This window comes from Thunnus thynnus, chromosome 8, assembly GCF_963924715.1.
Source record: "Thunnus thynnus chromosome 8, fThuThy2.1, whole genome shotgun sequence".
In the NCBI taxonomy this organism is placed as follows: domain Eukaryota; kingdom Metazoa; phylum Chordata; class Actinopteri; order Scombriformes; family Scombridae; genus Thunnus; species Thunnus thynnus.
The window spans coordinates 6,048,334-6,120,422 of record NC_089524.1 but is presented as its reverse complement, the minus strand read 5'-3'; the positions used below and the strand labels follow the sequence as shown (position 1 = coordinate 6,120,422).

Sequence of the window (72,089 nt, the reverse complement as noted above, 5' to 3'; positions counted from 1 at the left end):
TTTCCCAAGCCTCAAAAGAAACAAAGTGAGAGCTTTCATACAGGCTGTTAGCGCAGAGCAAGAAGATGAGTATGCAGTAAAAACGAAGAAAGAGGAGGTTGCAGTTTCAAAACACAGCAGCATCCAAATCAACTGTCGTGTAGCTACACAGCCTTTCAAAGAGGACATGACCATGCTGTTTCAGCCAGACCTGAACCCACAATGGCCAGATGGTCTTGAGTTTTATGACACACTAGTCAGAGTCAGGAAAGGTGTATTCCCAGTCATCATAATTGATGTTTCTAACCCAACTGACCATGACATTGTTTTGCCAGGGCGCACATTAATTGGCACAGTACAAACCATTATGACAGTCCTGCCCGCCCAGGTATTTGAGAAAGTTGCAACACCAGCCACAGTGAGTCACACCAGCATGAAGCCCACAAGTAGTGCCAGTGAACAGTGGGATCCACCAGTGGATCTTAGTCACCTTAGTGAGGATCAGAGACAGGTAGTGAAACAGATGCTCAGAGAAGAGTGTCATTCCTTCTCAAAGTCAGACAGTGATATCGGCTGTATTGAAAAGTTGCATATGACCATTTCCCTCAAAGACACTGAACCTGTCAAACGCACATATATATCAGTGCCTAGCCCCCTGTACCAGGAAATGAAGGGTTACCTCCACGACCTAATAGCACAAGGCTGGGTCAGGAAGTCAAACTCCTCATACTCCTCACCCGTTGTGTGTGTGCGAAAAAAAGATGGCACCCTTCGGCTGTGCATAGATTACAGAGACCTGAACAGGAAGACCCATCCTGATCGTCAGCCTATCCCTCGGGTCCAAGACATCATGAACAGTTTAGGTGGTAAATCCTGGTTTTCTCTCTTAGACCAGGGGAAAGCTTACCACCAGGGGTTTATGTCGGAAGAAAGCAGACCACTGACAGCTTTTGTTACCCCATGGGGACTTTATGAGTGGATTCGCATCCCCTTCGGCCTCATGAACGCCCCAGCGGCCTTCCAACGTTGTATGGAGGAGTGTTTGGAAGGACTTCGGGATAACATCTGCATTCCTTATCTGGACGACACACTGGTTTTCAGTAAAACCTTTGACAACCATGTGAATGATGTACAAAAAGTGCTGCAACGCCTCAGAGAGCACGGCATCAAACTCAAGCCAAGCAAGTGTGATCTATTCAAGCCTGAGGTCCGCTACCTGGGCAGAATAGTATCTGCAGAGGGCAGTAAAGTTGATCCAGCCGACTTCGAAGCTGTTAGAGCACTAAAAGATATCAGACCTCAGACTGTGGGCCAACTCAGGAAAATGCTTGGTTTACTCACCTACTACAGGCAGTACATCAAAGACTTTTCACGAAAAGCCAGCTGTCTATATGAGCTCCTAAAAGCAGACACAGATGAAGTCTCTGTCAACAGCAGAGAAATAAAAACAAGACTAAAGAGAGTGAGTCATGTTGTGCCCTCAAATAAACTGATCAAGTGGACAGATCAGCACCAACAGGTACTTGAACATTTGATTGACTGCCTGCTCCATCCACCAGTGTTGGGTTTCCCTGATTTCACTCAGCCATTCATTGTACACACTGATGCATCACACCAAGGTTTGGGAGCAGTACTGTATCAACACCAAGATGGCAAGCTTAGAGTCATTGCTTATGGCTCTCGTTCGTTAACGGCAGCTGAAAAGAACTATCACCTCCATGCAGGCAAGCTAGAATTCCTGGCTTTAAAATGGGCAATCACTGACAAGTTCCGCGACTATCTGTACTATGCTCCAACTTTCACTGTGTACAGTGATAACAACCCGCTCACCTACATCCTGTCGACTGCAAAGCTGAACGCAACCACTTCCAGGTGGGTTGCAGAGTTGGCTGATTTCCACTTTACAATCAAGTACAGACCAGGGAAGGAGAACAGTGATGCTGATGCTTTGTCGAGAATGCCGCTGGATGTAGAGTCACTAATGAGAGAATATTGTGAGGAACTGCTACCTAACACCATCACTGCTGCCATCCAAGCTGTTGAGGTACAGAAAGAGTCCCCTGCAACTTGGTCACTCACGGCTGTATCCATGTCAGTTTCAGCTGAAAGTGAGCCAGCCACTGCATCTATCAGCCCCATACCAAAAGAACAGCTACGAGAAGCACAAGAGTCTGATCCAGTTATCTGTCCTGTGCTAGAGTGCAAACTGTCAGGTTCCAAGCCACCAGTTAAGGAGCTGAGAGAGCTCAGTCCAAAGACGAAATGCTTGTTCAGGGAATGGGACAAATTGACAATAGATGATGATGGCGTTCTGTACAGAACTACCACTGCCCGTGAGCAACTAGTCTTGCCAGAAAGATACAAAGGAAAGGTGTTGGAAGAGTTGCACAATAACATGGGTCACCAAGGCGCTGATCGCACAGTATCCCTAGTACGTGACCGTTTCTTCTGGCCATACATGCAATCAGACATCGAGCACTATGTGACTAAGGCCTGCTCTTGTCTAAAACAGAAAAAACCCTGCCATGACACAAGAGCTCCCTTGACAAATATTGTGACAACACAGCCATTTGAGTTGATATGCGTTGACTTCCTCCATCTTGACCGATGCAAAGGCGGATATGAGTACATCCTTGTCCTTGTTGATCATTTCACGCGTTTTGCTCAAGCATACGCCACCACATCAAAGTCAGGGAAAACTGCTGCCAACCTAATCTTCAATGATTTCGCCCTGAAGTTTGGCTTCCCCTCTCGCATCCACCACGACCAAGGGGGAGAATTCGAGAATCAGTTGTTCAGTCAGTTACAGAAACTCAGCGGAGTGGCTGGGTCCAGGACAACGCCCTATCACCCGATGGGGAACGGTCAAGTGGAACGCATGAACAGGACATTGTTACAGATGCTCAAGACACTGACTGATGCACAGAAATCAAACTGGAAAGAGTCCTTGAACAAACTGGTGAATGCTTATAACTGTACACGTTGTGAAGTGACAGGCTACTCGCCATACTATCTTCTGTACGGGAGATCACCCAGGCTTCCAGTTGATATGCTCTTTGGACTGCACACAGAATCAGGCTCCAGTGACCAGCGAGACTATGTGGAGAAATGGAAACAAGGTATGGAGGAAGCCTACGCCATTGCTAACAGAAATGCTCAAAAGGCTGCTGAAAGGAGTAAAAGGTACTATGACACAAAAGTAAGGAGTTCAGCACTACAACCCGGTGAGCGCGTCCTGATCAAAAACTTGACACCCAGGGGAGGACCAGGCAAACTCCGGAACTATTGGGAGGACACAGTTCACACAGTAGTGAGACGAATGGGGTCTAACCTGCCAATTTATGAAGTGAGACCAGAAAGGGGTAAGGGATGCTCCAGAGTTCTGCACAGAAACTTGCTAATGCCCTGTGATCACTTACCTTTCGAGACATCACCAGAGTTTACAAAAAATGGAAAAGGGACACAGAAAAAGAAATACCACCCTGCATCTCAAACTCAGGAATCTGATGAGGACAGTGGAGATGAGTATGAACTCCATTATGAGCCACTCCGAGCCCCCACAGTGCCTGCAGAAAGAAAGGAAACCTTGGGTGAATCGAGGATGGCGCTTGAACATAGGCGCCCACCAGTGGAAGAGAGAATTGAAATGCCAGCTCCTGTTGCACCACAAGCACAGTCTCCTGGGGAAGATCAGCTGGAGGAGTCTAGCACACCTGCTGAAAACCTGCCTGGTGAGGAAATAGACTTACCTGTTGGAAATTTGCCTGATGAACACTCACCACATGCCTCTCCCTCGTCAAGTGCTGCTGAACCTGAGGAGCCATCCTACCAGCTGCCACAAAGAGAGAGACACCCACCGAGACGTATGACCTACGATCAGCTTGGCATCCCCTCTTGCTACAGTATCCAGCCAGCAACTCAGATGTTACCTGTCTACCATGCATCAGGACTGGTCCCATGGCTACCGCCCCTTCAGCCATACTACTTCCAGCCCCCCTTCATGTATGGACTCCAGCAAACCATGAGCCTACAGACTTGACTAAGTTTGACGAACACCATGGACAATACATAGACTGTTCACACAGACCGTTGCCATGGACTATTCAAGGACTGTTTCAAAACTATTGTTATGGACAATTTGCAGACTGTGTATCATTGCCATGCAAAACTAATGGACTGTTGAAAAACTGCTGATAGACAGTTTATGCATTGGCCAGTCACCGAATATGGACTGTAGCCCTGTGATTATGGACTGTTGAGTCATTAGACTGTGACCTTTGTTTGTGTACCAACTCACAGGAGCCCTTCATTGCCAAGCTCATGAGAGATTGAAAAAAAAGGAGAGAAAATTGTTTAATTAATTGGTTTAATGTCGGGACGACATTTATTTTGTAGGGGAGTATGTGATAAGTTAAAAGAATGATGCACTAAAAGGGCCATACAAGCTTAAAAAGGACAGTACACTTAAAATGCTGTGATAAGGTTAAAAAGATCATAGTCATGAGAAACAATTTATAAGATGTGTTTAAAATGGGTTAAAAAGAAGTAGGAATTCATTATGTCAAAAGAGGTTAAAATTTTAAAAGGTCTTTAATTAATTCATTGTTCATTTCATCCTTTATTGTCAGAGGTTCAGCTATAATGGTATTATCAGTGATCCGCAAAGTAGTCTTAATCTACCAGCGTGAGATCGATTGCTTTTGTCTCCACCCACGTATCCAGGGGAACTCGCGGTGTTTTCTTCATTCGAGTAAACGCTCTCACTGAAGAAATCACTCGTATCACTCTTGTGATTATTTCTCCCCGTTTCAGGTATGTTGTCGGCATTTGACATTATTAAGGTGGTTGTAATAATTTTTCTAATATGTTTTGAGTGTCAAGTGAATGTATGTGTAACATTTCAAGTGAATTAAAGTAAAGTTTGCCGAGTATGGTAAAGTGTCTGGCGAGCTAGCTCCCGCTTGTTAGCAGAGTTCAACCCGTAACTACGCCAATTGCTTCCGCCATTTTGTGAATCCAATTGTCTACATATGCAAATGTATTTTACACAGTTTTTCTATATTGTCTATTTAGTAACTTTTATAAGGTTATGAGAGGTTACTGAGTTACAGCAGTATATTATTTACCAGTAACAGTAGAGAGAATAGGAATTATGTCTCAAAGAAATACTGTATATTTGTGTAACTTGAATAGGGTATGTATGCTACTGTAACCAGCCTGTTAAGCAGGGTAGCCTATGTTTATTTGTAGATTGTGTATATGTTCAATAATTCATTCGAGTAAACGCTCTCACTGAAGAAATCACTCGTATCACTCTTGTGATTATTTCTCCCCGTTTCAGGGGCGTAACACGTGGACATACAGAAGAGACCAAACATGCAGGAGCAGTAGGAGCAGGTTAGTAAGGGTCACTGCTGTTCTTACACAACATGGAGTTCATTGACCCAGTGTGTTTCTGTGCTTATGTGCTTGTAGGGAAAACATAACGTACAAGACAGAGAATAACACTCCTGCACTGGGGAAATCCTTGATGAGAAACAATCCAGTGGGAGGATGTTTTTGATCTACTAATCAGAAACGGATAGTTTGTTTTTGGTTCTTGGTGGAGACCTAAGAAACTTTGCAGGGCAAATTTCTTAGAAGAACATTTTCAATACTGTACACCTGGGAACACTTAAGAGTTTAATTCTTGGAAATGGATTTAATCAAATCTTAAACACAAACCCCCAGGATGAATCATGTGCTCCAACTCTCTGCTCCCTCCTGGTCTTAGGAGACTAAAAGTGGAGCAAACAGTCTGAACATCTGCACTTTTTCTTGTGCACTTTGGTTTCTGCTGGAGTTGGATGTTGCAGGACACTGGTACCCAAACTTTTTTGCTTATTTTTAATTCTTAATATTTTTCTGAAAAAAAACTCCCCAGCATTTCACAAAAGGAACCTTTTATACGGTGTTTATAATATGTACGAATGGAAATATTAATGGTTAATACATTATTTAGTAATGCTTTAGTGATTATACATTTAGGTCTGCACTTATAGTATGCCATTATAAGAACTGTTGAGCATTTTCAAAAATACACTAAATTACTTTCTTTCCGAGAGTTAGATGAGAAGATCAATACCTCTCTTTGTGCATTAAGCTGAGTTCAGGCCATGGTTAGCCTAGCTTAGCATAAACACTGAAAGCAGCAGTAGTTTAAAAATGCATCTATCAACAACTATAAAGCTCACTACGTAACACATAACTAATTTATTTAATCTGTGCACAAACTGAATTGTAAATCTACAATTGCTTGTTTTAGTTTTTGTGTATGTGTAACTATTTTTTTATTAACCATGAACAATCTGTCTGGCCAGTACATTGTCTCTGCTCTGACATTGTCTCTCCTCTAAAACCACAAATTGTCGATTTTACATTTCTGTTTACGGATTAAACAAACAAGTTACAACATGTTAATTAATTAGCTTGAGAGGTGTTGGTTGGTGTATTTTTAAACAGTCTTTCTGCTAAGCTATGCTAATTGTTTCCCAGCTCTAGTTCTGTACTTATACTTACTCATTTGGCACTTTTTTTGTCCACGCACGAGGAGGGACCCAAAAGTTCCTGTTTTTGTTCAAAAAATCTGTCATTATAAATCTCTCAGTAGTACTTTTCTAATCCCTTTCAAAGTACTGAATGTGATACACTTGTCCCTGTGCTTTTCCCATTCGTGGAAACATTTCTTGTAGTCATCTTTTGTCCAGAACCTCCTGTGTTTCTTCCTGGATTTCTTCCACAGTGGTGAACTCCCAGTTTAAGTTTCACCAAGCTGTTGGCATACAATACCTAGCAGCAAAATAACTATGCTGTACTCCTGTGCTATCGATGGCTCCCAGAAATGTTTGGGTCCCCCCCTCATACAAATGAGGTACAAGCCATCGTACATCGAAGGAAGCCATTGAGAATAAGTGCCGCCATGCTCAGTTGCAAATTTAATCTGACACACTTACATAAGGTTGCAGGTGCATGAAGTCACATGCAATTAAGTGCATAGAAACTGATTGTTTTTGACAGACAGAGAGAGATATATAGGGAAGGAGGGAGAGGTAAGCCTCTTTCACACATATTTCCCTGTAAATTACTGGGATAACCTTTCAGGCACCACTAGTGATTTTCACTATTCACACATGCTGCTACATTAAGGAACATGTCCGTCCTGCATCTTTTCCCACATGCCATGGCATGAATAGATGGGGCAAAGGACAATACAGCAGATGGCGGTCATGCAACGCTTATGGATGCCAAGTACCATAAAACTCAGCAGAAGGAGAAGAAGATGGGGCAAGGTCGGATATACATGTATGCGGCAGAGGATGTCTTATTATTTTTAGGAACATGGCATGCGAGGAGCTGTTTTTGTCCTGTGTTCTTGTAATGTATTTAATATTCAACAAGTTTGTGAGACAAATCACCCGCGAAAGTATTGGCAAGGCAACCGTAATCAAGTCATCTTTCTTCTATTTTTCCCCCGTTAAAGGGTTTTTTGGGGGGAGTTTTTCCTTCAAATCAAAGGTCTAAGGATAGAGGATGCTGTATGCTGTATAGATTGTAAAGCCTCCTGAGGCAAATTTGTGGTATTGGGCTATACAAATAAAAACTGACTTTACTTGTCAATCATGGCCTATAAATGCTCTCCGTTGTAAATCATCTTGCTGGGAACCAGTGGTCCAGGAGACTGCAGCTTCTGTATTTTCATGGCGAGAAAGTCCTCAGTTTGTTCTCAGCTACATGCTGCAGACGTAATACATGTTTGATGTTGAGCTGTAAGTTCACTGCTTGTTTGGCGTCACTCACACACAAAAATGCACTTCCTTAAACATGCATACAAACACGCATACACAAACGTACATCTGTGTGTTTATAAAAGTTAAGTCATAGAGTTGTAATTACGCACATACGCTCTTGGGCAATGAGGCTGTGTTTTTCCTCCCATGCTCCAGTGTCCAGATTCCAGCAGAGTTTACTGTAAGGGATGTTATGACACACGGGGTCAATGGGTAAACAGTGCGGGGGAGGGGCGGGAGTAGTAAAGCTGTCGTTAACCCCGCAGAGTGTCCTGGTCGGCTGCATCACTGCCCTCCCCTCGGCAAGCATCTGACTCAGGCTGTTGATAGATGTCCGTTCCGCTACACCACAGCTGTAAATGAGGCCCGAAAAGGCCCATTTCCGTTGGCTTATCTCAGAGTGTGTGAGTGTTTACATTGGCACTCCTGAGCCGGGTGTGTTTGATCATATCAGAGCGTCCAGCAGGTGGTAAACACACACGCACATACACACACACACAAACACACACACATACACACAATTGTAAATTTCTCGGTTATCAACAGAAAGTGGAGTATTGACATCCTCTGTGGTGATTGCACACAATCAGCATGAATCACAGAGCTAATAGAAGAAGAAGGGGGGGGGGGTGTGTGTGTGTCTGGTTTATCATTTACTCGCTGAAAAACACAACCTTGATGGTTTCATGTCAGGGCATGATCTTGTTGTGTTGCCATGACAACCTGTCACTCAGGATGCTCGGCATGCCATAGCACTTCCAGCTCATTTACTATACACACACCAGCAGCATACACACACACACAAACACATACATTTTCACATCGCTGATGAATGTTTGGAAGCCAGTTCTTCCTGCGACAGGACTTGAAACATCCCATCGCACTCAACTAAACGCACAAACAGACACAATGATAAGGCCCTGTGTTTGTTTTGTTTTCTTTTTCCTTTACACCCCCGTTTGTTTGTGAGATTCTGTTGTGTGTGGGTGGAGAGGGGACCAGAAACATGTATAACCCAACTGAGGTCCTGGGACCTCACTCAATACCAAACTGTCCTCAATTTAAACAGCAGTGGTCGCTTGTTAGAATAGTACTTGTGTGTACGTTTTCCTGACAAGCAGCCCTTCGTACTCATGTGAGAAGTCCTACTGTACCACTGTTTTTGGGCCGGGGTGGATAGTTGCATGTACGCAATGTCTGAGATGATTTGGTTTCTTGTAACCATGAATGCAACCTTTCCCAAACCTTTTAAAAGTATTTTTGGGGGCATTTTTGCCTCTGTTTTGATAACAGAGGCGGGAAATGAGGGGAGAGGTCAAAGGTCCCCTGTCATACTCATATCTGGGACCCTGACATTTATGTTCGAACTCACCACGCCCCATCTTCTATTAATCTTAACCAAATAGTTTCAGTTGCATAAACTTAACAAGCCCTTAAGGGATATGACTGGCAACAATTCTCATGTGCAGAGCCAAACCAACAGTGAATTGATCCTACTTACATGTATGACTTTGTACTTAAGTTCTTTAAGAAACTTACAATGTACTACAAAGTAAAGAGGTTGTGATATGTAGCACAACAAGCTAGCAAAACACTGTAAATTGATCTGTGTTCACGCACATGCTCAGTAGGCGTCTGCCTTACACAGAACTTCTTTCTGGAGACTGACAACTAACTAACGTGACCTAACTCTTCGTGATGAAGGAACATGTCACCCAGTGCAGCAGTGTGACTCTCTGGCATGTTTTTAATAGTTTTTGGACAACAACAGAGGTCTACTGCACAGAGGAATAAGATATATCAGGCTTTGCATACACACACAGTACTTGTTAGTAGATCAGTTCATTGTTGTTTGGCTCTGCACGTGAGATTTGTTGACAATAAAAAATATAGAAAATCACCAGCCTTATCTTTTAACTATGAGACATATTTCCAAGAGACTTATTTCATTGTTTAGGTATGAGGACTTGTTGCATGCATTCTGGGTTGTGTAACTCTGCTCTAAGACATGTTTTTTCCATCTGAGGATACTAGTGCTGTACCTGAAGAAGAATTTTCCAAGTTATATCTGATTTGCTCTTTTTTTTTTTAACTTTACTGCTCTGCGTCACATTGTTCTGCCCTTTTTGCATCACTGTTCTCCTAATTTCCATTTAGTTAGGTAATTCTGAGAGCCTGCCAAGCTGTTACCCTTCACTCTGCGTAAAAAAAGATTCAGCACAATAAAACGAGGTCTGATGCTCCGGCTGACAACATAAGGTTCAAATCAGGCACTCCTTAACTGATGATCTGAATGATTGATGTTTGGGTGCAGCCTCACCCATTTCTGGCATTCAGACTTCAATAAACTTTATAAAGGGAAGAATGCTGAGAATATAAACTCACTGCAGGGATGCTGAACTTCTATCCATCCTATCAGGAGAGGAAAAAAGTTAGTCTGTGCTCCTACATCAGTATTTTTGCAGTATTACATCCAGCATCCAGCACTGAGCACAATGCTGTCGGGCAGTACTCTAGTTGGTAAGCAAGGCAGAAATGTGACATTTTGGATTTTACATGAGCTGTACAGGCCTTTGTCATGGCAGACACTGGTCCAGTTCCAGTGTCTGCCTCTATGGACACAGATGGTGGTGATGAGGAGGTGTGACAGAAGTGCAATGATATATAAAGAGCAGCGTCTGAGGGCCGATTAGCTCAAGGAGCGCGGGCGGGAAGATGATTGATCAGGTGTGGTAACGTCAGAATTGTGACTTTGACAGCATGTTAAAGTAGAAGTGACGGAGAAGATAAGAACAGGAAGAAATAGCAGAAATTCACCCATCATGGACTAAAGGCAGAACATGACAGAAAAGATCCTCCTTACTGAACTTTAACCAAAGCTTCATTAGTATTAATTATGGCTCTGTGATATTCTTTAACCTCCTAAAGTCTCCTATACTGATGGACTCTGTTCGCCGTTCATTAAAAACTTGTGTTGTTCAGTCAAGCTTCGTTTAAACCCTCAAAACTTTAATTTAAAATTTAGCAAAGTCCTCAAAAATGTCCAAAAATACTACACACATTGGCAAAATTTTGGAGAACTTTGTAAAATGACACATATCTGGAATTTCTATTTGATGGAGTCAATTTTTAGTTTTTTAATTTTAAAAAAAGTGAAAATTTAAATAGGAAGTGTAAAAGCTTAAGTAATTTATCAAGCAAGCAAATGCCAAACAATTGCTGGTTGACCAAAACAAGTATTTTGACATCATCCTGGGCCTCTGAAATTATGTTGGGTATTTTTTCACAATTTTCTGATATTTTATAGACTATATGATTAATTCAAGATATTAAACAATAATGAAAATAAGCCTATCACCATTTTTACTACCTGACTCCTCAACCAAACATCAAACTCTTGGTACATATTTGTCTTTTCAACGTTCATAATGACCTTTATGAGCACTGAATTCCAGAAATGGGTGGTTGTCACACTTATTTTTTTACACTTGTTGTTTTTATGGTAGCAGACATGTTTGTGACATCAGTGTGAGGCTCATTCTCAACAACACCGCTGTAATCAGGCTGACATTGACCCCGATGTTGCTCCAAACTTCTTACATCATGTTTTTCTACCGTTGCGTAACTTTATAGCTGAGTTTGATGGCCTCTCCATATGTACTGTGTGTGTGTGTGTGCGTAAGTGTAGATGAAAATGAGCACAGGAAGAGTGCACTTCCTCCAGGAGAAACGTCCCTGCTGGCTTTATTTTTATAATCATAATACGTCAATATCATCGCAGTGCAAACACTTAGTATAAAATATCATCTTTAACAAAATTTACATTCACATAAAACATCTCAATAAATACATCTTCAACAAAAGAACTTGACAAATATTGGATAATTCATAATATAGCTCTGAAAAAGACTCTACAATGTACAATAATAGCTAGTAATACCTACATATAACAATTGAAACCCGTATCATACAGTATGAAAATATCAAATTTACAGGAAAAATATTGTACATAACTCCTTTCCATCAACTTTCCATCAACGGTTTAAAGCAAGTGTATAAAAATCCTCATTTTGAACCTCTTAGAAACATAAAGTAAGCATTCAAGCTACTGTATAGACTTTAAATCTATTTTAAATATGATAAGAAGTACAACAACATCATATCAGTCAGGTTATGATGTCCAAATAAATCTCTCCGAAATCAACACTTACCACCATTTGAGTTACAAAACTGTTAAAGAAAACAGCTCAAACAGTAAAAATACAGGCATTCAACAAAGGAAATCCACAATAACCGTAGCCACACATTCGGTTGTGCTACAGCTCAACACCAAAAAAGTTTGATATGTTTATGAAAATAGGTTGGCACGTTTAAAAAAACAGCTACCTGTTGACTACAGCAGGAGCAGAAAGGAGGAGGAACCCCCGGCCTGATGTCAAGCTGTCCTGAAATGTCCTCAAAAGGTTCCCACACCAAGCTCATGAAGAAGACACGGGTCAAAAAAGCACCTTACATTCAAGAGGACCGCTACCTTTAGCGCATGCATGAGGACTACATTAAAACAGAGTCACTGTGTGTCCAATGCTTGGGCTGTATTAATGTTTCATCAAAGCATGCATGTAAGAGCCACAGGCTTGCAGGCAGTGCATGCTAGAACAGATTAGAGGAGAGTTCATGGCTGTGGTAAGCCGTGCTGTGAGTAGCATGCTATACCATGAAATAAATCATCTGGATTTGTATGAGGAAGCCAGACACAGAGGTTTGTGTGTCTCCTCATAAACAGCAGTTTTATTTTCTCTACCAAAGCAGCTTTTAGTTCATAAAAATAGTAGAACTGAATATTTTAACAATAGAAAATATTTCTTAATAAACAAACACGCAGAAAAAAACTTTTTTTTATATAATTCAGTGAGAAATGAATCACACTCGCACAATACAGAAAATAAGTTTTTCTAAGTCATGCTTCAATTCCACAGAGATACAGACTTGTGTGGCTGGCTATGCACACTCTATTGGCTACATACACTATCAGGTCAAAATAGGATCCAGCTGGCTACAGCATGCAAGGGGTGAAGAGGCCGAGAGAGGAGACAAACCGCTTTATTGCTACACTTTGACGAGGAAGAATCTGGAAGTCAAGCATCACAGGGAAACAGACAGCAAACATGACTGAAATGCAGCAGTGGCATCATGCACTTAAAGACACTGAGCAGCTCGGCCCAGGCGAATCAAGAGTTTACCTCATGTGCTATCAGAGGTTTAGAGTGAAGGGGCCCGTGCCTTAAATGTACGGTATCACTGACCCAAAAATGATTGAAGGCAATGCCCTGTTGTATTTTGGCAAGTTTATACCATAACTGCCACTTACAATCACACATTTGGCTTCATCCACTTTTAAAAACAGATATCTGTTGGACAACGATGATGCCCGTGTAATTACATGATCTGAATTGGTCTCCAGTAAATCAATAAAGGATTTAAAAAGGCAACATAAAATGGCAGGAAACTCATTCTGAGGAGTGGTCGCTAAGGCAACAGCACTGATTTGGTTTTATACTGAGAGAAAAGGGTCAGTTAAAGTTGTATTTTCCAGATGTGGTGGTTGCGAGAGGCATGTGTGCTACACTATCAATTGTGCATTACGTTGTTTTTTTTTATGCTGATTTAGTTTATTATAGTTATGGAAACAGTTTTGGGAGTCTACTCTGAAATCCTGGAGACATCCTTGGCCTTTGATTGATTACAGAGCAACGTGGCTAAAGCATCCTGTATCCTGTCCGTGACACCCTGCGGTGTGAAACAACAAACAGGGCTCCTCGAGTGTGGAGGGAGAGTCCGATCGAGACCACCTCAGTCCTAAACGCAGCCCAGGCCTGAGTCCAGGCCTCCCATTGGACGATCAGTGTCTCTCAGCCCCTCTGAGACAGTAGAAGAAGACTGGAGAACAACTCAACTTTTCCCTCTTTAAATAAGCTCTCTCTGCTACTGCTGTCTTGTTGCCATCCTTGTAATTTCCCCAGCTCCACTCTTATTTTCTTGCCTTCGATGTTTTTCACGGTCACCATGGAGACAGGGTGCGTCACACCATTGCAGTGGGGACAGAGGGCAGGTACCTGGTGGTGCTGGTGGAGGTGGTTGGTTTAGCCATGCTCGGGCTCGGGGTCCTGATCGTGGCGTAGGTGGTCACCGTCGGGGCAGGGCTTAACCTGGTGCACACGCTGCCGTGGGTGAACGCGCTGCAGCGGTGCGCGGTGTTGCCGGGCTGCTGCTGGGTTTGAGACGGCCTGATGCCCTGCCTGCGTCCTTCCAGGAAGTAAGTCAGCATCTGACCTTTGCCCTTCACGCTGACCTGGCCGCGGCACACAAAGTTGTAGTAGTTTGTGATGAGGCGATGGACGTCCTCCGTCACCTAGAGAGGAAACACAGAAGGATGATGTTTCTCAGTGAGTGTGTTTACATGTGCACCAGTATCCTGAGTGTGATCAAGTTTTTGGAGTATCCCGGTTATGTGTTAGACATGTAAACACTTTATCCTGGTTTCAGAAACCTGGATAAGACCTTATCCCGGTTTTGAGAACCTGGATGTGTTACCTGGAGTACTCCAATGAAAACCAGGATACTGTGACACGTAAACAGGTCAATTTATTTATAGAGCACATTTAAAAACAACAAGAGTTAACCAAAGTGTTTTATAGAGAGATGAGAATTACAATCATATAAAAACACAGACATAATTATGAGGATCGAGGGGGAAATTAATAACAGTGTAGAATAAGATGAATAAAAATGGGATTAAATCATAAAAGCACAACAGCATTGCACAGAGAACATAAAAAATAAAGAGAAGAAAATAAAGATCAATAGATAAAATAACAGTGTGACTATTTATGTCTTCATGATGATTATTAAAAGGCTGAAAATAAAGAGAGATGGGTCTTGAGATGGGTTTTAAAAATCTCAGTTGAGGGGAAAGATCTTATAATGAGAGGCAAACTGTTCCACAGTTTAGGGCCGACAATGGAAAATACCCGATCACTTCTGGATTTTAACCAGGAGCAGCAGTGATTGGTCATCTGAGGACGGTCGAATGGGGGATGCAGAGTCCAGAAAGATAAGCTAGTGCCAGTTCATGCAGTGCTTTAAAAACAAATAAATGAATCTTAAAATCAATTCTGTATTCAACTGTTAACAGCCCAGTATGGGAATGATCTGGTTTCTCTTGTTGGTACCAGTGAGAAGTCGTGCTGCTGCATTTTGAACCAGCTGCAGGAGAGATAAAGCTGACTGACTGGTTCCTATTCACAGAGAATTGCAATAGTCAATGCGAGAAGAAATAAAAGCATGTACTATGATCTCCAAATCCTTAACAGACAGAAAGGACTTTAGTTTTGTAAATGATCAAAGATTGAAGAAGCTGTCTTCATCAAATTTTAAAGCAGAAGCAAAGAATATGCTGAGATTTCTTGTACAGGAGTTTACTTTCATTTTTAGAGGTGTAAATTTAGAAGAGTAATTAATGTGGTTTTGCAAAAGTCTTTCCTCAGTTTATTTTCCTGGTTTAGCTTCAGGAAATTAAGGGAAAAAAGAAGCTGAAAGGGAACAATATCATAGATTATACAGCAGGTGTTCTCCTGCGTGTTCAGCAGTACTGTACCTGTATTTTTCCTTGTACTCCAGTGCTGTCCATCCTGCTGGCTACGTTCACTGTGTTTCCCCAGATATCATACTGAGGCCTTCTGGCTCCAATCACTCCTGCCACAACTGGTCCCACATTGATACCTGAACAAAAACCAGAGAGCCCACAATGCCTGAGTTAGCATTCTGTATATGGGAAGCTCATCATTTTCACCTGAACAAAAGGAACTGTTTATGATGGCTTTCACTTGGAAGACCTCCAAGAGCTGTTGTATTTCCTGCTGATGTTACTGATCACCACCAGAGCTGTTTAGGGTGTTTTGTGCCAAGTCTTATTAGAGCCTCAAGTCCTTGGGGGAAAGTTAAATCACACATCTTCATGAGCAAATTGCAAGTCGTGATGCTGGTTTTTCAGGTGTTTAATTGCTGAGTATTACATTGGCAAAGCGTATGAACATCTTCCTTTTAAACCTGTCTTACATAAGTGAGACAACATGCTTTCAATGCATAGGCCTAATAGTTATTTATGTAACGTGGAACTTGAACGGTTTTGTTTTCAAGTCTCAAGTGAAGTCAAGCCTTTAAGTAATCACGTCTCATCTACGTTAAGTCTAAACTCGTTGTTTTTTTGACTGAAGTCTGATCGAGACTTAAGTGTACAAAGTATGTTGTGCTATTGCAGCAACGAAGGCTCACAATGTGCTACCAATAACACAAAGTGAAGAAAGGAAATTCAGTGAAAGTGAAACTTGGGAGCAAATGCACTGCTGAACATGCATTAGAGTCCCTCTGAGCAGGCATTCAATTAGAAAACAGCCCAGAGTACACAAGGGGCTGCGTGGAGGTGTGTTGCTTCAGGTACTTAAAAATAATGTGATCCAGGAAGTCCAGTTTGAGTAACAAATCAATTGGTTTGAAGGTTTATTAGACACCAAAACACCACAGAGAAGTTTATCATACTCTGAAAGGTTATCACGGCAGCAATCATTGTGTCTTTCAATGCAACGATCGGGAGGTAAACAATAGAAATACAGTGTTCATGTTACAAAGTAGTCCACCAAAAATGTGCACTTGCATGTATTTGATTGTCCAATGTAGCGCCTTGCTGGTTGCTGTTGTGCTGATTGACCCCACACTTTTTTGCTGGAGCCCATTGCGTTGCTAGACAGGCCTCATTAGGGGGCTGCAGTTTTTATCACACAGGCCTAGTCAGTCTGAATGCGACCTACATAAGACAAACTGTTCAACTGTGTTTGTGCTGCAAATGGTAGGTTTAAAATCCAGTTTTCATAAGAAAAACATACATTTCTGGATTATTTTGTCATCAAAAATGAAAAATAATAATCTCTATGTACAGTTTATTCTGGGCTGGAGAATTGACGTTCATTGAAAACTTCACATCAGGAGTTTGGCCGATGCAGTTTTCAGTGACCGCTTTTAACTGTCTTTTACTTTTAGCCCTGCAACCCTCCTCAATGACTGCTGCTCTGTTATTCAATGCCTGTCTTGAGGATCACAACTGACTATAAAAATGCCTATGATGACATGACACTGCAATCCAAGGTATTGCCTCATCTTTATAGACACAGTTCTTGAGGTTCTAGAGGGTGGACAGCAATATGGCACATGGATAGATCTAGTAAAACCTGACCAAGCCTTGTTTTTCTGCACTTTCTAGAAGTCAAGTCTTACGCAAAAAGTTGCGTTTCTGCAAAGTGGGTTCACCCATGCAGACAAACACAGCCCCACAGTCTGCAGACAGGATGGCACTGTGTACACCAGGCTACGCTGTGATTAAACAAGGGCTCCTGTCGCAGGCTCCCCACAGGATACCCAACACAATGGAACCCAGAACTTCAGGTCTCGCTGTGACGAGCTTCCTGGAGTGAACGCTCTTTCTGTGATGCATTTCCTACCAAACTTACCGGCACTGAGGTCGATGGCGTCCAGTGCAATAGGTCACAAGCTCAAACCCCAATGTTTGTATAGACCAGTGTATGTGTGTTTTCGTGTGTGTGTGTTTTCACTCACCTACTCTCAGGACAAAGTCATTGTAAGACTGGTAATTGATGGCATCCAGGACATCAAACATCTCAATGGCAAAATCTGACACTGTGCATAAATGTGAGGTGATGGACTTCTTTGCCTGAAAATGAGAAAAATGCACCAATATTAAGAACACAGTGCAGAAACATGCATGCTCACATCCAAGGTAGGAGGTGATATCAGCCTCCATTTCTATTTCCCCAACGTGATTATATATGTTATAATCTACGACTACTACAAAAGCGTGCGCCGTTGTTTTCCCCAAAGTCAAACCGCCGCTGTGACTGACTGTTAAGTTTGCGTAAAGTTTTGCAGAAAATGCAGAAAGGGCTCTTTTGTTTGTCAGCTTTGCAGGATTTAAAGAAACTTTATGAATGCAGAATATGCTGACGCCATAAAGGCCGGTAATCCCTCGCAGAGGATTTGTGGGGTGAAACGTGACAGGGTTCTAAATGTCAACATCCAGAAAATAACCACCTGGAAATACTCTTAAAAATGCATTCTGTTTGCTTTCGAAATGTGCTAATACGCTGCAAACACAAACAAAAACTCATAAGTGCTCTAAATATAGCTTCTGTATGTGTACCTTGGAGCCAGTTGTAGGAACCAGCCCTACCGCAGCCATGTACGTGCTGCCAATAGTCTTGATTTTTTCGATATCCCTGTAGCAGTCTTTATCCATCAGCTGGAAAGAAAGAAGAAAAAAAGGGATAAAACAGGAGGAAAACATTACTACTACTACAAATTTCAAATCAAATTGAAGTAAATTGTCAGTTTAGGTTCATATATATTATAGGTTGTGTTGGCAAACAAATCCAAATGCAATTTAAAATAGGCTCTTTTAGTGCGTTTGAGTAAATTAATGCTTTATGTTGCTGATTATAGATTCAAGCAGGCCAAAAGTCATCTGTAAGTAATTCCTTATTTTGGAAAACTTTCCCAACCGCAACCATTGCTTATTATATTGCATCAATAAACACCCTCAGTCATGGCCACAATGTCATCTTTGAAAATGACATTTTGGAAGTCATACTGCACTGGAGCTTTCCTCCAGATTCTCCAAATATATAAAAATAGCAGATTTATGATGGAGCAGAGCATTTACACACCTCATCAAAGTCAGCGATGATCTCATTGAGCAGCCTCAGACACTCAACTCCCATGTTGTTCCCATCCAGCTCAATGTAGAAGTCGTTGAAGTTGGCAATGGAGGCGAACAGCACTCCAACCTGAGCATAGGACTGGTAGTACAGGTCCTGGAGGGAAAGAAGTTCACAGTAGACAGTTTATAGTCAAAACTTTCAAAAAAGTGCAAAGAATGCCACTGAGGGAAAGGCACAGTGCAAGGCCTTAAATTTCACCTAAATTACAAAAATTCCCAAAAACATTTGAGCATGGAAGTTCATTCTTGACCTTTGGAAACAGTGTGTACCAAAAAGCTCAAAGCTTCTGAGCTTTCAACTGCATCTAACAGTCTTCTTCAGCCAATGGAGTTGGCTCAGGTATCATAACAAGACCTACAGTTAGTGTGGAACTTCAGTCATGTGGTAACAAGATTTTTCTCGCCCGATATACGACCACTATCAGATCATTTCACCAAAGTTCCACACTCAGGTCACGTGATGACACTTGTGCCAGGTTCACACACAGATTCACTGAAGAAGACCATGAAACACAGCCGAAAGCACCGAAAGTCTAGTTAGTGTACATTTGAGCTTACGTTACTTTGTTACAAATGAAAAGACATGTTTTGTCTAATGCCACAGGTGGTGTGTTCACCATATATTGTACATTAACTTTGGAGGAAATTTAATGTGCTTTATTATTTCAGTGGTTCCAACCCAAGCACTGATTGGAGTCAGATGTCTCAAAACCTGGACAAATAAAACCAAATCTATTTGCATGGATAGATAGGAGTTTGCATGTTCTCCCTGTGCCTACATGAGTTCTCTGCAGGTGCTTCAGCTTCCTCCCACAGACCAATAACATGCTGGTTAGGTTAACTGATGACTCTAAATTGCCCATAGGTGTGAATTTGAATGTGAATGGTTGTCTGTCCCTATATAACAGCCCTGTGATTGGCTTAGATCAGCTCCAGCTCCCATACAACCCTCCGGAGCATAACTAGAGGATTATCAACAGTAAGCAAGATAGATGGAAAAGCCAACTCTTTCATCCGAAAGTGGCTGGGCTTGCTGCGATGCCTCTCTGAAACCGGTTTCTCTGGAAAGAACATTCTTCAGCTGCCTCTACAATCATTAAGCATGGGCTACAAGCAGGAGAAAACCAGGCTAGTGTTGGAGATGAGGGAGTCCACTGATGAAGCAGTGAGGAATGCAAACATCCAGGTCCACACTGGCCACATTTGGAAAGCCCATGCTGAAGGCAACCTGGCAATTAGCAGGCTGCAGCACAAAGAGATCATAGGCAAGAGTCCAGACAGGAAGGACAGGTCTCGGGTGGGGGGAAGCCCCGCAGTTCTGGTCCAAGGCCAACAGGAAAGAGAGGAAGGAACTGGTGGTGTCTGAGGTGACAAGGATGGAGAATGAGCACTTTAAGATCAAGGCCATAGCACAGGGATGACAGGGGGGCTGGACGACATGGGAAGGCGTTGTTGGCAGAAACATCAGCATGGCGGAGCTGTGGAAGATCCCACAGGCAAGGCACAGTTTCCTCATCAGGGCAACATACAACACACTCCCCTGCCCACTGAACCATCTGTGGTTTGGCCAGGAAGAATGCTGCCCCCTCTGCCACAGTCCAAAGGCAAGCCTCCACCACATCTTGTCAGGCTGCAAGATCATGCTCTCCTAAGGACGCCACAGGTGGTGACACGACCAGGTGCTGAGCAAATTGGCCGAGGTGCTGGAGAGGCGCAGACAGGACATGAGCAGAGGTCATCCTCCACCAGAGGACCATCACATTCAGTTCATCAGAGAGGGTGGGGGCAACACAAGTGCCACACCAAGAGTTCCACCAAAGATAGTTCCCACCACTCTGGACTGGAGAATGAGAGCCAAACTCTGCAGGAAACTCCAGTTCCCCAGTGAGATCATCAACACAAGCCTCCGCCCAGACATAATGATGTGGTCCAGCGGTGCCAAGACTGTGCTCCTCATAAAGCTAACTGTCCCATGGGAGGAGGGTGTAGAATCTGCCTTGGAGAGGAAGAAGCCAAAATATTCAGATCTCGCTACTGAATGCAAGGAGGCTGGCTGGAGAACCATCATCTACCCTGCAGAAGTAGGATGCTGCAGCTGTCAGCTGGTCGCCTCATGAGGGACATAGGAGTAACTGGAGCAAACCAGCAGAAGGCCCTAAAAGACCAGGCTGAAAAGGCTGAGAAGAGCAGCTTTTGGCTCTGGTTGAGGAGGAAGGACAAGTGTTAGAGTAACACTTAGCATGAGGGTTGACTGCAGGGGGTGCTCCACCACCAGGAGACATTTTGGGTTTAAAGGAGCGAAAAGTTGTAGATCAGTGGTACCCGGCTGATGATCCTGCAGTAATGCCATAGCAGGTCAACACCTACCTGTGTAATTATAGCAGTATAGAAAATGGATGGATGGATGGAGATACCACAAGAGGTGTAAAAATATGGAGTTTTGTAATAACAAAAAGGGACATTTTGGGGGATCTATTCCGTTTGAGTGAACCGACCCTTTAAGACATGTTTAGCAAATGATCCCAGGCAACTTAACGTACATCAGGATGAGATTTTGCAAAGGGAACAAAATAAAAACAAGAACCAGAGAAAAAAAGACTGCCTATCAATATAGCACACATATTATTTTTAAATATTGTGGTGACCATATGTAAAGGACACACAGAACAGTTTGCTCTCAGGTGTTTACTGGAGTTCCCCATACAATGAAAACAAAATTTCAATCGTTATGTCGGAGCAGTGAAACTTTGAATTCCAGGCAGCAGAGTCCCACTGCGCTGTGTTATGAATACGGTGTATGGGTCAACTTTAGCCCAGAGGAAAGAGAGGAAGCCTTTCTATACACTGTAGCTCCGAGGGGTCACCAATGTGCCGGAAACATACTTTCTGACTTCCTGCTTCCAGTGTTTACTAGTCTCAGCCTCAGACGATCCCTGCACCGTCTGATGCATCGCCTGCTGATTGTCTAAGGATAGAACCAGCATTACTTTATTATTTTATTATTACTATTAACAAATCCCATGATAAGACCAAAACTAGCAATGAGTTCAACCAACTAACCAGTACTGTCTGTGTGGCTAAAGCCTGATTTTATTAGATAGATTAGAAATAGCCATGTAAGGAATGTATCTTGCACATTCCTTCATAACGATGAACATGTACAATGGTGTTTGTTCCTCTCAGCTCGTCAAATGGTCCTCAGGCATGCTCAATGAAGGCTTCAGAGGATTTGTTGATAATAATAAAAGATAAAACAATTCTGTTAATATGTTTGATGTAGTTATTAACCTCTAACCTCTGGAGGTCTATATTACAAACTGGAGGGTACATGGAGTTTGGAAGACTTGGCTATTTACCAGGTAGGGAGGGTCTAATGTTAAGAGGCTGTCGAGCTGCATTATGGGAAATGTAGGATCTAGCATTTTTGGAATTTAACCCATATCAGGATCTTCTTAAGTCTAGATATGTTGGCCTCTGTTGCATCAATTTTGACCATTCTTCTTGTAATCTGTCTCCTTCCACTCCCTAAACTTTATGAAAGTGAAATAGGAAATCGCTGGAGTACGCCTTTAAATGTGATTTCATAGTGCTGGAATTTAGCCCAGATTCAATGCTAATAGGCTAAATTCTGGCCTCCAACATTAAATCTGTGACCTAATTGTAGATCACTTCTACTTACGCAAAATAGGTTCTGGATACTGTGGTATGCAGAGTATTACAATTACTAAATCACCAGCCAGATGATGAAATTTCCTGCTTTTTGTATCTATGTTGCTAGGCTAAAATCAGATTTTAGAATATCTACAATAAAACAGGAGATATACAGGAGACAAAAGTAAGGGAGAAAATGAAAGAAATGGGAGCAGTAATAAAAATATTCTTTACAAAAATAACTTATATTTTAGCTTTAAACCACAAATTTGCTTACACTTTGTTGCCCTTGACGTTGTTTTGAAAATGTCCCCTGACTGACTGAATTATGGGTCAGTTTTCAATAGTTAGACCATCAATTCCATATTTCATATTTCCAGCCATGTTGTATATATACTCATAACTTGTATACTTGAATACTAACATTGCACACTATAAAATGTCCATATTATTAGTCTACAGCATAAAGAATTTGTACAAAGCTTTGGTGTTTACAAACCACTCTTCTCCTCATGAGGGGCTGTATGTATATCCTGATTTGCAGGTCAAAGGATGTATGATTTCATCACTTCCTGAGAAGAGGAGGAGGGGAACTGAGGAAGGAACAAAGATCAGTGGAGGGGATGTTCATCAATTAGCGGAGACAGACACACAGGCCTGTCACATCACACTTCCACTTTAACACCACAACACATGGTCAGGGAAGCAGTGCTATTGTCCTAAACAGCTGGGAGATTTTCCCACATTGGGAATCAGCACTTCTGGGTATAAAGGAAATTTCTTTGCAATAATGGAGGGTTTTTTTTGTTTGTTGTTTTTTTTTTGCCGGCATATGCAGGCTAAACATGAATGTACCTGTACCTGCTTCAGTTTAAACTAGCAATAACTCAACAGTGTTAGAGAAAGAGGCAATGGCTGGCTTGAAATGCAGTTCTTAAATGATGAGATTAGATTATCATCCACTGCCACTGATTTAGTGATTTGTAGGTCAAAAGACATCTTAATAATAAACAAATCTTTGCCTTTTTTCCACTAAATATTTTCATAATTTTACCTCTTCAGTTCTTCAAAAACAAAATAAAGAAAAGATAAATCACTTGTAGGTTGAATGAATTACAAGTAGACACTCAGCAACAAGGTGTCACAAGTGGGCAGACATTGCTTTTATTAAATGGTTGTAAGACAAAAATGTCTAGAAACACTGATTTATTGTATATGTAGGTGTTGAAACAATGGTTATATGTCCTCTAGACGTTCAGACGTGTATTTAGGACCTGCTTCTAATTGACATATTGCCTGCAAAGTAACTGAGACCAGGTCAGGAACCCCAAATTGAATAACTAGATGAATCTAAAGCTGCAAGTTCAAATTCCTTGTATGTGTAAACATACTCGGCCAATAAAGATGATTCTGACTCTGAATAGTTGACTTGAAAGAAAATTAAACTGCAACTATTTTGATAACTGAATAATTTTTTGTCATACACGATAATAAACTGGGTTTCTTTGGATATTGGATTGTTGATTGGACAAATCGACATTTGAAAAGGTCATGATGGGCTCTAGAAATTATTTTTCACTGTTTTCAGAGACAAAACAATACATTGTGATTATTTCAGGTTAATTGATAATGAAAGAATTGTTAATTGCACCCCTTGATGAATCTAAGGAGTCACAAGATGATTACCAGAGTAAGAAAAGAGGAAAAACGATATTTTCATATTTAAAACTGCATTTTTGGGGTATTTTTTTCAGAGTTTTCCCTCATTTTTGCATTTTTACTTTTAAAATCCTGCATAGTTTTATATCTTCAAACCTTTAAATTATTCAAATGAAACATTCTGAGAGAGAAAACTCTTTTACTGAACTTCTCACAAGTAAACATGGTTTTGTATTAAAGGGTCATATGCAAAAAAAACATTGGTAGCAACTGACCTAGAAGTCTAAAAAATGCAGCTTTTCGAACAATTTTTAGCATAGCTTTCATCTCTGGACATCTTTTGACCTCCAAACACCAAACCGGCAGTTCCTGGGTGTATCAGGAAGCTCTGGGAAGTTACGAGTCTTTACTGGTTTGAGAGGTGTAACTATCTTTAGGCTGGTGATCCAACTGGATCTTGGACAAGTCTCAACATGTCTTTGGATGCTCACCATGTTCCTGGGATTTGACATGAGGAAGTGTTGAGCCACATGAGCTGGCAGCAGGTTGAACAGGATCCTCTTGTTGTCCAGCTTCACCTTCTCCATGTCGTCTCTCTCCTCCTCTGCCTGCACAGCATCAGCAATCACACGTTACACAAGTAGACAATGAGATGTCGTTGAGTGACGCACACGTCGGTCAAAGTGAAACTGATGCTCTGTTTTCTAAGCACAGTGAGCATTTATTGTAACTCAAAGCCCAAAGGGAGATGTAATTGCTTGTTCTTATCACTAGAGGGAGATAATGATTTGCAAACAAACATCCACTGTCATTCTCAAAATAGAAACAAGCACACTGTCATTTCTACACACAGCTGTGAATGCAAACATACACACACAAATCTCCATATCAAGCCATTTATGCATAAAGATGAGTCCTAAAAATAATAATAATTAAAAAAAAAAAACCTGTGTTTCAATCTTCAATGAGTTGTTTCAAGAATTTATTGAAAATTAGTGTCTGTATAGTTTTTGGTGAATAATATTTTAGTTTTCTGAAACAACTACAGCAGATACATACTACAGTATACATTTAAAAAATTACAGAGACAAAAAAATAAAAATGTCTAAAAAAATGTCTTGGTAATTTAGTGAAAGAGGACGCTGTTTGTGTTCATAAGGGAGGACATAATATTGTACATATATCACATAAATAAAAATCTATAGACCAACTGTAACTGTGTACATGCACACACATACAAATACAGTCTGGATTGATGGTGTAATGACGAGCCAAACAAAGAATCTAAACCGCAAATAAATAACTAATAAATAACAAATTGGCAAGATTGTCTATAACATCTACTATCATCACTAGAGCCTGATGGGATTTTGGATTCCAAGGCTGATACAGATGTTTGTTTTTGTGTCTGTACCTTAAAAAAAAAAACAACAACAGAATAAGGCAACAAATAAAATCTGATTGTCTGAAAACGGTACTTTTATCCAAAGCAACTTATAGTTTTTTCCTTCATACACAAAGTTTCTGTATCTTGCTTAAGGTCACTTCAAAACAGCCGGGAGGATCGAACCACCCAGACGAACGCTGACCAACCGATCCTGCCACATGGGCTGCCAAAAGTAAGATATACATTTATTTAGCAGACTTGTGTACAAACATGTCGACAAGAGGAGCCAGAGATTGAACCACCAACCCTTCAAAAAATGGCCAACCTGCTCCACCACATGACCTACTGTCACCTCAAAACAAGACTTTAGGACTCAATTAAAGAAAAACATGACTTGATAAGAAGATTTTTTCAGTACAAAAGAGTCCCGTATGTACAAATACAAACCTTTATACAGATATAAGAAGTAACAGGTGTGTTATACACATACCTGAGTAGCCCACAGGTAGTCAAGCCGCAGCTTCAGGTCTAGTTGTCTTGAATGCAGAGTCAGAGCTCCACAAAACAGCAAGACAGCCAACACAGGATCGTATCCCCGAGTGTGTAGAAAACCACCTCTGAAACACACACACACACAAGCAAATTTACATATTTTTTATTTTGTTACAAAGACAAATACAACAGCTCCCTTACAGGCAAATTACACAGAACAAGGAGGACTATAGATTTAAAAAATACAAATCAGAAAATAAACATTAATTCTTGCATACAGTACATATACATAAACAAAACATGACTACACACATGCATCTTTACCACATTAAACACCGTGCAGCTCAGCCTTACCCCACAGCTTGCCGATAGCCGCTGGTCTCCATGACGACGGTGTAGGTAACAGAGAGGAGGAGGAGCAGGAGGATCTTGGGGAGTGAGGAGACTCGGAGGTAAGGGACGATGGTGAGTGTGCCGGCCACACAGGACAGCAGGGCGTAACCCATGTTGGGACCAGCTCTGTCTGCGGCCGTGCTGTTGTCGGGTCCGACCCCGAGCACGTCTGCAGCGACGTCCTCCACAGAGAGGCTGGAGTTTGTCCCGATTCTCCCCCAAGGAACGCATCCCACCTGGAGGAGTGGATATAAACAACAAACCGTCAATATAGAGAAGATGCTTTAACTGTGGGTTTAATTTGTTTCATAAATAAAAAATGTGTCTTCACTGAAACTAGGAAGGTTTAGAGCTTAAACAATTAATCAAGTAATTGATTAATGGAGCAACAAAATGAGTAGCTGATGTATTGATAATGGAGTAAACATTTATATCATTTATCAAGTGACAATACTAACAGGCTAGTAGATCTGTGAGGCAGAATACTAACATAACATGCTCATAATAACAATGTTAACATGCTGATGTTCAGCAGGTATAATGTTAACCTTGTTAATCATCTTAGTTTAGTGTGTTAGCATGGTAACATTTGCTAATTAGCACTAAATGCAAAATACAGCAGAGGCTGATGGGAATGTCATTAGTTTTGCAGGTATTTGGTCATAAATTAAAGCAGTGGACAAAGTGAAACTTTGACCTGATGATAAAGCTAGATGGAAAGTAAGCAGGAGATGAGAGAAAGTCATAATTCATCCTGAAGGGTACATATGAATATGTGTACAAAATTTCATGGCAATCCATCGAATAGTTGTTGAGATGTTTAGCTCAAACCCACAAAACCTCATCATAGATCTAGATGAAAAGTCAGATGATCAAAGTCATTTAGCTTCATCCTCTGGAAACCGTCTGGAAACAAAATTTTGTGCTAATCCATCCTGTAAAGGTTAAGATATTTTACTGGATAAGTGAAAACTTTGACCTCACAGTGTTGCTAAAGGAAAAAGTCAGAGGCTCATCAAATAGTGGGTTTTATACAAATATTTTTTTGATACAAATTTTTAAAAATTATTTGTTTTTGGGAAGAAAAAAAAAACATGTCAAATACCAGCTTGCAGGTCAGTTATCTCAGTCTCTCTCCTCTGCTCTATCAGTAAGTGTCAACAAAGGGAGTCACATCCACCTGCTGCATGACGCGCATTTCCTAATTTGGCCATCGCTCTCGGAGAGCCGAGCTACTGACACACATGAAGTGCTCCCAAGGGACTCTCCATAAACTGTTGTTCCACTTCTCCTTTCCACAAAGTTAGGTTGTAAAAAATAGGCAATAAATGAAAAGTGCAAAGCAAGAATCGTCTTTGAAGTTCTTCCCTACGTGTTACATGCTGTGCTGTCTCTGTGTTATGGGTGTATAAATAGGTAGAGGTCTGCCTGTAATGAGTCAATGAGTAAAGTTTTAGCTCAGTAGTCAGTGCAGTCCTCTATGAAACTCCAGTTTGAGACCCGGTGTGGGGACCTCCTTCGTAAGGTAGTTTATTCATGAACGCTTATTGTAACATTTCTAAAATTAAAAGCGTAATAATAACAAAAACAGGATTCTTAAGCGTCTTTCCACTTTTATTCAAATACAAATACAAATACTGGGCTCTCTGCACACCCCTAATATATATATCATATATATTTGCTAGTAATAGCTTCACAAATGTCAGGTATTTGCTTGCTTTTGCTACATATTCCTTTAAACTGATGTTCCTTTTACAAAATAATATAAGACATCTTAAGACATCACTTTAGGCTGGTTCCTCTGGTTCATCTTTAACATCACAGGGACGAGATTAACCGATAATGAAAATCATCAAAGGCTGCAGCTCTAGCAGGGCCTCTCCTTTGTTACATCTCTTCTGTTACACCTGTGCTTTTTTTTTGTGTATTATACACACAATCACTACCCACACAGACACACACACACGTGCGTTAGAGGCTGCCGAGCTCTGCGGTGGGGTGGGGTGGGGGGACGCTGTCACCAACTGATTTGCGTTTAAAAATATTTTAATGGGTATTTTACACTTGAAGAATAAATGTTTTATTCTTCTGAGACTCTACAGCACCATCTGCTCAGCTGTGATGCGTTACTCTGCCAGCTCATGTACTGCAGAGACTTGTAAACAGGGGACTCTGCTGGATGAACAATGAAGTGATAACACTGCTTCTCTCTGTTATTCATCAAACTGTCTTTTTTTTTTCTGCGCTATTGTTTTATCATCCCTATTATTTTATGCAGACCTTTAGCAATTATATGCTGATGCTAGTGTATTTTTATTTTATCCCTCCTATTTAGCATTTAAAAGTAGTACATAAGCAATTAGTAGATGCTTTGTAACACGTTTACATGCACAAGCTCTTATTCTGTTTCTGGTGTTTTTGTTTTTGATCATATACAGGATATGATGTTTACATGGAACATAAGCAACCTGGGTCTTGTTTCCTGATAACAATCGATCTTAGAAGTTAAGAAGTGTTTCCTAAGAACTTCATAGAGATTTCTACATGCGTCTTTAAAAGCAGCACTGAGGAGCAGGAGCTGTAAAGAACTTCTTAACGTTGGCTGTCTGTGGTGATGAAGATGATGCTGAATAGATTGTTAAGTAACTTTGCATATTTAACTATCTTTAAGCCGTGCTATATATTAAAAAATACACACATCACAAATGTTTTACGCTTGAAATTCAGTATTGAGAAAGAAAACCAATCCTCATGTGCAGTAAACAGTCTACAGTCTTTATAATTCAGGTTCCTGGGTGGAAGACGGTTTATGAAAGAAAACTTTGATTGATTTAGCTTCTGCTGGAGGCAGATAATACTCTTCAAATCATAATAAAACTGTTATGAAGCATTGGCTGTTCCTATAACTTTAATGAATATGTGTGATTCTGTATTAAGGTAAGTGTGTGTGTTGTAGGTAAGTGTGACACAAACATCAACACCATAAATAGAAAGAAAAGAGTAGATATGGAACCTGAAAATATATCAGAAAGTTGGTAAATCAATTGTTCAAACCATTTTTGTGTTTTTTTCTTCTACTTTAAACATCACCGTCGCTAATTTAACATCAAACGTAACTTAACAAAGAAGTGTTCATGAAAAGACTAAAAATGAACATAAGCACTGAAAACTTAAATAAAACTTGTAATTTTTGGTTCCTTCTGCAGGTTCTGGAGCTTCTTTAGATGCTCTCAGCCTCCTACGAGTGTTTAAGGGTCACTTGTTAATCTATGATCATTTGTAAGAGCGTCTTCGGTCACGATGCTTTTGGGAAACACCTCTTAAGCTTAAGAAGGTTTGTTAGATGTATTTTACAATCATCTTAGCCTTAAGATGCTTTTAGGAAACAAGGCCCTGGATATTCATATTCCTGTGTGCATGATTCTAATAATATCCAGGTTTCATCTCCACTGATGCAGGTTTGTCTTTGACTTTTACTACATCAAGCAAATCTGTCATTTCTGTCATTAGTCAGCAGTCCGACTTACCACACAGGCCTGGGTAACAGAGTAGGTGAGCAGGACGAGGAAGACACACAGCACGGTTCGGATCTGGATGGTGAGGCAGCCTGGTTGGCACTAACAGCAGGAGAAAGAGCGGGGAGGTGGGGGGGGCGGGGTGTGGGAGAAATGAACGAGTCAGTAAATGAAGCACCTGTTTATCGACTTCAATAGCATTTTGGACACATCATTAGCCAGGAGTGGAAATGAAATGAGTGCATTTTGCAGTGAGGCTCATTATGTGCAGGCCTATTAGAGGAGACGCTTAAAGGATATCATGACAGACCAATGTAGCGTGATACCACAGTGTCATATAGAGGGCATGGATGTGATGTCACTGTGAGTGAAAGTCACCACAGTCACTTCCACCTGACTGGAGAGTATTTAACAGTCATCTGCAGTTGTGCATTAATTATCAGAAAATAAAAACACAGTGAAAATGTTTTTTTTTTTAAAAAAAAAGAGCTATTTGCCGCTTCAATTGACTGCACAAATAAAGTTTTTTAGACTGCTGAAGGCTAAAAGAGAAGTTTGAAGCAACACTGTCAAGAAGCTGTGTAATGTTAAACCAAACAGATGGTTTCTCATTGAAATATGTAATAAAAGCAAAGTATTTTTTAGAAATCTGGCCACAAAAAAACTGAATATTCCTATGAAGACGTCATGATTTTGATCAAGATGAAAAATTCTGCTTTAAAGGAATAGTTTGACATTTTGACAAATAAGTTTATTCTCTTTCTTGGCGAGAGTTGGATGAGTAATGAAGCTTGAGCTAACAAGCAATTAGCTTAGCTTAGCATAAAGACTGGAAAAACGGGGTCAACAGCCCAGCTGCTACCATCCAACGGTAACAAAATCTGCTGGGCGCACTGATTGATTGATTGATTCTGGAGTCTTTCTGTCACCGTGAGGAAGAGAAGAGACTCCAGGATGTCAGAGCGCTTGGTTCACAAAACAGTTCCAGCACATAACCCCCCATAAAACCACAAGTTTTTGTTTTTACATTGCAGTTAGGGTTAGGGCTAATTGAGCAAACATGAAAGATTTTGTATAATGTTATAATTAATGAGCAGTAGAGAGGCTGGTAAGCTGATTTTTTTAACCTTTGGACGGAGCCAGGCTAGCAGTTTTCCCCTGTTTCCAGTCTTTATGATCAGCTAAGCTAACCTGCTGCTAGCTCTGACACAGACATGAGTGTTATTAATTGTCTCTCTTATCTCACAGCAAGAAAGTGAATAAAGACTTCTCCCAAAATGTCAAACTATTTCTTAGAAATACGCCCAAGATTCTACATATATTTATCATGCGAATAAGCCAAACATTTGCTTCAGCTTCAGCTTCTTAATTGTGACGATTTGCTGTGTTTCTCTTTTATACGGAATTGTAGATTTATTATTTTTGAGTTTTTGACTTGGAAAAAAGCAATTTGAAGGCTTTGGGAAAATTGTGATGGGCATTTTTAACTATTCTCTGACTACATTTAAATTTCAAAATGGATCTTTTTCAATTCTGATTTTTTTACATTTTCAAGATATTTGTTTTCCTCATAATATCGCAGCTTTACACATTCATATAATTCACCAGTTTCTGAGCAGAAGCCTGTAAGGAGAGATGAGGGTGTCCTACCTGAACACTGGTGAGGTGCAGGTACATGACACAGGCCACATGGAAACACACACACAGCACCAGCAGCAGCAGCACCAGCATCCCTCTGAGAGAGGAGGGGGGTGGGGTGGGGGAAGGAGACCAGAGTGAGGAGGGCTTCCCCAGTTTTCCACTGACTGCAGTACAACAGTCTAAATGTCTCACTACACCTTCGCAAAATCGATCCAATTAGGTTACATGAATGGACAAACTGTAAATGTGGAAGTAAGAGAGAGAAAGAGAGTGTGTGTGTGTGTGTGTGTGTGTGTGTGTGTGTGTGTGTGTGTGTGTGTGTGCATACGTACTGTGGGATCATTAGCAGATAGATAAGGCCAAACAGAGCAGTGAGAATCAGAGAGAGAACCACTGCGCTGATGAAATGGTCGTCATACACCTGGTGATACTGAGAAAGGACAAAACAGAGAGAGAGAGAGTCAAAATGAGAAGCATCCATCCATCTATTTATTCAGATGTTTATCTGGGTCCAGTTAGGAGTTGGTCAGTCAGATATTCTTTTCCGTAGGGAATCTTGACCCTCTTTTCACACCGAATGCATAAATGTAACATAGTGTCACATTATTTTTTATGTATAGTGTGGCTGGAACATGCTTCTCTGGGCTGCAGTGAATATGCAGGTCTTTGGGAGAAGGATGCATGGTTGTTCATGACTGTTTTCTTTATATTTATACAGATTTTGAGTATAATGTGTCTCTGTGTGTGTGTTTTTTTTCCATTTTGAACCCAACTACCATCTGAAGTCGGATCAAACAATTGCTCAGATCCACATTGTTTAGATTTGGGAGGTTTAGCCATAAAAGTGTCCTGATTATCTGCAAGGTTTTACCAATTTAGTCTGCCCCAATTTAGCCCCAAATATGATGACCTTCATGACACATTTCCAGTGACATCACCACACAAATCTTCTATGGGGCAAGTTTGTTGTTGGGCCCCTATTGACCCTAACTATGTATGGTAGTACTCTAGACCTGAAATGATTGGTTGATTAGTTGATTGAGAGAAAAACTACCAGGTTACAATTTTGATAACTGATTAATCACTAAAGTCGATTTTTAAGGAAATAATACCAACAATTCTCTAATATGAGCTTCTCAGATGTGAATATTTGCTACTTTTCCCAGTTTTCTATGATAGTAAACTCAACATCTTCTGGCTTTTTGACTGTTGGTCAGACAAAAGTCATTTGAATATGTTACCTTGAGCTTTAGGGAATCAAAATCAGCATTTTTCACTATTTTCTGACATTTCATACACTGAACAATCAATTGATAATGCAAGCAAGGCCACAATTAACAAATTTCCAACAAATGAGCACAATCTAGTAAATTAAAACAATTAATGTTATAAAACTAGATTTTGACACGTTCTTTGATACCAGGAGGACGGAGCACCTGTCAGTGTTGATATTATACTTCAGTAGTAAAAAATCTAACACATTTGCGATTAATCAAATTATGTAGACCCAAATTATATGTATTAAATTTGGGCCTCCTGCGTCTGGTAATCCAGTTTCAAACAACATCAATTTCACTGTAGAGAAAAATGGAGGGGGAGTTAATTTTGTGCATCTCTGATTTCCTGAAGTTATGTAACACTACGTAGGTAATCCTCCTGGACTTCAGTTAAAGGTCTCAAGAATTTCAGAAAATATCAGGGAGGATGGGAATACGGGGTCAGAAAATAAATATTGACTGAGTGAAGTTTTCCTAGGCTTGGTAGGATACAGATTCCCTCCAGAGTATTGTGGCTCTGGTGTCTCCTCCCAGCTGGACACGCTCAGAATACCTCAATGAACAGGCTTCCTGGGCGCATCCTGATCAGATGCCCAGTGAACCTCAAATGGCACCTTACAATGTGAAGAAGAGGCAGCTCTTCTCTGAGCCTCTCTAGGATATCTTGAGCGTCTCACCCTCTCCCTCAGGATGAGCTCAGTCAGTCCACAGAAGTTCATTTCACCTGCTCATCGTATCCTTTTGGGCTGGTAACCAAAGCTTCTGATGATATGTAGAGTGTGCCTGAAGCTCCACCTTTAGACTCACCTTTAGTACAACTCATCTGATTGCAACTAATTCTAGCTGCTGTTCTCATGCTCTATCTTACCCTTGTGAGTAAAACCAAAAGATACTTAACTCCTTCACTTGAGGCAGCAACTCACTTATGAGATGCAAATAACCACAAGGACAGAAGGATGGGAGCTCTCCACATAAGCTAATCAAGAATCCAAAACCAACTGTCATCACATCAGATTAGATTTACTGTTCATAAAGATAAGAGAAGCTTTGTATTAAATTATACTTCAGGGTTTAAAGGACCAGTGTGTAGGATGGCCAGTGTTTGGTTTGTCTATTCTGGGCTACCGTAGAAACATGGTGGTGCATCATGGTGGGCTCCGTGGAAGAGGCTCCCTATGTAGATATAAAGGGCTCATTCTAAGGTAACGAAAACACAATTGTTATTTATTTTCATGGGTTTATACACTAATCATAACATATTTATGAATATTATATTCCATTTCTGCCAAGTCTGTTCCACTAGATGCCACTAAATTGTACACAATGCACCTTTAAAGGGTAAAATCTTGAATATGAAAATCTTGTTTTTGCTGACCTCTAGTGGTGTCTCACCTTGCTGCAGTGATGTACGGGTGTAGTTACTCTTAAAACATAAAACTTTTAGGGCCACTTTTATTCTACCAAAATGCTAAAGAACATCATATCTGTTACAATGCTAACATTTAGCATGTAGCATGGTAACATGATGCAACAGGCATCCTTGGAGCTATTTGCAGATCAAATGAGAGTCAGTCAGACTGAGATATTCAGGACATGACATTAAGTTTGTGTCTTTATGTTGTAAAAGTTCATATCTCACCACACATCAGATCTCTAGAAACGCATTCTTTATTTCACAACACAGAACTTTTTTGGTCCAAATGACACAGCTTCAACTCAAGTTTTCAGGTTTACTCATCTTGAAGAGGTTGGATATGACATGTTCCAATACTTCCGCCAAAAATACTCTTATCTCATGCAAAAATACAGTAAAGAATAACTTCTAGAGATCTGATGTGCAATTAGAACTGATTTTGTAGAACATTGATGTGTCCTGAACTCTACCAACACATGGAGGAAATCTGTTTTACTGTAGTTGTGTGGGATTAAATAAACTCTTTATACTAATTTGTGTCTTCATGTTTTTTTAATAGTGAATTGATACATTTTCCTAAAGGATAGACCTCTAAAATATGTTGAAATGAGACACGATTAACTAGCAGCATGGCTCTATCAATATCAGTGTAGTAGTACGACTACTGGGTGTATTGCTGTGAAATTCCTGGTTCCCAGAGGATGAATCCTACTGACTTTGGTGATCCTCTCACTTTTCATCTAGCGACAACCTTTCATTTATCCTGTGAAATATCTCCACACCTACTAGATGGATTGAAATTTTCTACATTGATGTCCCCCTCAGAGTGAATTTTGTGAACTTTGGTGATCATCTGACCTTTCTTCTAGTGCCATCATCAGACTAAAATTAAAATTTGTCCAATGCTTGGTTTATGACCAAATACCTGTAAAACTAATGACATTCCAGTTAGCCTAAGCTGCACTTTGTGTTTAGCGATAATTAGCTAATTTAGCATGCTAACACGCTAAACTAAGATGGTGAACATGGTAAACATTATACCTGCTTATCATCAGCATGTTAGCATTGTCATCGTGAGCATATTAAAATGCGTTACTGTGCCTGTGTTGTAGACTCTTAGTCTTATTACTTTGTATAGGGTTTTAATTTCTCTCCTATCAATTTAAATGTCTAGATTTCACAAACAGACACTGACACAAACACACACACACACACACACACACACACACAAACCCTTCCCTGTTGTGTGTCTCCTTTATGGCTCTATGGGCTCTACCCACGCACACATAGGAGAAAGATATCACGTGTGCCGCTCAGACGTTCCCAAATCATTATCTGCACCCCCTCCTGAGAGGGTGGGTGGATTCCTCATACAGACACACACACACACACACACACACACACACATACACACAGACATCATAGACAACAGGCGTGGGAGCAAGGGAGAAAGGGGAGAAAGAGAATTAGAGACTGTGTAGGGTGTGTATGTGAGAGCAAAAGACGAGGGGGGGGAGAGGATGCAGTCACGAAGCATGTTACCTTACGTGTAATGAGGAAAGTATATATTTGTTACATTCTGTATCCTTTTCTAAATATAAATCCAAGTTATTGGCTTCTCTGCAGATGTTCAGCATGCTGGCGTCCTCACCCTGCGTTCCCTGTCTCTGTTCCTGTAGAACAGGGTGATGTAGTTGAGGTCTGATGTCTCAGATTCGGTCTGTCGCGCTTCGATGAGCCGCCCGATGTAGCGGTTGACTCGTGTTCCTGGTGAGTGCTGCACGGCGGTGGTCGAGAAGGACGTGCGACTCCTCAGCTTCTCTGACGCAGTCCGCAGGGCTCTCCGCTGTCAGACACCAAAAAGACAACACAATCAGTCTCCACAGAGGCCGGCCTGCCTGCCTGATACGATGACAGTTCTCAGCTTAGGTGGTGGTGAGGCATACAAATGTGTTTGGAGTTTTGTGAGGTCAGCTTTTAACTTTTCGAGCGTTAGTAGAAACAAGATGAAAAGTCTACAGCCATGCTGGCCTGGCCATGAGAGGCTGTAATGCTTATTACTGTACACAGCAGCAAACATACATTGTTTAATGGATGAAAAATGGAAACTTTGCTTTTCTTAGAGCCTTACTACTAATGGTGCAAAATATAAAATGAGCTCAACCTAAATTAAGTTTGAGTGTAAATTAAAGCATATTAATATGCCACATTTGGGGGCAGCATCAACAATTTGTTAACGAGACTGAGAAATCACTTTTAAGTTGATAAGTTGAACTTGTTAGCAAATAGTTACTTATTTCCACATCCAGGAGTTACGGAGCAACATTATCATTCATTTGGAGTCGTGTTTCTGTCCACCTTGTGAATGTAAGTCCAATATTCACTCTCTTTTAGCTCTGATTTTGCTCTCTACCAACTCCTGAGGGAAAAATCTGGCTCTTTGGCTGCTAAATGCTCCACTATGTTCACTGGCTAGTCACAAACTGTGTCTGTTTGCCATTTGGTGCTGAGCTTTTTCTTTGAAAACAGCTGCCTGCTGTGGCCGAGAGAACAACACTATGAGAGCACTGAGAGTGAACCAAAACAGTAAAGTTGCAGCCAGAGAGCTGAACAAGGATTGAAACTTGTTATAAAGCTGCATAAAGCTGAGGGGAGCTGCAGAGTCGCTGTTAATTCTCTGTAGGTTCATCACCTCTAACATGACACATTGTCATTTCATACATTGTTATCGTAAAGAAAAAAACTGATTATAGCTGCTTTAATGACAAAACAAAGTGCTTACTACAAGATGAGCATGTAAACACACATGTAACTAAATACATGCAACATACATGCAACACATGGATTAATCCTGCAATGATTATTAAGGACAGGGGAATGTATGCAGTAATCAGAGACAAAATCTATCCCAGTTGTGAAGCAAGAAAATAAAAATATGACTCTTAGAAATATAAACAAGGCTCACAGCAGCCGCAGAGGCACTTCAGATCAAACTGCAGGACAATTAACAGATCTTATTTGGAACATCTAGGAGCCCAGGAGGCGATTATCAAGGTAATATGGTTTCTTCTTTAACATCTGGACAGCAGTCTGCTGGAGATGGGAAATGCACGTCTGGGAGATTCCAAAGTAGTGAATTACTTTAATCAAGTTAGAATATTAGTGCATGGAAAACTTTGGTTGGACAGGCGTAAGAGGTGCCTAATTTTAGATAAATTAAAGGTTTATTATCAATTTAGGACATCTCATACTCATCTTTTTAGGCTCAGCTCTACATTGTGTCTCTGCTTTAACAGACAACAGTTTGGACTTTTAAACAAAAGCACAGGTGTAATTAATAACATTAATGTTGGCTCTGTTCCATTTAAGTACACATGACCAGGGCCCTGGGACTGGTAAACCTAAATGCAATACAGACATGCTGGATATTATTAATTGCACCTGTGCTTTTCCTGCAGTGATCAAGTGGCAACTACCACAGCTTGAGGCTGAAGTGCCAGTGCAGAAGTACCTTAAAGTGAAATGCTACTGATGGCTTCTCTCTAGAAATACTAAGTCAATAATGTATTTCAATGAGACATTATGGTCTTAATCTTTAATTCCAGGCCCTCTAATAGGTGTGCTGGTGGCCATTTTGGAAAGCATTGCTCCGTAATAAGATTTGAAGATTTATAGTGGCTTTCATGTCTGCTGCGTGGGTGTTGATTGACAGCTATGATTGACACTTGTCTCACCTACTGCTCTCCCCGGCTCCAGGACTCACACTGAGTCTGACTATTGTCACAATATTTCAGCAAGTTTGATGTTACTTGATTACAATACCTGTCCTATTATTAGCAACTCTGGGCTTTGAACTGGCTCCAAAGCAAACCTGACACCTCGCTATGTCCATTTTCAGTCTATGGTTGTGACTTGTCAACATTTCTGGGCTCAGACACACTTGAATTGGTCTCTGTGAGTCTCTCATTGAAGTCAGTGCAACTAACGACCACATGTCCTGCTAATCTGAGATACAGGGCTGCATGTCCTGTCCAAGAAATATTGATTATTTATGTTGTTGTATTATATTTACTGGGACAATGTACATTTTTAAACATAAACATTAATATTTGATGTACTGCACCAGAGTTAGCTTTAAAGCTAATTTTCATCTGCAGTCCCTTACAAATAAAACATATAACAGCACAATAACAAACAAAGTACAAAGACACAGAAAACACACAGGGCACATCATACAAAATAAAAAGCTACACACAATAGCAAATCACATCACATTTAACTGTATGGTGAGAAAGTAGTAGGATGGACTTTTTTCCATGGAAAGCTATACTGGTGGGCTAAATTATCATGCACTGTACCAGGGTGATGAATTTGGAAAAACTAAATGGGATTCAGCAATCATTAATGTTATTAAATGCACCTATGCGTTTCCTGCTGTAAAAACAAAATGCTATATTGCTGTTAGCCTGCTAGCCGTGCTAGCTCTAGCAGCATTATGCTTGTACTCCTGCTCCCATCATTTCCAGTTCTGCCTGCTTTTCACCACAGTGTGTGAATATGTTTCACTGTTCTTATTCTGACCAAAAATGAGCTGTAATTTGTCAGCCTGAGATGTGCTTTGGCTCAGCTGTGTGTGGAGTTAAATGCTAGCGTTAGCGAGTCAACATGCCTCCAATTAACATGTTAGCATGCATGTCAACAGCTATTTGATGGTAAAATGCTGATATTTAACACGTAACATTTACTATTCTAGCATGTATAAGCATGTTTCACTGTGGTGTAGATGTTACTGTGTGTTTTAATTACTTGTCGAGTTTGCATTTATTATGTGGGTTTCCCCTGGTGAATCACTTTTCATGTAGCTTAACATTATGCCAAAAACCAGCTAAATAAACCCCAAGTTGAAAATAACCAGAATTATCCTTACAACAAACTGCACAGAGCTGCATATCTGAAGAACTTTTACAATGAAACTACTGCAAAATTACATAGAGTTTGTCATTACATGCTTTATCTAGCATAAGTAAGTGTATATTCTCTACATATTTATAGTTAAAGTCTCAACTGTAAGTATTACTAGAAAGGCTGTCAGTGTTTTAGGTACATGTATTTGACAGCTATAGTACTAAGAATAAAATATGAAATATTCATCAAATTAACACCTGCTTCTACAAAGTAAATTAAAAACACAGCAACTGCCACCCTCAATCAGTCTCACTGGAGTTGATATGAAGATCATAATATAATTCTGTTTCTACAGATTCTACATTCATATCAACAAGTAGTTTAGTCTAATTTTCATCCTCTAAGTTATTTTTTTGTAAAAAAAAAAAACAAAAAAAGAAAAAAAAAAAGAAAAAGTGAGACAATTCCCCTCGTTCCTGGTGCAATTTGAATTGTTTCAGGTTTTTTCTAGAAATGAGTGTCAGTACCTTGAAACAAGACCCAATTAGGGAAATTGTCACACTAGTGTCAAGAAAACACACTTGACATGTCTTTACCCCAACCCTAATATGTACTAGAGACACTGAATGCACTGATTGGTTTGGTTTAGTTCAGAATAAAAAGATTACAGGACTTGTTAGTGGAGATTTGTTGCTATGTAGTGCTATACGATGTTTGAACTGAAATTAAAAAGGTGCAAATACTCTAAACCAACAACCATATCATTCAGCATTTTGGGGTGCAAATTGTGCACAAGAATTATTATTTATTTATTCATACAGAGGTGGCTGTAGCTGGGTTGTTAGACACATCATAAGGTCATAGACTCCTTTCCACATGTCAAAATTTACTTGATATCTGTGTATGCACAGGAAAAAAAGGTAAATCAGTTTGGACAAAAGCATCTTCCAAATTAATTTAACGTAATTTGTAATACAAAATTTGAACTCATTTGTACAAATTATCAAAAAAAATTCCACCAATATCTGCTGCACTTTACAGACCATTTAACAAGAGAGGATTTTGGAAATGATGGCAGAAATGAAAGCCCTTAACCAGCAGCTTTCCAACTAAACAAGACCGTATGTTTTACATCACACGGCTGCACATTGTTGCCTCCCCCCAGTAAAAGGCTTATTTTGCCCGACACATTCAGTAACACCATGAGTACCTGCATTTGTTAGAAATTGGCAGTACTGTGTGAGAAGTAATGGTACTCCCTATTTAATACAACAGTAATCTGAACTGTTGCGTCTCCTCTAGGTCATCAAAAACCAGCGTTTTTAATTTGTCGTGTCTAAAAATAGATTATATTCTTTGGCCCAAAAAATTTGCAGTGTCATCATTCCATTATAAAATTCCTCTCTGTCACAATGCCAGGCTTTCGGCTACTTGGGTACCGTAATCATGCAACAATGTGGCTAATGCTATTAGAGGAGATGATACCAGGCTGTGGGTGATTACCAGCAGTCATAATGCAGCATCATCAGAATCATGAAGTACTAATGCCTGACTGAGCTCACACAGTCGGGCGGATTACAGCTCGGAGGCTATTTCTGACAGCCAGACCCTGTGATGCCACGATCACCAAACACCAACCGACCGAGGAACCAACCAGCAGCACTCGAGATTGACTCACTGCTGCGTCATTGTGGTATAAAAGCAAAAATGTCACATAAATACATTGAGAAACACATGAACAAGCTTAAATCAATACTCATATGCACATGCAAACATCACTTGGCACGTATACACACCTACATAAGCACATGTATGTAGAAAATGCACGTGTACAAATACACACGCAAAGAAGCTTAAGAGCGAGTTTACCATCAAGAGTTGCTCATTATATCTATTCCACTGACTTACTTTGTAATATAAGCATACTGTGGTACTTATGATGCTGCGAAATCTAGAAATCCAGATTACAGTGTTTTGTGTGTGTGTGTGTAGCAGATTAGGAATCCAAGCAGGATTTCACTCCATCACAAATGGACATACAAACCCATTAAAATGATTTTTTTTTTTTTTTACTTCATAACCTAGAATTATTTATATCCATTCTGTACAGTAGTGGGATACTCATGCATGCAAACATAAAAAAATAATCTTATTTTCATTCATTATTAGTATTTGGATGCCTTCGATGTACACAATGTACATGTCACACACACCTTGTCGTCGTCCTCGCAGGTCATGACATTGGAGAAAGGGATCTCAGCTTTGAACATCTTCCTACAGTGCATGAGCTGCACCAGCAGGTAGCACACCGTCTTGAACTTCATCCTCTTGGCTGGTTTAATGTCTGACAGAATCAAACCAGGAAAGATCTGGAGAGGAAGAGACGACGGAGAAATGAACCAAAGGACACTGAGAAGTATTAAATCATTTTTCCTGGTTTGGTTTTGCTCCTGGTAATAATAAAATATCTCCTACGTGCTGAAAATCTGTCTCTGAATCTCACAAACAAAACAAAACAGCTGTTTTGTTTTCATTTCCACACTATGAAACAGCCTCCCAGATGATTAAAGTATAATGTACTTGCCTCTGAAAATAGCTACAGTTCAAAAGTAAAGCTTAAAATCTTTTCTCAGTTATGTTTTTGAAAACTGAATTACAGCATCTTCATGGAAATGAAGTAGCATGTCAGTGTGCCAACTCTTTGAAACACAGTTAAAAAGCCAATGTTTAGCATGTGGCCTTTAGCATATTATAATGATAATGTATAGTGTGGAGTTAACATTTAGCATGTTCGCTTGTTACCATGCTAACATTAGTATTTTACAGTTTTTAGTACTTAACATCATAATATTTATCATGCAATGTTATGTTTAGCATGTTAGCATGTGTAGCCCATGTTTAGCATAGCAACATGCTATGTTAGCATTACCTCAAACTATAGCTAATGAAGCTAATGGGCATTTGGTCATTTATTTTAGATTGGACATTGATCTTTTTATGTTGCTAAATACAGAAGGTGACAAAATGAAAGTCAGTTATGCATTTTAAACTCTACAACCAGGCTGTTTTGAACACTTTCTACTCTCTGAAGTCTCACAGATATGATTCAAGTGGGCCTATATTTAAATTCTCTCTAAAAATGTTTCTAAAGTTCTGAAATTAAACTTAAAACTCATCTTTTTAGCTACAATCTTCCAGATTACTTTTCTTGGCAACAGCTTCTAATAAAAACCTGAGAAGGTGGATTATATAGTGATGGATGGAGGGAAAAGGAGGAGGCGACATAACATTCCCTAAAAGATGAGAGCACAAATTTTAATGTTTTTTGGAGAATCATCTCATTCATAGAAATAAAGTAGGCTTGAGTGGGATTTTTACAGTAAACTGTGAGTGTGCAATGTTAGAAAACATGCTTATTTGTGTGTGTGTGCTCCTGCCAGTACTGTATGAGAGTATTTTACCGAGGATTTAAAATGCAACGAGTAGACGCACACGTACTCGGCTCTTTGTGCACATGTACAGTTGGTGTGAGATAGTGATACTAGCCATGTGTATGCCAGCTTAACACATGGCCTGCCTCCCTCTCTGCATCAGAGGATTAACTATTACAGCACTGACAGATGTGTCACCTCTCCAGTTGTACGCTGGCGAGAGAATGAGAGAGAGAAAAAAAAAACGCTGAAAAGAAACCGTCTCGCCATACTTTACGTCTGTGCGATGGCACGATGAAAAATGTCTCTATGTGATGTTTCTGAAGGAAAGCGTGTCTCTCATGGCCAAAACCCGGCTCCACCTCGTAGTCTCCATTCAAACACTCCAGGGTGGTCCTTGTGATGTGCACCTTGCTGAGAGCACAAGCAGGGCAGAGGACAAAAAGCAGTTAGTGATAAAGTCAGGTGCTAAGGTCTCCAATCATTATCCCTCTCATTATTTTTATCAGTCTAATAACCCATCGGCTTGCTCAAAATTATTCACAGTGAAGAAATTTTCATCCTAACAACTCATTTAATCTGGTAACGAGTCTTAAAATCTTATTACTTCACTTGAAACAAGACAAAATTGAGCCAATGAGGTGACCTCATTTCACTGCGTTTTAAATGCAAATCAGCTTGTTACTGTACATGAATTTTCTTGAATTAAGTGACTTTATTTTCACACAGTGTTCTGCCTTATTTTTAGCTGCTGTTACTGTTTCTCAACAGGACTTTTTCAAGACCGAATATGAGATAAGGTGACTTATTAAAGAATAACACTATTTTATCTTTCTACTATTATTAACAAAGTGCATGGAAAGACCAAAAACAACAATGAATTGATCCTGCTAGCCTGATATAGCTTATATCTCTGTGCCATTAAACGTCATTGATGTACACTGGTGTTTTATGATGAGCATGGCATGTGCTGCTTATTCTGACACAACTCTATGTTTGCGATCTCTGGAAAAGTACGGTACCTCGTCGGGCGGACGTCACTTACATGCACAGGGATGCTGTTCTCCGTTTACAATCCTTTGATATTTTGACCGAGATTTCTTTCACAGTATCTGGGGCAGAACCCATATGATGAGTTTGAAAGGGCAGCTGACAACACTCAAAGAAGAAAGGCCTCTGATTGAACTGACCTGTATGACCGCAAGTATTCAGTAGAGAAAACACAACAAAGACAAGCCCTGAGGAATAAACTACTAAATCTAGACGGATAAATCAGCTCAGCCGATAAGTCTGTGGATACGCTTACAGCAGATATGTTGCTATCAGATTATACTGCATGTTGGCTGCTAAACTAACAAGAAACTGCAGTCCAAAACTGCCAAAAACGTGTTTTAAGTAATTTAGAAACAATGTTGGTGTTACATCATTTGTCAACCAGAAGCACTTTCCAACTTTAAAATGTCCTGCTTAGCATATATCTTATAATTCTTAAAAATAAATAGATTTAAGGGATCCTTATCAGAAATGTTTGTGTATGTTGTGTGATACAGTAATAAAATGTGATGTCGTTATTGGACTGTAACTCAAATATCAAATGTCAAAAATCCAGTGTCCATCAGGCTCGATAAACTACACTCGCCATGTTCATCATGATAAAGAGATAAGTCATGCAAATGCAAATGCGTTGCCCTTTTATGTGTTTTTTCACAGAAGCATGTTACTCTCTGACTCCTGTATCTCATAATTACGAGAAAAGATCTCATAGTTGCAAACTCTGTGTCTCATTATAACGATAAAACGTATAATTACGACATCTTTACGACAGCTTCAATAATCATGTGTAACTCTTCTCATAATTCTGAAGTCTGTAACTAATAATTATAAAAAAAAACAAGCTCACAATTAGGAAAGATACAGATCTTCTGAATTATAAGATACAGATGTCGTAATTACAAGATATTTTCTTATAATTGATATGTTAAGTCATGACTGTAAGATCTCAGTTTCTATTTTTGCTTTAAATTAGAGATTTCCCCCAATGTGCCTTGTAGTTTTGAATAGCTTTTGAAAAATCACCTTTGAAACATCAGGATGTGGCAAAACAGACCATACTTGTCATTTGGCTTCATTGTTGTTGTTCATTGTTGGTTTTGGCTCTTACATTAGTTATATATTTGTTACATCAGTAGTAAATATATAAAATATGTCCTTATTGACATTGAATAAGGACTTTGTCTATAAAAAAACACATGTAGAGTAGCTACAGTACAAATGCATTAAGAATACATTTTGCCATCTGTTAATTCTATGCTTGGATGCATACATCATGAGGCCTTATTCTGTCTCTGTTGCTGGGATACTGTGTTTCTGAGTAAGTGTGTGTTGCATTTGTACTCTGACCGCTCACAGTCCTGTTTTAGTGGGTGTAACAGTCAGTACTGACCCAGGCAGCCCTCCGGCCTCCATCACATTTGCCAGTGTGACATCGTTTGACCAGACGTCATACTGCCATTTCCTCAGGCCCAGCACACCGCACAGCACCCGTCCTGTGTGCAGGCCAACACGCATGTTCAGATCCACCTCCGTCGCCTCCACCACCGACCTGCAGGGGGAACGAAGAGTGTGAAACATTTATCTCTAACTGCTGAAACGAAACCAAGAATGTTTCACCTCCATGTCTTTCTTTGTTCGTTTGTTAGTTAGCAGGATGTCTACAAAACCTGTTTTGGGTTTTGAACAAAGTTTGGTGAACAGTTAGGCCATGGATCAAAGAGCAATATTAGTTTAAGGGTGCTGATCTGCTTCCAGGTGTGCATCCAAGAATTTGCATGGCTCTAGGGATGTCAGTGTCAGACGGGTAGTTGGTTGGTCCACCGCTTTGGTCCAGACTAAAATATCCAAACAACTATTAGATGGATTGCCATGAAAGTTTGCATTCATGATCGCCAGAGGATGAATCGTACTGACTTTGGTAATCCCTCTAGACATGTTTTAAGATATATAAAAATACTCTGATTTGAATAATAATTTGTATACATACAAAAAGAAAGTTCAATCCTTAAAAAACCTCATCTCCTCCTTCTCCCTCATTGAAAATCCAGAATCTATATGCAAATATTTTTAATTTCATAAGTCTAACTGTTGGATACAAGATGACCCCTTTTTCACTGTTAAGTCCATTCTCAGTGTTTGTGCACTGGAGGCTTCATGTTTCCACATCACATTTGTTTAAGTTGCATACTGGACCGCGATCGGCTTCCAAACTAGTTGTGATGTCACAAATCATCATCAGAAAAACAAAAACATCCTGCCTAAGCACCTTGAGTCTTCCACGTGTACATTTATACTTGTAGATGACCAGACCGTCTTCACTTCCTTGTGTTGTGGTGTGCAGGAGATAAAGTAGGACTTTCCAAAGCCTCTCCAGTGAATCACTACACAAAGCTCCTCATCAACAGCGAGAGGTCAACCAGACGAGAGAGAGAGAGAGTCATGGACAGAGCAGAGGAAGGAAATAGATACAGTTGTATGCAAAAGTTTAGGCACCCCGTGACAAATAACATATTTTGGTGACTTGTTGAAAAGATGTAAACACAACCTCTCTAGGGTATGGACTATCAACCAAAATATTTTTAGCAAACATTAATGCATAGTTACTTTTTCTGTAATAAATTGACCAAAAAATAAATAAAAACATCATTGTAGTATGTGCAAAAGTTTGGGCACTCTACATAGTCAGTACTTAGTAAGAGACCCGATGATCCCTGCAGCAGGAGACGTTACAAACCTGTTTTCCCCTCAGTCATCATGGGAAATGTGAGATCTTTCCCCAATAATATGGACAAGTTAGCGGCGCTGACCAGGCACAAGAGGGAATACTGGGAGTGTAGCATTATGCTTTTTACAGAGACATGGCTAACCCCACTAACTCCAGACACAAATAAGAGGAAGGGAGGAGGACTGGCAGTATCTGTTAATGATAGATGATGTAACTCTGGGCGCATCACTATTAAAGAACATCTCTGCAGTAAGGACACTGAGCTGTTAGCAAGCTGCAAACACAGCATCCGAATGCCCTCTTTCCCTCTTATTTCTGGTGACTTTAATCATACTTCTCCGTCCTCTACTCTGCCCACATTCACTCAATATGTTGCACGCCACACCAGACACAATAACATATTGGATTTATTTTATGCCATCACCTAGAAAGCATATATAAGTCATCACCTCTCCCTCCCCTGGGAAGATCGGATCACAACCTGGTGAACCTCCTACCTGTGTACAAACCTCTCGTACACGGGCAGCCAGCTGTCAATCGCATAGTGAAAAAATGGCTGATGAGGCTTTGAAGGACTCTTTTCATTCAACTATGTGGTTGTAGGTTTTTGTGATACTCATGGGGAGGACATTGATATTCTCACACACTGTATAACGGACTATATCAACTTCTGTGTGGAGGATGCCTTACCCACCAGGATTGTACGGTGTTTTTCCAACAGCAAACCCCAGATTACTCCTGACATAAAGGCTCTTCTCAAGGAGAAAAAAGGAAGGCCTTTAGGTCTGGAAATAAGGCTGAGCTGAAGAATGTGCAGAGAGAGATGAGGAGGAGGATCAAAACAGCTACAGGAGGAAGATGGAGGATCAGTTGCAGCTGAAAAACGTCAGCAGAGTCTGGAGGGGCCTTAAAACCATCTCTAGCTACAAGGAACCCAACTCCCAGCCTGTGGGGGACCGGAAGTTTGTGAATGATCTGAGCTTATTCCTCAATAGATTTGATCAGTCATCTGCCTTTCCCCCCTGTACAGTCCTCCCTACTGTAACCCCTGTATACTGAACCACTCCTACCCCCACCTCCAAACCTCCTCCCAAAACCTCTAGCACACAGCCCCCCCTGCTCAATCTGTCCCCAACATAAAACCAGTTGAGGAAAGAGTGCCACAGTTGTGGAAAACATCCTGCATGTTACCAGTGCCAAAGACCCCATACCCCCAAGGACCTCGACAGCTACAAGCCGGTGGCACTAACATCACACCTGGTTACCGAAGACCCTTTTTTACAGTTTACTTATTTATTATATTTTGCTTTTTTACTGTTTACTTATTATATCTTGCTTTTTTTTTACTGATGCTTCTTGTCATTGCGGTATCACCTCCACTGCTGTAACACTGCAAATTTCCCAGCTCTGGGACTAATAAAGGATTATCTTAACACCCCCTCTGGCAGATATCACAGTTTGCAAACACTTTATGTAGCCAGCTAAAAGTCTTTCAATTCTTGTATTTGGGATTTTCTCCCATTCTTTCTTGCAAAAGGCTTCTAGTTCTGCAATATTCTTGGGTTGTGCACAGCTGTTTTAAGATCTACCCACAGATTTTCAATTATGTCCAAGTCAGGGGACTGTGAAGGGCATTCCAAAACCTTCAGCTTGCATCTCTTGAGGTAGTCTATAGTGGATTTTGAGGTATTTTTAGGATCATTATCCTGTTGTAGAAGCCATTGTCTTTTCAGCTTCAGCTTTTTTACAGACGGTGTGATGTTTGCTTCTAGAATTTACTGGTATTTAGTGGAATCCATTCTTCCCTCCACCCATGTACTGTTTCCTGTGCCACTGGCTGCAACACAACCCCAAAGCATAATAGATCCACCCCCATGCTTAACAGCTGGCAAGGTGTTCTTTTCATGAAATCCTGCTCCTTTTTTGGTTGGACCAGTCACAGACCAGCCCTATAACCTGCAAACGTCTGTCCTTCGCTGACTCATTGACTGAGTGATGAAGTTACACCATTAGTTGGCCAGCCCAGTGTTGGAGGTTCCCCATTGGCTGTTGCTCTTTCAAAATGAACCAGTGTGGACAGTTTCTATTATGTCCTCAGTGGGCATTTACAGCGGAGCTATGAGCGCTGTCCCAAAATAAGTTTTACAAACACACATTTACCGACCGGAGCGATCCATTTTACCAGCCTGCACAGCGGATAGCAGCTAGTTAGCATTGCTAGCATCGTTAGCATAGCCATGCCGTGCTGTGTGTTGCTCATAGACTGCATAAAAATAAGGTGTAGCTGCACTGTCTCCAGTATAACAGCATTGTGCAGGGCAGGTGACAGGTATGTTTACAGTGTTTGTGTGTCTGAAAGACATCATGGTGCAGATATAAAATCACACAGCTGACAGACTGTTAGCCTAGCATGCTAGTCATATGTAAACATATGGATGAAACCATATGTTTACAGACATCCGCAGAAACAGATAGAAGAGCAGGGGGAGTTAACAGATAATTAGAGGAGTCATAATCAAAATGAAAATAAGTCGTCTTTCAAATCAAACATCCCAAGATATGAGTGGAAATTGTTCTTGCAACTGCATTTATAACCTTTTTTTCACTTAAAAGTTTGTGATATGCTACTTCAGTGCACTTTAACAACAAATATTATGGGACCATGACAGAAAATTGCCAATGAACATTTTATATCCAGGCATTCACATTATAGACACTACCACTGACTATACCTGTAACATACACAGTCCAGCCATATGTTATGTTTTGACCTATAGTCTTGTTTCTCCAAATGCACCTTTGCTGACTGCAGCCAAAGAGTTTTTTATTTTAACGCCATCAGTCCAAAACGCATCAGGCTTCTATAGATGTTCTGTTGCATACTTCTGACACTGGATTTTATGATGAGGACGTAGGTAAGGTTTTCTTCTACTGACTTGTTTGTGCGAGCATCTCTGCACCACCACTCCTGAGTCTGCTAAATTATCCTGCAGGTTTTTTGCATTCAAATGGCTTTTTTTTATTTGCCTTTCTGCCCAGCATATGAGCAGTTTCTCTCTGAGAGTTCTCTTGATCTTCCAGATCTCATCTTGACCTCCACAGTTCCCCCTAAACTGCCATCTCTTAATTACATTTCACACTGTGGAAACTGTAAGCTGACAACGCTTTGCTGTCTTCTTGTAGCCTTCCCCTGCATTGTGGGCATCAATAACTTTCATTTTCAGAGTCTTACACAGCTGCTTAGAGGAACCCATGGTTGCCGAGTGTTCTAAGAAGGTTCGAAGATTCAGGGTATTTGTAAAGCTTTGAAATTTGCACCAGCTGACATTTCCTAATGATAATTGTTAACATGCCTCAGGCCTAACGAACTGATTAAGGTCTGAGACCTTGTAAAAAGAGACTGAGACTTTGGAACTCTTAGGGTGCCCAAACTTTTGCACATTCCACAATGATATTTTAGTTACTGTGCATTAATATTCACTGAAAATTTTGTGTTTTATGTTCCATATCCTAGAGAGGCTGTGTTTACATATTTTCAATTAAAAAAAAATCACCAAAATATGTTATTTGTCAAGGGGAGCCCAAACTTTTGCATTCAACTGTAGAGAGGTGGAGTGTTGACAAAGTGTGTGTTTGTGTGTGTGTTTACAAGGTGGAGGATAATAAAATGTGGTCTGCCCATCAGGCTGAAGGAGGAATGTCACACACACACACACACACACACACAGAGGGATGAGTGTATACAGCAGCACCTGTCCTCTGAGATAAAGGGCTCCTACAGCAGCATCCATCCACTCCGACAGAGCAGCAGGAAAAGAACATGACAGGCGAGTGTTCACACAAGGAAATGAGGTAAAGGCTGTCTGTGTATGTGTGTGTGTGTGTCAACATGCTAGTGGGGGGAGGGGTGGGGAGTATGCATGTGAGCCACCGAGTGTCTTATTGATGACAAATTGAACATGTCTCAGTTTGAAGAATCTACATGTTGTAAAAACTAACACTGGCATGCATACTTCTCACATCGCTTAATTGTTTCCAAACAAAAAACATCAAAGTACTTGCTGCTAAATTTGATGTTGCATTAATGTTGAGCAAACCTAGATGTTTGGCTGTCAGCACTGTGACAGCGAAAGAACAGAGGAAGCTGGGAGGAGCAGCGACAAAGTGTCACATGACTAAAGAAGGCTTAATTTTGTTCAAGCTATTCCCAATCTCTCTTAAACACTGAGGATGGAAACATATTTGATGACTTTCTACTACATTGCAAATTTCTCAAAGAACTTAGGTTGTGATATGTAGCACAACCAGCTAGCAGTGCACTGTAAACAGAACTGCATTCCTGCACATGCTCAGTAGTGTCCGTCTTACACAGAACTACTCTCTGAAGACTGAAAACGTGATCATTGTTATTAGTCTTTGGAGCCGTCTCTTGTCTTCGTGGGAGAGGAACATGTCACCCAGTGCAACCAGGTGGCTCATTAATATGTTTTTAATTGTTTCGGGACAACAAAGGAGGTCTACAGCACAGATGAATAAGAAATATCAGGCTTTGGATCCACAGACAATACTTCTAAGTAGATCAGTTCATTGTTGGTTTGACTCTGCACATAAGATTTGTTGACAATATGTACAAAATACAGAAAATCGCGAGCCATATCCTTTTTAATTCCCAGATGCATGTTATAGAGAAAGTGTAGGTGTGTGTGTATGACTCACGCGATCGTGTCAATCATGTCCAGGCCCATCTCCACGCAGCAGTGGGCGTGGTCCGCCTTGGGTTGGGTCAATCCTGACACGCAGTAGTAACAGTCCCCCAGGATCTTTATTCTCCTGCAATGATTCTCCTACAGACACAGAGAGAAATACACAGATGAATATCTGAATCAACCTAGTCCACCAGATTATTAACCTCTGACAAACTAGATAAATGTGTTTCCATTGGTTACCGAGACAATAAGTGAGGCGGAGTGGCACCCTTTTCTTTTTTTTAATGTCATACAGTAGAGTTAAAGGGTCGTCATTTAAGTTTTGACCACTGTGGAGCTTACTTGGCCATTACCACACATATCAGAAATAATAATTTTACCAATTTAACCCTCACCCTCTGATTATAATATTGTGTATGCAGGTAACCATAGCAACAATACTCCTGCTCCAGTTAAGTCTGAAACAAGCATAACTACGGGTTACTGAAAAAAAATGGATAGCAGAGGAAACGCCACAATGTAAATCAATGACCTTGTGTGTTATTTTCACATAGTAGGACACCTGCTAACGTAAGATTGGTCACTTGATATGTATAAAATTAGACTTAACAGTGTGTTTATAAAGTTTATCCATGTAAAAACAAGACATAATTTGGACATGAATGCTCAACACATCATTCACTGCTGAAAAAAACTGAGATGAGATAGATGGCTCTCATATGATCTCATAATGCTGCAACTTTATTAGCATAATACTACAACTTTTTTTTTAAGATATTATGACTTTAATCTTTAAATTATGACTTTATGATGCTCATTACTGTCTAACTTTTTTCTCAAAATGTTCCCAAAAGGCACCCGGAAACTTGGATGCTTTAAAATTTTAATAAACTTTAATCGCTTCTCAAGTTCATAATCATGACAGCACCATTACTATTCTTAAACTTATTCTTATGCTGATAAAAAAAAACTTTTTGTAAAGAAGCAAAAGTTCAGAAGAGTCCCGTGAACACACTGAGATTGTAGGAACTAATTAATGACACATCTTTCTACATTCCTGAAAGTTACTCACACTTTACATGAAGAACAATTGTACTTTCGCTCCTGTCACATGTTTGATTTGACTGTACGGAAACAGCACGGAAGGTGCATCTTCATCTCTGCTCATGTAAATCAGATGTGTGTGCTCGTGCATTCATGTGTGTTTTTGTAGTTGAGGCCAACTCTAATTGCTCCGACATGCTCTTGAAGTAGAATCCCACCCACACATTCCCAGACAGATCAGCTATTTGTCACAGTGCACGTTATGCACAAACTCGGCGACGATGACACAAACGCAAATATGCGCACACCTTGACAACATATGGACACAAAAACACAAACATACCTGCAGAAACAGCAGCACAAACAGCAGATTGGTCACATGCAAACATGCTATACAGGTAGTTGGGTTTACTTGCACACACAGGGTTCCCGTTTGGCAGTACATCACACGTAGTCATCAGAAACTTGTAATGGTGGACCCTACAAAGCTTAGCCTGCAGGCACCCTCTGAGTGACAAACACACACATGCACACGCACAAACACACACACATATATATATACAGAGGATGCATGACAACTGCAGGGTAAGAGGCGGAGATGAGAAGAGAGGAGACGGGGTGCTCTGGTTTTCTGCTCACGGGAGCAGAAAGATTCTGGCGTGGGAGGATATGAGAATTCAGAACGTGGATGATTATCCCAGCACAAGGAACAGAAACAGAGTGTGTGTGTGTGTGTGTGTGTGTGTGTGTGTGTGTGTGAACATAAATGAGAGAGAGAGGGAAAGAAATTACCAACTGACAGCAAGCCATGTCTCAAAAGAATGGTATCTGTGTTTGCTTTTGGTGACAAACTTGGGATTTTTCACCATCCGATTGGGGACGTTTTGTCTAATTACGGCGCCCCCAATTAGGCTTCAGTTTTGGTTAGGTGAAGGTTAGGGTTAGGTGTGTGTTATGGGTAAGTTTAGGTTGAACCTCCAGGGAATAAATGTGTTGGGTAGCATACAGCAGTCAGACAGGCTCAGCAGCTGTGACAGAGCCGATTTGAAAGTGAATTTCTCCCTCGCTTACACGACAGGGTATAAATCTCAATTAGGATGCAGCTGCAGCTAGACACACACACTCACATGCACGCACGCACACAATATATATCCTCATCACAAGATTTCCATATAATGGCTTACTGAGCGCTGGAGCACTGATAGCAAGCCACATATCACCTTGTATCTTGCACTTTCTCTCCCTCTGTCTCTCGCCCAGCGTTAAGCCATGACTGATTGCTGAGATGCAGAATGAACTCAAGAGGGATAATCCTGCTGATCATGTGACTTTTGTATGTGTGTGTGTGTGTGTGTGTGTGTGTGCATGTGTGTGTGTGTATGTGGAAAACAAGAGTAAACTGTCTGAAGAGATCACTTAGCCATGGTAGAAGAAGAGGTCAAGCATATCACATATGCATATGAAGAGTTGAGTGTGAATGTGGTGTGAATGGCATTCTGGGTATAATTGAACAACTGGTGTAACTGGAGTGCTCTCTGTGAGCTCTTTTTGATGATTACGCAATACATGTGTAATCATTAAAAGTCATTAAATGCATTACATAATGATTCAAATTTTTAAGAGGAAGAACAATCCAAAATCTCAGGTGGAAATCTGAGGTTACCTTTAGAGATAAAAGGGCGCAAATGCACTTATAAACTAAATTTGACATAAATTACCTCAAAATTGTAAAGAAGTAAAGCAGTAAGTAAGCAAGCAAAGAAAACACTCATAAACAACAGGTCCAAAAAGAAAAAAAGTCAATTTCTGCATAGCTACTTTTACTGTATAATAGTTTTTCTGGCCATAACATACTGACGAAGACACACCTCTAACATATAATTGCCCTATAAAGTTGGTATGGTGAACATGTTAGCCTGATAAACTTCCTGTTTACCAGGTATCAATTATTTGTTTGTGTCCATCTGATGAATGTAAGTCTGATATTCACTCTTCTTTTAGCTCTAGTTTGGTCTCCACCAACTCCTGGGAGACATATCTGTCTCTTTAGCTGCTAGATGCTCCACTTTCTTGACCAGATAGTTGTTAATTTGTCTGTCTGCTGTTTGGTGCTGGGCAGGTAGTGAACAGTTGGTTTATCAGAGCTTGTTTGCTGAAAATAGCTGCCTGCTGCTGCTGGCAACACAACAATGTGGCATAAAACCAAAACAATAAGCTAAAAGAGGCGAAAAAGTTCAGTAAAGCTGCAGAGTTGGTCATAATTCTCTGGATTGGTGATGGTCAAGTTTTTAGGATGCTCTAGAGTTTTACAAAACAATATTATCTCAAGGTCCACAGAGATCTGTTTATACTATTCTTGGTGTCTGCATGTGTGAATGTGTTCTTATGTTTGCTGGGTCATATGATCTACACACACAGTCTGCACAGTCATACATTTTGGGCTCCACACTGACATCCACATGGAACGTCATGGACATGGTAGATTACAAAATTTATGTCGCACAGACCCTCGCAGGCTATGTGGACATTTAGCTAAAGTATCAGTCACTGATACTGTTGCTGATAAGGACTGAGAGATGCAGTTGAAAGCCAGAGCTGGTAAGTGGACCTTGAGTTAAACCTGCAGCGGGGAACTTTTACATATAAATGAAAGTCTGTTACATTCAAACCGTTGCCAAATGAGTTCACACAATGCAGATTAAGTCTATCAATGCCAGGTAAGGAGAGTTTTTAATCAGGTGTTGGGTCTGACATTCCCAAGCTGACCAGATCAATGCATACTACACATGCTCTATCTATAGCAGCTAACTTCCCGTTAGCTCTCTGCTAATTTGAATGGGGATGAAATCATTTAATTGTGCAGCTCTTCTAGACTTTCTAAATGTTATCAGACTGAATGGATCAAATTCTGATAGTGAAACGAGTCATTTCGTGGGGGTTGTGTGACACTCAAAACAACTTATCCACCATTTTACAGCCACAACAGTAGCGACAGAGTAGGCTACAGCGGAGTCTATGACGTCAGCACATGTTGACAGTGTTTTTGTAATTACTCTCACTGCCAGAAGGGGGAGACAAAAGTCTCGCACTCCAGCTTTAGGATTATTTTGTCAACTACTATTTCCCACAGCTGCACCGAATGGGTAACTCCTCTATCCTCTGTTTGCCATGTGTGTGCGTGTCTGTGTGTGTGTGTGTGTGTGTGGCTCATGCAGTATTAATATGATTACAGTAGCCTGGCGGCAGATAACCTATCACTCACCTAATCTTCTTTCCCAGAGAACAACGCTACACAGGCTTACTGATGTACAGTGTATGCCACCATACACTCTCTCTTTATCAAGTGCAATAGTCCCAACAGTGCTCGCACACATACACACAGAAACACTCCACCTCCTCAGCCCTTATCTCCCCTCTGTCACTCATCTCTTCCTCTCTCACCCTTCCAGTTCCTTCTCCTTCTTCATGACCTTCATTTCCTCCTCCTCCTCCTCCTCCTCCTCCTCCTCCACGTCAGTCAGCCTGTCCAGCTTTACTTTCACTGTTGGATCAATATACAGTTTGGCATAATAAATGAGCTCCAGGACTAAATAATACATCTCGTTTTCTTGGAGCCTTTTAGTGTTGCAGAGGAACAACGGGCTAAAATAGGAGCTCACCAACTGTTTTGGAGACACTCGCAGCCAGCGTGCCTCCCCCTCACTGTAGGCTCACTGTGATGGCTCAGTGACATTATTTCACCACTAACAAGAGCTATAATCATATCATATCATAACATTTATTGATGTTTCTCTGTAAGTGCCGCCATCATGTGCCCTTATCTCATTGAAACTGGAACCGAAAAAGAACCACTACAGCTGCACGGCCAATATTATTGGCTTATTTTAGCTTCTCAAAGATATATCAGTGCTTTTATATACTGATAAGTAACAAGAGATTACAGTGATGCCAAAGTTTAGGATAATTTGGAAACATTATCTAACCTAACCCTAACCCACTGGACACGACCTGCTCAGCACCAAACAGCAAACAGACACAGTTAGCTGTAGACTAGCTGCTGAACATAGTGGAGCATTTAGCAGCTTAAGAGACAGATATTATCCCTCAGGAGTTGGTAGAGAGCAAAAACAGAGCTAAAAGAGAGAAACACGACTCCAAATGAATGATAATGTTGCTCCATAACTGGAAATAAGTAACTGTTTGCTAACAAGTTCAACATATCAACTTAAAAGTTAATGATATGTCAGTGTTGTGTTCACTACTAGTTTCCACTGAAAACAAGTGGCCAAATCAGTTCATGCAGGTTTAAAGCTGCTATAATGAATATTTTAATAGCAACAATAGGTTAAATGACTTTTAAGCATTTTAGCATTTTTCAGCTGATTGTTTTGGTTATCCACTCCTCAACTTTACTGTTTTGGTTCACTCTCATCCAGTGGAAAAAGCTCTACCTGCACTACCTGCTCAGCATCGAACTGAAAACAGACACAGTTAGCGACTAGCTGGTGAACATACTGGACCATTTAGCAGCTAAAGAACACTGCTCCATTTCTGCTTTATGTGTCAATAGGCAACAGTTTGCTAACACTAACACCATGTCAACTTTGAAAAGATGATAGTCAATGTTGGGTTCACAGCTTTCACTGCTGAGTCTGAGAAGATTAAATAGATCTTGATAATGTGTAATAAAACATAAGTTAATAAGGAATAAAAGTATAAAAATATCTGAGAATATAGTATGAACAGTCTGATATATTGTGTCTATTGAGGTGAGACATGGTAATTTTATGATATTTCATACAACCTGAGTACGTGTATAAATAATGACATATCAATTATGGAAGATCCCTCTATTGTTCTTGTGGACCATTTATTAATTTTATCATTTTCATTATACAGCAGTGGACCTGAGGGTTAGCAGTGAGGAGCTACAAGGTGCGCACTCACTGTTGCAAGTTCATCAAACTTCCCAAAGAGTTCGTTGAGCAGCTTGACGAGTTCCTGAGCGGTACACTGAGATGCCAAGCTGGTGAAACCCACGATGTCTGCAAACAGGATGCTGCCGGTAGAGAGAAAAAGAGAAAGAGAGAGATTATAATCTTACATGAAGAGATCAACCTGTCGTGACAGCTGATCTTGATTCTCTAAACCGCACAGAACAGTATATTCCTCCTCTCGCTGACACAAAATACCCACAGATCACTCCGGTGCAGAGAAATTGGCTAATGGTGTCTCAAATGTGAAGCAAGCGGCAAGTATCATAATCCAATCCCTGATAAGTGAAAGGGTCTTTTAGGCCAACTACTAAATCAATTACAGAGCTAAATTGCCTGCTGCTTGCTAGCTGGTGTAGTGAGGTTGAGGAAGGTGTTGAAAGCTACTTAGCCCCTCATTCATTTGCTCAGAGGCAGGCCAGATGGCAACAAAACAAGGTGCTATGGATCTTATTGACTCCCACTCAGGAAAAAAAATTACTGCTGAAACTGAAACTGTGTGTTGAACTGGATAATATATATATTTTTTAAATCATAGTTCTGATATGATACCTGAGTTTCTGCACTGGTACTAAATCATTGCTTTTTGCACCATCTTATCATGAGTAAATACTTCATTAACATGTTTGTTCATGTTGAAAGTTGCTCCTCAGAATTTCTCATTCCAGCCTCATCTTGAACTTGTTTAATTAAAAGTGCTGTCAGTAGCATTTATAAACATGAATACATCATTGTAAAAATTATTCTGTTATCTTGGTATAATTGCGACAAATGAGATCATGGTTGAGTGAACTGGTGTCCCAGTGCTAATGCCAACAGTGTTATTATTGGTGTTACGATGACACTCGGAGCCACTATCTGTAAAGGAATAGTTCAGCATTTCCCCACTTCCTCCCTACAAGGTTTTATGGTGCTAATAACAACATCATGCTCCTTCCTTGTAGCAGATGTACCTCTCCATATTCTTTAGTAATCTTTGAAATGATGGGTTATTGATTTCAGACAGAGGATTTTTATTAAGCTAATGTCACTTCCATGAGTTGGTTGAAAACATAGTCTGTGGATGCAACCCTGACTCCCAGAAATTACATCAATACATGACTAAATTACAACAGCAAATATGTTTTGCTAGAAAGGTAACACTGGCTGGATTATGTCATCTCTCAACATAATGAGAAAATGTTCATTAATGTATTTGGCAAGTTGTAAAATGTTGATACTGGACATATGAGTGAAATGCTTAGAGACGTTTTTGCAGTACAATATCTGCTGGCAGTAACAGCAATATCAAACTGTTTATGGTTATGTTTAGGCACTGGCAGCACTTGGTTATGGTCAGAGAAAGATGGTCTTGGTTTAATACAGAAAAAAAGTCTGCAGTGACTTGAAACACAACATGTTTAAACCTAAATCTACACCTGATATCACGCAAAAAGATTGAGGCTTAAGATGAGAAACATCAATCCATGTAGAAGACATTGAAATGAAGGAGCAGCATCGGTCTTGGTATTGCAGTTTAGAGCTACTGTAGTTGCTTTTAAGTTAGTATGATGAACTCTACTTGAGGCTGGCAGCTCAAGGCTACATTAGCCACTACTAGAGAACTATTGGCAGTCAAGTTGCATTGTGGGTAATGTAGGCACCAGGTTTAATGTTGTAGGAGTGCAATGCTGTCTCAACACACACAGCCATACTAGAAATTTACCTTCATAGAACAGTCTAAAATTGTCTAAAAGTCTAAAATCATCTGATCGTTGATTCAGTGAACATTATTATGAATCTGAACATTCAACTATAGGTTTCCGTTCTTGACAGTTTGGGTCGGTACCCACAAAGTGTTGAGGTTCGATACTGAGCCCTAGTTGCATGAGGAAGGCCTCGCTCTGCATCGTGACTGAGCTGCTGTGTTCTTTTTGGCAGCACAGTATAGTTGCTCGGGAGCCTGATGTATGCAAAGCCGGGATCACGACTGCTGCTCGACAGAAGAGCTCTGTTGTGTGATTTGTCTTTGAATGGCACTGTGGTGCTGCAGGTCGTGCTTGTGTGCGGTGGGTGAGGAGGAGAAGGCGAGAGGAGGGCAGAGGGGGTGGGGGGGAGAAAGGAGGCGAGGGGGAGAGCAGAGCGGTGGCTGAGCTAAATAGGTGTGTGATCAAACGTTCTTGGGGCCACATCAAACGAGGGCCAGATCAGGGAGATGTCACGCCCCTTGCTCGGCAACATAAAGCTGATGTTTTGTTTTTTTTTCTCCCATCATGTGTTTATGTGAGCATGTGTAACAGCTCCCTGGAGACGGGAGGAAGCTCGCTCGCTGGGTGCAGCAGCATGATGTTTGGCTGGGTGCCAGCGCGGCAGTGAGGCTGGCGGTGATGTTCCAGAGCTTTGGGTGAGTGTGGGAGCCAAGCAGACAGACAGACAGACAGAGAGAGAGAGAGAGAGTGGAGAGGATTGTCTCTTGACAGGAGTGCTGTTGACATGCTACCTGGCCCTCCACTCCCACACTCAGTAGCGCTCTCCTATTCTCTTTACTGCCTCGTTGAAATGTAATCAGCTCAAAGTCAGGCCGGGCTCTCATGCTCTGTAATATTTTCTTTATTACAAGTTCAAGAGAGGTGGCTGCTGAAGGGGCTGATAAAATTCACAAGGACATGCCTGCAACTAATGATATTTTCATTATTGATTCATCTCTAATTTATTTTTTTTCATCTAATGATCTAATTGATTAGCTGTTTATTCTATTGAATGTGGGAAAAGTGCCCATTGCAACTTCTTAGGACCTAAGGGAATGTTGTCAAATTGCTTTTTTGTTATGTAACAAACAAACAATCAAAAACCAGAAGACATTCAACCAATGATTATATGCAACTGGGATGAAGCAGCAAGTTCTTTCTATTGCAAACCTGCAAATGTTTTTACTTAATAAATGACTTAAATAAGCAAGCAGACTAATTTGGGCCTGCAACTAAAGACAGATTATTTTCAGTATTGATTAATCTGAGAACTACTTTGTGATTAATTGATTAATTAATTGTTTAGTCTATAAAATGTCACAGATCCCAAGCAACACACTACATTGTCAATTTCTCAAAGAACTTCAATATAAAGTCAAAAGGTTGTGAAATGTAGAGCTACAAGCTAGCAAAGCTCTGTAAACAGAACCACGTTCCTGCACATGCTCAGTGGCGTCTGCTCTACACAGAACTACTCTCCGGAGGCTGAAAACGTGATCACTGTTATCAGTCTTTGGAGATGCCCAAACTCCTCATAATGAAGGAACATGTCACCCAGTGCAACGGTGCGGCTCACTGATGTGTTTTTAATAGTTTTCGGACAACAACAGAGGTCTACGGCACAGAGGAATAAGAAATATCAGGTTTTGGATACACACACACAATACTTGTAAGTAGATCAGTTCATTGTTGGTTTGGCTCTGCACATGAGGTTTGTTGACAATAAGAAAAATATAGAGAATTGCAGCCAAATCCTTCAACTTGAGGTGGGTTTTGCTGTTAGAGATGTTATTCAAATGCTGCCAAACCTATTACCAGCCAATAATACTGACATTGGACGATTCTGCAAAACCCCAAAATTACATTCAATTAAATTTTTTTTTTTTATGCTCATTGACAATGTTTTCAAAATTCTTTCCAGCTATGGAATGGTTTGGAAGGGTTTTGGGAAAGATCATGGTTATGTCCAATAAACTATGGTTAATGAGGTTAGGCAGCTGAAGGATAATTGTTGTGGTTTAAATAAAAACGGCAACTGCAAGTTTGTGATGGGATGCAAACTCAAACATGGAAACAATCAAATCTTGCATGGGAGTTGTACTCACCACCTCAACCACCCCTACATTGTTACTCACGACATAAATGCTGCACTACTTCCTGTATCGTCACCGAATGTTGGAATTGAACAGTAGTTATTAGGCGCAGAAACTTGCATGCAGTTGCCTCTTTTACCAACTTTTGGATGTGTGGAAACAAGCCATTCTGAACTGCCACTCAAAATTGGGGAAAAAAGTACGGGGGGAAGGGGTGAGGGTAGTTGCCAGCCAATCACTTTAGCAGTTTTTGAATAATACAAACAGCATGTGTCATTACAGCTGGAAATACATTTTGGTGAAACAGCAAAATATCACCAATGTGTTTTGTAGACATACAGAAGAAAATCTTCCCATTTGGTTGCTACAGAGCTTTCAACAAAACAATAACCTCATGCATTTAATGGTTGACAATAAAATAATACTTAATTTGAACACATTTATGAGTCTCATGCAGATTCATAAAATGCTAATCTGCCCAATAACAGTATCAAGAATGTGCAGATGTCTATAATCTACCTATAACAACAGTTTATTGATCTGCCGCAGAGGCAACACTGATCCGTTCCCTTTTCTCTTTCTAACCTTTACGTAGTTTGATTGCATCTGCGTTAATGGCTAATCTTAATCTGCTCTCCTTTTATTCTTGACCTTGACGTCACAGCAGGTGACACCTGGATCAAAACATTCCAGCCCCCTTCTGTACATCTCTGTGGTCCACAGTTGTCATGACACCCCCGTACCTGACATTGTCATGACGTTGGATGTAGATCTTGTGAAAGATCCTCTCAGGCGGCTTCAGGAAGTCCTCCTTCATCTCCATGGCAACATTCCTGGGCAGTAGGCTCATTAGCAGACGCTCCTGAGGAGGGGAGGGGTTAAAACAGAGGAGGCAGCGTTGGAACTTTAAACTGGGAAGATATTGACACAAGTGCACATCATGTATGATTGAATTCATGCAGGTTTATGCAGAAAATATATATAAAAGTTGTGCTTTTTGACTTGATGTGTCAACAATGGATTCATGGGGATTAATGGACCGATTAATCAAAAAATAATCAACACATTAATTCACAATGAAAACGATTAAGATTCAAAGTTAATTCTTGACTTTGGAAATGTGACAAAACAATCTCACAACAAGGCCCATCTGCTGAGGAAGATCTTGTGATACGATCAAAAGCTCCAGAACAGCAACAGAGTGAATCTTGAGGTAAGGTTGTTTTGTTAACCAATCAAAATAATCGTTAGATACAGCTCTTTAGACCACAGAAACTGAAGTTATTGGATTTTTGGACCACATGGAGGTTGGGCTGCAACTAATAGCCATTAAACTAAAGTGTTATCTAGAAATGTTGATGGTTTGACCTAAAAAAAATGTCACAAAATGGTGAAAAATGGATAAGATTATCTTGAATTATGGTTTTTTTTATCAAATATTTTTCTACAATATCTGCACATATTACAGTCTGGTTAATGTTAGGGAACAATCATGGTTATGTTTAATAAAAAGGTGAATATTGACTGCAAGTCTGCAACACAAACTACTTGGTTCTGAGGAGCCAAGACCCGACATGGGACCTGACGTGAGACAGATCCGACCCAGATGCTACTGTAATCGTGTTGGGTAGCATCTCATTTTACTGCCATGGGTCTTTGTATCAATATATTAAATACTCAAGTGGATCTGAATGGACTCGAGCGCACTCGGTATCAGCTCTAATCATGTGGTATCTCATAATCACAGCAGGAGAAAATATTATACTCCAATCCAGATTTATATTCCAACGTCCTGCATGAAAATCAGACGTGCAACACACACACACATCCACCACCACCATCGACTCCCACACCTTTACTTCTCACGTCACTCCATGAAAGACAAACTACTTCCTGCACTGGCACCAAACATTGGCACTAAACTGTGAAGTGCAGAATCGGCCAATATGAATGTAATTCCAAAACATGTGAGAAGCTAGAACTGGAGAATGTTTTACATTTGTGCTTGAAGAATAATTTAACTGATTAATATATTAAGCATTAATTTTCAGTTAAATAGATCCTCTCGGCACAAGCTTCAAGCAGGGCTACAACTAATAATTATTTTCATTGTCTACTAATCTGTGAATATTTTCTCGATGAATCGCATGAAAAACAATGATCACAGTATTCAAGAGCAGAAGATGATGTTATCAGATGTCTTTTTTTGTTCAAAACTCCAAAATATTCAATTTGCTATAATGTAAGGCTAGAAAAACAGTGAATTCTCACATTGGAGAACTTGGAAGAATCACATATTTGGTGTATTTGCTTGAAAAAATTACTTAAACAATGAATCAATTATCAAAATAGTTGCAGAATAACTTTATTTCAATCAACTAATCGATTAATCGAATGCAGCTCTTTCCTAAAGTATCATCTATATACAGTAGATCAGCATATTTGTGTTTGTGTGTGTCAATAGTCTCAGTTGCAGCAGCTCTAGTAGGATGTCGAATGGTTGTGAATGCACGATGAATCATCAGGTGGCTCTGCTCAATAGCTGTTGAGAGGCAGAGTTATAAAAGCAGCCGGGGCTCTCCTGGTTCTCCGTCTGACACCGTTTCACATCATACATCCATTCAGACAACTGCCTCTCACCTGCGAATAAAAAAAACTACGCTGGAGAGCAGCTTTTACAAACAGCCGTCACACTTCCTAATAGAGGCTGCTTGTGTGTGTGTGTGTGTGTGTGTGTGTGTGAAAGTGTGTCAGGTGTGGAAATCATGATAACCAATTAAGTGTGAGGGTGTGGTCATTTTAATAAAAAATAATTAATTTATCTGCTTTATTAATCTCTTCCACTTCTCTTCCCTGAACACGTTATAATCACACACTAATGATTCCCATTTCTCTAATATGTCCCAGGCTTAATTCACTGTGTGCTCTGTTTGACTACGGCTCTCTTCATGGTGCTTTATTAATGAACCGTCGGCTCACGTTCTCTCATATTAACATGTGGATTTCCAAGAAGGAGCAATTCCCTCAAAAACTTTGTGTCCTTCAAACAAACTATTTATTTGCAGAAAATGGGAAACTAAAGCTCAGTCAAGAGGAAGAGAGAGGAGTTTTTTGTCTTTAGGTTTACTGATGTCATAAGTGGACAACAATATCATACACAGCCAATTTCACATGTAAAACGTGTTTATGAAATCCAAAACGAAGCAGAAAAGCACAAGATATCCATGCAAATGAAAAAAATGGAGATAAAATGGAGATGACAAGACAAGTACAATTATCATGACACAGTTACTTAAAATGTGATGACACATGGTTACAGATCATCTTTAAAACTGAAATACATACAGTACTGGTGAGAAGGAAATTCACTAGATGGCTACAAGTCAATTTCTGATCATCAGTGATGGAAATGTCAGAAAAAGGACATGGAAAATGGAAATATACTTCAAAGCTTTGGGAAGTAGTTTGGTGCTTGTGTGACCAAACTGATTATTACATCAACAGATGACCATGTGGCTATAAATTTGCTTTGCCACATATGAAATAATGTTAAAAGTAGAGTCACATGAACATATTGCATGTTGCCTTGCTGTCTACTGTCACCTGTCGCTATCTCGCTACCGCCAGTCTGCCTTCATGTACCTGCATGCATGTCTTATTGTGGTTTTGCTTTTATTGTGTCAGACTAATTTATGTATTTTACATACTGTGCATGCTTTTTGTATCTGTGCTTCTGCTTTGCATGTTCTAGTTAGTGTCTAACAATGCGGCTCAATGTGGTCTTATTCAACCTACTTTTCTATTAACATTAATATCTTCATGTATTTATTGTCTTGCATATCTTGTATCATGAGTCTCTGTGTTGCATGTTTTAAGGATGTCCTGAATTATGTTTTTTATTAATATTATATATGTTCTTCTTTCTTCGTTTTATTAATTGTTCCACATGCTTATAAATGACCTCAGTAACTTTGTAATTTCAATCTCATTTTCATATTCTGTTTCTAGGGTGACTCTGTAACATCTGTCCAGTAAGCTTGGCTAACTCTGGCGCATTTACAGCAATGTTTATTAATGTGCACTGTCCCTGTTAAATAAACAAACAAATAAATAAATATTATATTGTCTAAGGTCAACATGGAAGAGGTTCAAATTTCGAGACTGTTCTCATCAGAAAAAACAAACTATGTATAAACATGAAAGTTCATTCTTGACCTTGGAAAGAGAAGTTTGACAAAAAATATCTGAACTCAAAATCCAATCACTAGTTTTTTGCCGGGCTTTCAACTGCATCTCACGGTCTTCATCATTGGATAAAGTTAGTTCAGCTGTCATCACGTGACTTAAGATAGGATAAAATCAAACTCTGACAAACAGCTGATTGTATGTAGTATGAGCATAAAAAACAAAGGAAAGAAGACCAGAGTTTCACACTTAACTATCCCCATGACAACTCATGAAGACCGTAAGATGCCTTTAAAATCTCCAGAAAAAGTTTGTAAGTGGACTTGGAGGGTTTTTTAAAATTTTGTCAAACAACTTATGTTTACTTTTCCTTAACAAGACTTCTTGTGTTTCATTTAAATAAGAAGCAAAGAGTGGAAGTGGTGTGTCATCGTTATAGCACTGCAGAACCTCAGGATGAAGGTTTGGTGTGCAAAATATCTGATCTTCTTTCCCTCAACTTGTCCAACTAGTTTCTGAAACTTAACCAGACTTTGAAACATATCATATGAGTCATATGAGTCATTTTTGTAATAAGCTTCATCAAAGGTCATTGACATTGGAAATAGTTTGACGAACCAATCCCAAACATCCTTATCAGATGATCTTTATCAGCAGGACTTTGCTCAGTTGTCATGGAGATGAATCTGTGGAGGTTTAGTAGCTGCTGAGAGCTCTGAAAAAAGGTACTAAGTGGACCTTAAAGTTGGGATGATTTTGTCAAATTATTTTCAAGGTCAATATCGAAGTTTGATGCTTTGCTTTTTAAGCCAATATGGACTAGAAGTCTTGAAAGTGTCATGAATGAAGTCATAACAGCTTCTGAGCTTATATGTCAACAGATCCATCTCTGTCTACCAATGAAGACCATGTGATATGGTTGACAACTTCAGAAAAGGCTTGTAAATCAACCTTGTGTTGGGATTGTTTTGTTTTGTGGACCTTTCTGTAAGACACTGACCATTTTTATACCACTTTTAGAGTAATGCCAAATTTGGAATAGTGGTTTTCGGTCATGAATAGTGTTTCTGAAAGTGTCATGTGAGTCAAGAGAAAGCTACGCATTGCTTCTGGGTTCTGAGATTGTTATTGAACCGACCAAGTCAATTTACCACACAGACATACAGCACAGAGCCTACACAATCAATACGAACTATGGATTCAGCTCAAAGCAGAACATGGACCAAACCGAGGCCTGTTTGATGGGTGAAATTCAAAAAAAAAATTCAAGATCTAAGATTTTTGTTCATGGGCACATCAGCAGCTGCCCGGTTGCACGCTGTTGGCTGGATGTTGATAGATCCCAATCAGGGGTCTGTGTGTGTTTCTCTCACCCAGATAAATTGTGACCTTTACTGGAGTAGGGAGGCCATGAAAGCAATCTGCTTGTGTAATTACCTGTCAGAAGGGAGCCTGTTACTGCTGGGGAAAACACAGCATATCATCATCTAATCTACAAAGCACAGGTGTGTGTGTGTGTGTGTGTGTGTGTGTGCACTCACAAGCGTTGTATAACAGAGGTGAGATGTATAGAAGTGCATTATATACATGGGATAATTAGTTCTCTATTTAACAACTGGTGTAGGTGGGTTTCGTGCACGAGGAGGGTGCGGCGCATAACAAAGTCTTTCTGTGTGTTAAAGTTGCCTGATTGTTCCTTAGTTAAATCGCTCCATGTAGGTGTGCGCAGAGGGGGTGGAATGTGTGGCGCCGGTGCATGTGCCACAGTAATTGTTCTTTCCTTAAATAGCTGCTGTCATAGTTACTGTGTGCCTGTGGGCAGGTTGTTAGAATACATTGGCACCTGAAACCTTTAAAAGAAACTCTCAACAGACTGTGAATATTTCATGAACATACGCGCACAAGACGAGGTGAAACGTGTGGATGCGCCGGTGTCGTCTTGCACTCCTTCTGCTGTTTTCTATCTGTGCGTTTTTGTGTGTGTGTGTGTGTGTTTTTCGTGTGTGCATATTCACGCCTCACCTGCTTCTCATTTTCATCCTCCAGCCTCAACCTCTCCTCGATGCAGTTGCGGGCTTGCAGGAAGACTTTCCTCTGGGTGCGCTCGGTGAGAATCCTCACAAACACCCCCGACAAGTTGACGCTAGTGAACAGCACCGCATTGGCCACCAGCTGCACACAAACAAGAACAGACATGCCAAACAAAGCCGGCAGGATCTATGTACCGTGTGTGCATGTGAGTCTGAAGGAACGCACGTGTCCATATGTGCATTTTATGTGCGCAGGCATACATCATGGTTAGATTAGATTTCACAATCCTTGATTAATCCATAGGATGGATTGAATAGAAGCCATTGAGGACAGCACATGGATTACAACATGAATCATAGGTGTGACTTACAGAACAAAAGCTGTACAGTGGGAAGGCTAGCAGACAAAGTGCATTATTGATTAATGATCTTAGACTGTTGATCCTGCTGGACACTTAATTTGGAGAATGAACTCTATAGCTACTCTGTCGATCCAAAAAGGTCAGAGATGAAAGGTCAAAGACACACTCTAATCCTACACAGCCAGATGGATGGTACTTTTTCTGTATGGTGAGCAGATAAACAACACCTCATAAAACAAAACAACCTCACTGCAGTTCATACTGTAACTAATAAACAACAGCAAACACTTCGAGCATTAATGCAGTGGATCCCGATCTACAGTCAGGACACCCAAAATAAAATATGAAGGGAAAGGATCAACAGGAAAAAACATATTTCTGCCGCACAAAGTTTATTTTTTAGACTTCTCGAATCTTTTCTAGTGAACTACTAGTGACCTCCAAAAATAAAATGAAGACAGAGATCACCCTTTGGTTGAACTTGATACATCCAGTGATGAGGGGTCACCAGTAGGCTTTTAAAGGATCACAAGGGGCAGCAGTGCTTTAGTGCAAAATTAATAAAGAGTGTCAAAGTGTTATGAATCTTTTCACTACCACAGGAATTTTCTGTCTTATAGCAGCATGGTTCCAAATCTGGGGGTTGCAAGATCAATGTGAGGTGTCACAAGTATTCAAAAGCAGAATAAATATATTTCTTCTACAAAAGATGACTTAACACCTCCCAGAATTTATAAATAAAACATTTTGAGAGGGAGAACGTAGTCTTTCATTGAACTGGTGACCACATAGTGACATTTGCAGCCACTGATAAGGGGTCACAAGTTGACAAAGCTTCATTTTACAGGGTCACAAGCCAAAAAGGTTGCTGTGGTGCGGAAAATTACATCCTATACACTAAAATTGTTCCCTCTTCCTACAATCTGGAGCACAAACACCACTCAAGTATCAACAGTAAGTTGTGTCTGAGGCTCTGCAGGAAGCCTGTTTCAGCACCGGCTGCTGGACAGCTCCTCGTCTGCTTCATTACTCTGGTGCGCAAAAGTTAAACTTTCTGCTCGTTTCCAATTTTACAGCTACAGTATCCTGGAGCTAAAATCGATCAGTGGTGTGTTTTAACCTTTTCTTCTCCAGAGAAAGTCGGGTGAGCGAGCATGCTGCCTCTCAGCACCACTCCACATTCATATAGTAACTTCATAGCTGGAAGCTTCCCAACACAACCACGCTGTTCTACTGGAGCAGCTGCTCAGGTGTACTTGGACTGCACTTGCAGAGCACTCAACCGGCTACTTTTTTTGATTTGATGATGGTTTGAATTAAAACTGAGCATGAGGCAGTGGAGTTGGATGAGTGACCGGGACGCAGGTGCAGCACTTACCGGTCTCCACAGCTTCTGTCTCCTTCCAGTGACCGACGTCGCTATGACAATGAAGTGGGATGCAGCCAGCATCACCCCGAACAGCACGGCCAGCAGAGTCCGCACCGGCAGCAGCACGTAAGCCACGAGGGTGACCAGCATGAGCTGCCACACGCCTTGCTCAGGGGCAGCGGCGTTCACCAGCTCCGACGTACCGAGCGCCAGTGGAAACGGGCAGCAGAGCAGCGCAAAGGTGAAGCTGAACAGCAGGGCCAGCTTCGCTATTTGCTGCAGCTGCGTCACCTGCAGGTATTTGACGTTGGTGACGATAAACAGCGACAGGAACACCACGCAGTGAACCGGGTAGGAGCCCTTGGACAAGGTGAGACGCGGGTTGGACAGCAGCTCCACCAGGGACAGCGACGACGCGGCCACGATGAGCACCGCCAGCGCTTTGAGGGTGGCGGTCTGCTCCAGCTTCAGGTTGTAGTTCTGGAAGAGAGCCTCCAGTTCGTGGCTGTTGAACTCGTCCTCACAGGCGATGGCGCCCAGGGGTGCACCGGCTGGGCAGTGACCCTTCCTCCGCCGGGTCTTGACTCTTTCGAATGGCATCTCCTCCATGTTCCGGCCATTCATGAAGCGGGGATGGCGCACGACCCCTCAACTTTCCGGTACCTCTCCTCTCCGCTCGGGGATCGAACCGGCACCCTCTCCCAGTTCATGCGTCCCTGGATATCCGAGGATCGGGCTCGGTGTCAGAGGGGAGAGGGTGGCAGTGGAGACAGCAGAGCACCGCGCGCGCCCTACAGGTTGACGATTGTTGGTGTGTCGTCAGAAAAGTAGCCCGACCAATGTGCAGCACGCATCTCTCTCTCTCTCTCTCTCTGTCTCTCTCTCTCTCTCTCCCTCCTCTCAGGAGGAGTTGGACCTCCTGCTGCGCCTCAGACAGGGTTGCCGGTGATCCTGCGCTCCAACAGGACTCATAGGAAGGATCACGCTTGCGTATGATGATAATCAAAACATCTCACCACGAGGCTCAGAGAACAGCCCTCATCACAAAAAAATAATTTGTTTTTATTTTTCCCTGGGTGACTTTCTCTCTTTCTTTCGCCTCCGAGACGCACAGCTCTTTCTCTCTCTCTCTGTCCAACACATAAACAGTAAACATCATGTCCCACTGTCCTTCCCGGTTTTAATTTGCTTCAGCGGTTTGGTGAAGACAGCAGCAAAAAACAGCGCTGGTGATTTCCCTTCACAGTGTCTGCAGTCAGAGCTGATGTAGTTCCCGGCTAAAAATAGACCAGCTGCACCGGTGGATGCTCCAATATAGCAACAATTTGGTCTTTCCCGCATCTCTTCCCCTCATATATTTTATTGCAGAGTCAAGTGTTCATTTCACACAGAGATTTAACAGGAAACAAAAAAAACGTTAGAGAGATAATGGTCGTGCAGGGAGGCTAAAAATAGTCCTCTCTTCCCGAATTAACAGTGAAAATATAAGAACTGTGACGTGCATCATGAAAAATACGATGCACCATTGTTATGGATGAGGGCATGTTTTGTGCATATTTGCATATTAATGCATTTGTGCATATTTTGTGTATTTCAGTGCGTTGACTGCAGGTTATTTAATGTGAGTTCAAGTTTTCTTTGCAGAGCAAATACAAGATAAGGGCCCGTATCAATGAAAATATAATTAACAATATTATCAAAGAAGGACATATAAATATGCAATATGGAAAGATAAACAGTAGAAGCCATTTAGCAGGAATATAACTGAGAAGAAGAAAAAGTCATTTAAAATGTGGGATGTAAGAAAAAAAAAGGGAGAAATGTGAGATTGTTGTGTAAATTATGTAAAAGGATTTTACAGCAGAGCTCTTCAAGAGATGTTTTGGTATATCACATTAAGAGGTCTAGTTGTATATAATGGGAAATATTTTATGTGCATTAAATGTGCAGAAAAGTGTGTGACAGGTTAATGTGCATCATTCATTTTTCTCAATGTCACCATCACAATTACAACATATTTATGATACAGATGGATTAAAGGCTATAATAATAATAAGTCATTTATAGCACAAAAAACAGACATTTACAAAGTGACAGACAAGAATACAGTATATACAGGAATATGTCTACGGATTCATATGCATGGTGGATTAAGGTTGCTTAACCTCCTGTTCCTCCCCCACTGTGTACAGTATTCATATGCATGGATGTGACAGAGCCCCAGTTTTGCTGTGTGATCATTTTGTTAAACACAAATTAAATTATGAATATTTATCATATAAGCACAGTATCAGAATGAAAAAAATAACGATTAAGTGTCCTGCCATCGCACGGCAAATCTCTCATGAGATTATAAAACCTTTACCAACACATCAATATTTACAGTATGACAGAGATGAGCTGAACACAAATCAGGTGATTTAATAATTTAAAAAAAACAATAGTAATCATCCAGCTGTTACCAATACAAGGTCTTCTTCCTGAACTCCAAATATGTTACCAATTTGAAGATTTTTCAAACTGTTTCTGTAAATGAATGTCATGTATATCCAGCACATGTATCTTTAAACAAAATATCACAAAAATTCCAGTATAAAAATGCTCATTTTTCCATTTCTCCCAGATCACACAGCTGACGTCCTTCTTCCTGTCTCAATACGAAGAGGGAAGTATACCAGCTCTAACATGACGACAGGTGCACCTTTATTCTTCTTTGATAGTTTATAAAGAAGACAGTTTTTTTTTAATTTCACAATAAAAAGGGAACTGTGGTTTAATCTCATTTGCTCAGTTGAGTTTAACCTTGTGACTCACTTTCTTTCTTACAGATACTTTATCAAACTTCTCCAACGTAATGAACTGATCTTCAAACCCATTTATTTTACAACACGTATCGTACAAGTTCTTTCACTAAGGAGGATTTTTCAAGGTCAGGTGTCAGAATGTCAGCTTCTGTTGTGCTTCGGCAGTAAATATTCAGATATTCCCAAACAAAATTAGTATTCAACAAATTTCCACAAAACCACAGTGAACGTGGGGGCTTCGGGGGTCTCGTTCACATGAATATGATTGTATTAAAAATCAGAAATAACTGAATCAGAGGACGTTTAGATCAGTCAGCCAGACTGAAATGTGAAAAGGATTCACATGACGGTAAAATCCTGCATCAGTACCTGTTTTTCACAAACGTCTCCATCTTTACATCAGTCTTAATGATTTGATCAGACAGGAAGCCAAAAATAACTGGCTTTTAAAAATCTAAAAGAAGCTGCTCTTTAGCGCACGTACGGATAGTCTGAAGACAAATGCAGGGTGTGTGTCGACGGCCTGACAGATGACCTTGCTTTTTTTGATGCACATGTGCCTCAGATGGCTAAGATCTCTGGGG

At 40.5% G+C, this 72,089-nt stretch overlaps 1 protein-coding gene across 2 annotated transcripts; it reads right to left on the bottom strand.

Moving 5' to 3' along the window:
* Nucleotides 1-11,529: 11,529 nt before the first annotated feature.
* On the bottom strand, nucleotides 11,530-70,754 carry LOC137187382 (adenylate cyclase type 1-like). Of its 2 annotated transcripts, XM_067596232.1 has the most exons (20): nucleotides 68,711-70,750; nucleotides 66,963-67,112; nucleotides 61,499-61,617; nucleotides 56,889-57,000; nucleotides 50,908-51,035; nucleotides 44,857-45,015; nucleotides 42,686-42,827; nucleotides 41,196-41,351; nucleotides 35,729-35,923; nucleotides 31,719-31,816; nucleotides 31,396-31,480; nucleotides 29,758-29,847; nucleotides 26,192-26,466; nucleotides 25,836-25,962; nucleotides 24,450-24,566; nucleotides 18,596-18,742; nucleotides 18,073-18,171; nucleotides 17,472-17,586; nucleotides 15,460-15,584; nucleotides 11,530-14,214 (listed from the first exon to the last, which is right to left on the bottom strand). In XM_067596232.1, exons 1-20 carry the CDS (start codon nucleotides 69,323-69,325, stop codon nucleotides 13,885-13,887), a joined length of 3,384 nt encoding a protein of 1,127 aa, XP_067452333.1. In that variant the 5' UTR covers nucleotides 69,326-70,750; the 3' UTR covers nucleotides 11,530-13,884. The 2 variants fall into 2 exon arrangements, with proteins under 2 accessions (XP_067452333.1, XP_067452334.1); XM_067596233.1 differs by lacking the exons at nucleotides 11,530-14,214; nucleotides 15,460-15,584; nucleotides 17,472-17,586; nucleotides 18,073-18,171; nucleotides 18,596-18,742 and adding an exon at nucleotides 22,593-22,892 and having other exon boundaries at nucleotides 68,711-70,754.
* Nucleotides 70,755-72,089: the final 1,335 nt, after the last annotated feature.

Coding starts and splice junctions, on each gene's coding strand:
- LOC137187382 (XM_067596232.1), bottom strand. CDS start 69,325: ATGAATGGCCGGAACATGGAGGAGATGCCATTCGAAAGAGTCAAGACC. Junction 35,924..41,195: donor CCTGCGAGGACGACGACAAG/GTGTGTGTGACA, acceptor GGTGTCTGACAG/CGGAGAGCCCTGCGGACTGC. Junction 17,587..18,072: donor TTCCTACAACTGGCTCCAAG/GTACACATACAG, acceptor TCTCATTTTCAG/GCAAAGAAGTCCATCACCTC.